The sequence below is a fragment of the Cetorhinus maximus genome, chromosome 11, assembly GCF_964194155.1.
Source record: "Cetorhinus maximus chromosome 11, sCetMax3.hap1.1, whole genome shotgun sequence".
In the NCBI taxonomy this organism is placed as follows: Eukaryota; Metazoa; Chordata; class Chondrichthyes; order Lamniformes; family Cetorhinidae; genus Cetorhinus; species Cetorhinus maximus.
The window spans coordinates 111,267,954-111,339,546 of NC_135889.1; the positions used below are offsets into that span (position 1 = coordinate 111,267,954).

The window sequence follows — 71,593 nt, forward strand, 5'->3', positions numbered from 1 at the left end:
CGGGGGTGTGTTCCCCGCCAACTCTTCGGATGGCAGGAGGCGAAACCCCACCCTCCTAAAAACACTGGCCTATGTTTTGCACATGTCCAAGAGGCTGCTACCTTTACCTTCCTTTATGCTCCACTGTCTTCCTTCACCTTGGTGGCAGTGACCTCATGGAAAGTACCTTCTAGAAACTTTTCCTTGCATTTACTGTGTGTGCTAATTGGTCGCCACGTTTAGATAATTTTGAGGCAGCTTTTGAGGATTTAGGGTGGCCCATACTCTGAATGTCATAAGCTTAGCACCCATAGCAAGCTTTTAAATTCAGATGTGTGGCAAAGGGTCTTTGCTTTTAATATTTTTTTACAATGTAGAACATTCTAAAAGAAGTTGTTAACCAGAAATTTAATTGGACCAGCAAAAATAAATACTGTGGCTATAAGGGCAAGTCAGAGCTTGGGATTTCTGTCACAACTAACTCATTTCCTGACTCCCCAAATGTCTGCCCACCATCTACAAGGCATGAGTCAGGAGTGCGATGGAATATTCCCCACTTCGATGATTAAGAATCCAACAACACTCAAGATGCTTGTCACCATCCAGGACAAAGCATCCCGCTTCATTGGCACCCCTACCACGACATTAACTATCCACTCCCTTCAACACCAATGCACAGTGGCAGCAGTGTGTAATGCATTCAAGATGTACAACAGAAACTTACGTGGGCTCCTTTGACAGCATCTTGTAAACCCACAACTTCACCCACCTGGAAGAACAAGGGCAGCAAATGCACCTGCAAGTTCCCCTTCAAGCCACACACCATGCTGACTTAGAACTATATCGCCGTTCATTCACTGTCTCTGTGTCAAAATCCTGGAACTTCCTTCCTAACAGCACTGTGTGTATGCCTGCAACGCATGGACTGCAGTGGTTCAACAAGGTGGCTCACAGCCATGTTCTCAAGAGCAATTGGGATGAGCAACAAATTCTGGCCTTGCAATCACATTGCTACTTTCACATCCCCATGAAAGAATAAAAAAAAATCCTTAGCTCTAACTCCTTTCAAGTGGCAATTCTTTATAGCCGTTTGGTCAGGAAATTGTTGGAAATTTAAACCAGGTAGCTTGACCCTGATTGGTCAAGGCATTGCCCTGAGGAATGACTCAGCGAATGGCTGTCACTTATTTTGTTTAGCTGAAATAAGCGCAGTGTATGCGCATGTTCTTTCTGTCTGCAAAGAACAGGGCCCTATATAGCTTCTAGTATAAGCAAATGTGCCACACTGCGAGCCCAACCGACAATCTTAAATTGGTTGTCAGCGTAATTCTTAGCACATTGACGATTATTTTGCAAATATTGTCCAATCGCAGAATCACATCTAATGTTGGACACTGTGTTTTGAGTAATGCAAGCATGGGCTTGTTGGGTATTTTCTGTACCCTGCCCATTGCGAACAGTGGCTAGGACATGCTGGTTGATACAATACACCAGTCTTTGGGATGTACAGCCTACATACCTAGCATCACAGTGACACTGAAATTCATATATCACATTATACGTTTGTGTGATAGGCAGACCATCATTTTGGTTTGACGGCAGCATCCTGATAGTGGCGAATACCACTCGTGTTGCTACTGCATAGAGGCAGCGTGAAACAAGCTAACTTCAAATTTTTAAAGGTATCTTGCCCTTCCATGGGATCTGAGGCAGACTGGGCACTTTTCTGGGCCAAAAGTGATGGCCCGTTCATGAGTTTGCATGATATACAGTATGAAATAATCTAATCAGGGCAGCCATTATCCTGCAGGGTGCCCTTGTTGTGCCCTATTTCAACGTTAAGCTTGCATGGTGAGCAAATGGCTCGGGCCCTATTTACGAGGTTGCCAATAAGACCAATCTTATAGCCAATAAGACCAATCCTATAGCGTGTGGAACTGTAAGAATCCCAATGCATATATTGCCCAGTGAAGGGAGGCTTGAGGTAGACCATGGTAGAGAACCCCCGGCAGATTTCTCAACTAGTACGTCAAGGAAGGAGAGTTAATTTAACTGCTCCAATTCATCGATGAATTTGAGCATAGGATGAAGCCCATTAAGACATGTAATGAAATTGTTACATGCAGCTGCGGATGTAAATAAAGCAATCGTATCATCCACATATCAGAAATATGTAAGGGGTAGGGGGTTAGGTGTCATTCCATCGAAACCACATTTCTCATGGAACCCAGTAAATATATTTGCGAGAGCTGGGCCTGGTTCAGCTAAACAAAATAAGTGACAGCCATTCGCTGACTCATTCCTCAGGGCAATGTATTGAACAATCAGGGTCAAGCTGCCTAGTTTCAATTTCAATCAAGTCTCGGCAGTTAACTGTCAGTCACCACCAGTGGTGCATTCTCCATGGTAACGCCACTTGCCAACCAATCAGCTTCACATACAGTATAAATTATTATTTTCCCCCTTATATTTGTATTCTTGCGAGTTTCCTGCTAGACGAAAAGTTTAGACCTGTCTCTTTTGTTTAGTAATATGCAATTCTTTATATGCAAATCAAGCTGTCAAGTCATGGTGGGGTTGAACAGCCATGCCTTGTCAAGCATCCATACACATGCTCGTCCTAAAGCCATGATTGGGCAGTGAGTGGGAGTAAGAAATCAGAATATCTTTCCTTTTTTGCCAGAGGGCTAATTGTAATAATCCATCAGCATTCAGTTAAGACTTAGCAATTCAGTTAAAAAAAAGACTTGCATTTATATTGTATCTTTCACAACCACAAGACATCCTGCAAAGCTTTATAGTCAATGAAGCACTAGTCATTATGTGGGAAACAAACACAGCAGCCAATGTACACACAGCAAACTACCTCAAACAACAGTGTGATAATGATCAGATAATCTGGTTTGGTGATATTGATTGAAGGGTAAACATTTGCAGTGATAACACCTTTACTCCTCTTTGAAATAATGGCAGAAGCAATGCTTGACAGTTAACTGTCAGTCACCATCACTGCTACTTTCTCCATGGCAACACCTCTACCAATCAGAGTGCACTTCCCAGCCAATCAGCACTCTTTTTATATACAATATAAATTGTTGTTTTCCCCTTATATTGGTATTCTTGTGAAGTGTCCTGATGAGTGCAAGACAAAAATCTTCGACATGTCTCTTTTTTCAGCAATACTCAAGTTCTGTACTACTAAACGACTATTGGCAGAGGATATCTTGAGTTCGCTTAAGAGGGTGTACAGAACTGCAGTTTAATGTCTCATCTGGAAGACTGCACCAAGAGTGTAGTGTTCCCTCAGTAATGCACAGAACTGTCAGCTTTGCTTTTTGTGCTCAAGTCTTGGAGTGTGGTTACAATTCACAAACTCCTGACTCAGGGGTCAGAATGTTACAAACTGAGACATTGCTGACACTTGTATGTGTCTGGTTTGTGTAGCTCAGTCACTCATGGCCAGTACACTGAAACACCAAAAGCATTAACTCTAAATGCTTCACTGGCACGTATCTGGTTTGATTCAGGAGTAAATCAATCAGGATGTTTAGAAAGATTTCAGTTTACGCTATCACATGTTTTGTTGACAGAGGAAATTAGGTGAAGTTGATCACTGGTAGTTTGTAACAAGAAGTTCTGTTAACAAGGATGCGGTCATATATGATTGGGGGAACTAGGTAGAGAGCATAACCATCGGTGATCTCGGCATTGGAATACTAATATTGAATACCTAGAAATACTGTCAAACATTTTCAGCTACATTGAGTTGAGCTCTGATGGAAATGCAAATTTTAAGCCACCATTATTATCCTTCTGAGAAATAGAGATCCCTGCAGCAAAATAACTGATGAAAAAATTTCATTCGCATTACAAGGCAAGAATTACTAGAGGGAGATAAAAACTAATTTGGGAATAATCCCCGTATATGACATCTGAAATGATTTCTTCCTAGTTACTCTATTATGCCACAGTGATGATTAGAATGAAGATAATCATTATAATAATTAAACTATAAGAATATAGTAAAGGTAAATTTGGTGTTTACTGACTTCTGAGCCAATCTGATAGAAGCTCTATCAGATTGGCTCATTCAGTAGCATACTTGCCTCGAGTTAGATGCTTATGGATTCAAGCCTCATCCCAGGTTTGAAGCATATATTCCACATTGAAAATATTCTGTATTATTAGCTGTGTCATTCCTGAGATGAGAAAGTGAACCAAGGTCATGTTGGCCTGTTCTGACGATTCCGATGGATGTTAAAGATCCCATGGCACAACTTGAAGGAGGACAAGGAGTTTTCCTGGTGAACTTGTAGGGCCTTGCTGTCTTCGGTTGAGCCTGCCACCCCGTGCCCCTCGTCGTGATGTTGCCTGCAGGCCTGCAAACTTCCAGATCTCTTCCCTGCTTAAACTCTGCTTCAACCGCTCCAAAACTGCTCACCCTCTAAAACTGCCCACCCCCTTCATAACTGGTGGCCCAGTTATACTGTTTTTTTCGAATTTCTTATCTGAAACCAAATCAAGGTTAGTTCTTTGTCTGATTTGGGCTTCTTCAGGTGATTGTTGTCTCGTTGTTTTTAATGAGCTCGCATGATGTTTATCATTGTCTTCCTGTCCCTATAACTAATCTTGAATTGAAAGCCATTGTATATGTGGAGTATTGATAGGTTCTCAAAATTGCATTGATTGCTGCCTTCCTGCCTTAGTAGTTAGTAACGATTATTTATGCAAGATTTGGATGGGTTTCAGTTTCGTGTAAGATGAAGTCTTTCTCTGGGTTGATTGTTTTAAAGGGAAGAATGCGTATTCTGTCTCCTCTTGTTGTCTGGTTACAGGCAACAATCCACACTGCACTCAACAAGCCCGGGCATGTCCAGTCCCAGGCCTTCATGGGCTGCAGAGTTCTATACTTAACTCAGCAGTTGGGTCCTCTGCCATAAAAGTCCAAAAGTCATAACCTTGTTGATGATATGAAAAATGTGGGAATTTTAAGAACCCTTCAAACTTACCATCTTCCATTCCTCAGTCAAAGCAGATTCATTGGCCATTTTTCCAATTTCCTGGTTTTGGGATCGTTATTTGTGCAAATTGGTTGCTGCATTTGCCGACAAGACGGCAGTTCAGCTGAAGGTCTTTGCTGCAGAAAAGTAATACAGAACTGCTGAAGGGTCATGAGGACTCGAAACGTCAACTCTTTTCTTCTCCGCAGATGCTGCCAGACCTGCTGAGTTTTTCCAGATAATTCTGTTTTTGTTTTGGATTTCCAGCATCCGCAGTAGTTTTTTGTGTTTACATTTTCCGATGTTGTTTCTGTCTTTTCTTTCTCTGACTGCAGCAGAGCTTTGTCCTTGTCCTTCATTTTGGTTTCACTGTTGGCCAGGTCTGCCTCTGGCAAAATCTTAACTTGTTTTACAGTTCTGCAGTTGTGCTACTCATGGCTTCATTCACTCAGAGCTTGGAGAATTCTATGGCTTTTCCTTTCAATGGTTTGCCCATTCAGTTGGTTCTTCAGATCTTCAGTCTCTTTCTTGTGCCTCTTGGCTTCCTCCTGGAATTTAGAACATAGCTGAAACTTCTCTGCCAACTGGTTCTTCAGTTTGTTCGGGGTGACATTAAATTCATTTTGCTTCTCTTCATAATTTTTCAGAGGAACAAACTTTGACCTGAGGGATCCTTTTAACATGTGAAGGTTAATGTGAACAGTGATGTGGAGAATAAAGGGTTACTGTGATTACTACGGACTATAAAGTGAGTTATGCTTGTGAAAGCTGTTCCCTTTGCTGTATTTGTCCATAACCTTTAGCTTGCACACTTAGCCCGTCTTTTCCAGATGTGTTTTGCTGGAGATGAAGTCACTGTAGCTGATAAGCTGATGTTTTTGAGCTTTTTTTTGCTTTTCTTACATTCTATACTTTCCCACTAGCTCCCCACTAGACAAAACATGCCTGGCCAGCTTTAGCTGTATTGTGTATAAATGTACATTATTGTACCTGCTATTTGAGGGATTCTGTAGCTGAATCTTTCCCCTGCATACTCAAAATAAAGATTTCCTAACATTAACCAACTTCGGACACTAAGTGGCATACGGCCCAAGCAACTTGACGTCGCAACCAAGGTCCACTGACAGATCCAATTAAAGGAAAGACCCTGTGGACAGCAGACACTAGGGTGAGTATTGTTTATTCTATACCACCCGTGTTCAGTTAGGTCTGACTGACCACTGGGCCCTTCTTGGAATCTCAGGGATCACAAACTTTTGAATAGAGTTGGAGTGGCTGAAGGTAAGAGGAAAAAGGTAAAGAATAATGAAGTGAGACAATGTTAAGTAGGGTTTCACCGACAGCTGGCAAACAGCTGGGGGAGGGGGGAGAGACGGGTAGGTGAGAATACTTAAATAGTGTTCCCAAAGGTGAACAGCCTTGTGCATAGTATCACCGGCAGCTAACAGAAAGCTATAGGAGGAGGGCAAAACGGGTACCTCTTTAAGGTGAAGAGCCTCGCGATTGTTAGTCACCCAGACAGGGTCATGGTGGGAATACTTAGCCTGTATTCCCAAAGATGAAGAGCCTTGTGCATTGGGTCGACCAAAGAAGAGACAGGTTGCAAGCACAAGACGGGCAAGAGCCAGTCGTGTTACAGAACATAACCTGAAAGTGTGGCAGTTAAGCAGGTGGGCGCTCAGGAGCCCATCGCTGAATACCTGCTAGGCAAAAGTAAAGAATAATATGATAAAGGATGACTGGATCCTTGAATGGATTCCAGACCATCTAAAGGACTGGTGGCAAAAATGAATGAAGGGCACGACGGAAGAGGGAATTGTGGCCCTGCACCATGCACACATGAAGTTGTGTGAATGAACAGTGTGGCTTGTGGAACCGAGAAGGAAAGTTAGCCGAGGCCAAAAAGGCAGGTGCGCGATGCACAGCAGTTATGAGCAGCAGGGGACCTGAGAGGAAGGAGGGCAGTGATAATGGGGAGATTGGGTGGGATAAGTTAGAGCGGGAAGCTCTGGAATGGGGCAATGGGGCCAGGCTGAGGGCCTGTCAGAATATTACTCTGGGGGAGATTCAGGGAGCCCCTCTGACGATTCAGAGGAAGGAACTAAGGGAACAGCTGCCACACTAAGGAAGGGTAGACGCCATTGGATGGCCAAGGGCGCTCCTAAAGAAACTAGAACAAGGCAAGCATCAGATGAGGCAGGGCAGAGGATACAATTGACCACCTCTGTCCATTTCCATTCACCCCAAGGGGAAAAACAATTAATTTTGAGTGATTTAGCGCCACTGTAGGCGGCATTTTGGAATACTGAATTCTGGAACATGATAGAGGGAATGACAGGTGTCGATCAAATGGACATACACTTATTGGTAAAATCAAAGTGTCCCTGCGATGTAGGGGAGAGATGCCAGCCAGGTATACAGGCCAGCAGATGGGCAACAGTTGCCAACTGCACAAATGAACAAAAGTATCAGGGCTTTAAGACAGCCATCACAGGCCAGCTAGGGGGAGGGCAAAGTAACTGGGGAGCAATAGTAGGTGTCACCCAGAAAGCTGGGGAAAGTACGACCGAGTACGTAGAACTGAAGTTCAGGGCATATGAGGAGTTCTCAGGACTTCCAAACTTGGGCAGGGATGATGCAGTATTCCTGAAAATGCTGAAGGAAGGTCTCAGTGGGACTCACCAAGTTATACTGGGAATGGGAATTCCGGTAGGAAACACGTATACCGTCGTGGTGAGCTGGGTGAGTGATGTGGATAGGAAGTGAAAGAAGAAGATGGTAGTGGCTGCAGTTGGAGGGAATAAAAGGTGGTTGCTTTAACTGTGGTAAACCAGGGCACATGGCCCAGTATTGCCACGGTGCTAAAAGGCAAGGCAGGTCAGGGGAAAGGCAAGTCTGCAGTGGAGTGCAAGAACAGTGGGGAGGTAGGCCGCATGAAACAGCAGTGTTATGCGAATGGAGGAGATTGCGAAGGGCAGGCCCCCTGGTAACGGGATCGGGGTGGGGAGCAGGGGGTGGGATGCCGTCGGTCCCATTCCTCGCCTCTGAACAAATACTGGAGATAATCAAACTGGTCTCAAAAACAGACAAATAGGTTACCTCAGCCCCCTCAGGCAGCTCGAGCGATTCCTGAATGTTAGCAGCAGCACTGTCAGGGGGCCGGCAGTGTAGGATGTTAGTGGATACGGGAGCGTATTTATTGATCACCGACCAACCGCTACCAACTACTAATAAAACCATGTATATAACTGGGTGGGGAAGATCAGTTAAATAAGCGATTAGAATTAGGGGGAATATTAATACCAGTCCATTTCTGGGTATGCCTGAATAATAAAGGATCAATATTAGGAATTGATATGTTGAGGGAAGCGACCCTGAATGGGGGAAAGGTGTCTGGCGTTATAGACAAGTTGCAGTGAAGCACAGCCAATGGCCAAAAGCAGTAACACAACATGCCACATGGGTGACATTGGCTGCACCCCAAATGCGGGATTGGTCAGGTGAGGGGGTGTACGAGTTTGTTTGCTCCAGTTCCCCAAAGTAACAGTCCTGTGGGAGAGCTGACATTCCAACCATACCAGGTGAAGGTGTGGGCCATCGTCCGCACAAGCAGTACGCTATCAAATCAGAAGCCAAATTGGTGGTCCAGGCGAGAGTACAGGATTTATTAACCGTGGGCGTAATAAGGGAAACTACATGTATCTCCCATTCAACAGTATCGCCTGTCAGGAAGCTGGATGGCACCTGGTGATGTATAATAGGTTACACGCTTTTTAAAAAATGTACACCCAAACTGCACCCGAGCGTGGCCAGACCGGCCACAATATCAAATGGGCTAAACCCAGAGCACAAGGTATTTACAGTTTTAGATATTTCACTCGGAATCACAAGTTAGATTTAAATTTACTGTAGGAGGTAATCAGTAGACATGGACCCAGTTGCTGCAAGGGTTCCACAACAGCCCATTCATATTTCATCAGGCCATGGTTCAGGCCTTAGCTGGTATAGATTTAACCCTGTACAAGAGTACAGTATTACAGTACGAGGATGACTTTCTGATTGCATCTACGCCGGGGTGGGGACACTGTGGAGCACTGGTCTGTACCATGCAGCCCCTAGAGAGACGGGGATATAAGTCAGTCCAACTATAGCGCAGGTTGGATGGGGAAACGTGCATTACCTGAGCACACAATCACCCAGCGACATAAGGCATTGACAGGTGATGTCATTTAGCAGTTTGAGGACAGCTCTCCACTCAACGGTCATGTTCTACCTTCGAGTAACTGTGTATGAGAATGTCGTCCATATGGCATATTACTCCTTTCATAACTGTCAGGGTTTCAGGCATCATTCTTTGGATTATCTCAGGTTCAGAAGCAATTCCGAATGGTTACTTGTTGAAACAATAATGACCAAATGTGGTGATAAAAGTAGTTAACAATCCGGATTCTTTGTCCAGAGACAACTGCCAAAAGATGCTTTTAGCGTCCAAGTTAGTGAGGAAGGAGCTTTTTGCTAATTTGGAGAGACATTCATCCACTGATGCCATCAGGGGTATCTCATGCTGCACAGACTTGTTTAATTGAGCCAATTACCTGATTCTAATTGAACCATAAGACTTTGGTATTGTGAACATTCCAGGACTCCACTTCATCAGTCTGGTTACTGGAGAGTTGACCCTTTGCATTAGCATGTGTTCGGTCTCACTTGTGACTTTTTCTGAGAGCAGGTTACAGGTCTTTTTCGCTGTGAAGAGATATATTGGCTAGGCAATCTGCTTTTAGGGTTCTGAGATATTCTGTTATCAATTTCCTAAGCCTGAAAATAGGGATGGAAATTAATTCCCTATGAATACCTCATTAAGCTGCTCATCACCAATTTCATCAACTTTGTAAAGGAACATCAGTTGCAAACACATTGATCTGCTCAGTAACGATGACTCTGGGATGTTTATCACATACAAGGGTTCCACAATTTCTTTATGCTTCCATCTTAATCCTGCCAAGTGTTGGCCTATTATTTTTAGTGATGCCCCTCTTGGACCTTGCAACTGGAGGATGGCTGTAATGTGATATTGTTAAGCAATTCACTTCATCAGTTAACACTGAAACACCTGTGCCAGTGTCGAGCTTGAAATCTGTGGGGTGATTATCAACTTGTAATTTCGTGCTCCAAAAATTATTTTCTGCTTCATTAATGTCTCCCAAGAAGGACATTTGTTTCTTCTGTGGCTCTTGTTGGATTTGACTTTGTTCCATTGTTATCTCTTTCTTTCTTTGAGCTATAGGAACATTGGATCTGCAGACGATTTGGGCAAATCTCGGTTTATGTCGGCTATTGAAGTTTCAAGGTGTCGCGCTCTGTGTGAGGGGATATAGCTCAGTGGCAGAGCATTTGACTGCAGTTTCAAATCCAGGTGTTCCCCCATTTTCATAAGCACTATGGAAAAGATCTAAACTTTCCATGATACAGCATGGGTGAATCCTTCAGATTTCTGTGAATCATTGAAATTGTCCAGTCCAGATGGCTGTGGAGGGTCAGTCATTGAGGTCGAAAGATTTCTAGATGCCAATGACAGCAAGGGACACGGAGATAGTACATTCTGGGCATTCAATGGCAGTAAGGGAGAAAGTCAGCCATGATATCGTTGAATGTCAGTCCAGCTTTGAGAGTCTGAATGGGATTCCCCGATGACTGCTGTTGAGAAGTTCAAGGTTAATACTGTCACGTATGGGGGTGTAGCTTAGTGTAGAGTACTTGATTACAGTTGTAAGTGTCTTTGGTTCAAATCCATGTGCCTCTTTGTAAATGCCTATGTGGAATGATTACAACTTCCTTTCTCCAAAATTCAGAGGAATGATCAATAATTTCAACATTGATCAAAGGCATTCCAGTCCATTCTTCTGCCTCCTGAGCAAAGTGATTAAATTCATCCCAGTCACTTCCTATTCACCCCTTGCCCTGTAAATTATTCTCATTTTATCACATGTCCAATCCTCACTTGAAATCTACTCTTGAGCTCTTCAAAAAGCAAGTGATCATGTAAGGTCGTGCAGATCAGTGGAAGAGCATTTGACTGTAGATTAAGAGGTCCTGTATTCAAATTCCAAAGCCCATTTGGTTAAACCAACCTAAATCCACAAAAGCGAAAGCTGTGAACACATTGCTCTACTCAACATGCACAGGAACAACCAGAGAATTCTATGAAAATAAAGGCATTCCCATCCATTGTGTTGGGGTTAGGCTCTTTAACAGAGATGTCCCATTCAGCTTCATCCATTGTGTTTTCCTCTTGCCCAGGAAATTATTCCCCTTTCGGTATTTGTACACACCTCGCTTAAAATCTGTATTTGGCCTAATATGTCTCGTTCAAATCCAGGTGCCTCTTTGTAAATTCATGTGAAGAATGTTTATAATTTCCTTTATCCAAAATTCAGAGAAATGATCAAAAACTTCAACATTGATCAAGGCATTCCAGTCCATTCTGCTGACTTCTGGCTCCTGAGCAGAGTGATCAAATTCATGCCAGTCACTTCCATTTTACCCCTTGCCCTATAAATTATTCTCTTTTTAGCATATGTCCAACCATCTTTTGAAATCTGCTGTTTAGCTCTTCAAGGATCAAGTGATTATGTAAGGTGGTGCAGGTCAGTCGTATTGCATTTGACTGTAGTTTCAGCGGACCTTTCTTCAAATTCCAAAGTCTGGCTGGTTAAACCAACCTACATCCACAGAAGTGAAAGCTGTGAACACATTGTTCAACTCAACATGCACAGGAACAACCAGAGAATTATGTGAAAATGAAGGCATTCCCATCCATTGTGTTGGTGTTTGGCTCTTTAGCAGAGATGTCCCAATCAGCTCCATCCATTGTGCTTTCCTCTTGCCCAGCAAATTATTCTCTTTTAGGTATTTGTACAAACATGTCTTGAAATCTGTATGTGGCCGAAGAGTTTTATCGCAAGTTTTGCAAATTCACATTTGTCATTCAATTTAAATCTGCTTCTTGTAGGACATTGAGGACTGCTCTCATTCGATGGTCTTGTTCTTCCTTTGAGAAACTGTAAATGAGAATGTTGTGCATATTGATTATTACTCCTTCCATAACTTCCTGAAGCATCATTCTTTGGATTATCTGAGGAGCAGAAGCAAATCTGAATGGTTACCTGTTGAAACAACGATGACGAGAAGTGGTGATAAAATTAGTTGACAATCTGGATTCTTTGTCCAGAGGCAACTGCCAAAAGATGCTTTTGGCATCCAAGTTGGTGAGGACGGAGCTTTTTTGCTAATTTGGAGAGACATTCATCCACTGATACCATCGGGGTTATCACTCGCTCTATTGACTTGTTTAATTGAGCCATGTTACCTGATTCTAATTGAACCATTAGACTTTGGTATTATGAAAATTCCAGGACTCCACTTCATCTGCCGGGTTACTGGCTAGATGACCACTTGTGTTAGCATGTGTTCAATTTCGCTCTTGACATTTTCTGAGAGAGGGTTATGGAGCTTTCTTGCTGTGAAGAGAAATATTGCCATATCAATCTGCATTTAGACGTTAGTGATATTGTGCTTTCAGCTTTCCAAAGGCTGAAAACAGGGATGGAAATTCATTCCTCATGAATATTTCATTTGGCTGCTAATCACCAATTTCATCAACCTTGCAAATGAACCTCAGTTGCAAACACACTGATCTGCTCAGTAATGATGACACCTGGATGATTATCATGTACAAGGTTTGCAGAATTTCTTTACGTTTCCATCTTAATCTTGCCAAGTGTTGTCCTTCCTGGACCATGTAACTGGAGAATGTCTGTAATGTGATATTGTTAAGCAATTCACTTCATCAGTTAACACTGAAACACCTGTGCCAGTGTCTAGCTTGAAATCTGTGGGGTGACCATCAACTTGTAATTTTGTGCTCAAAAAATTATCTACTGCTTCATTAAGCCCTCCCAAGAAGAACATTAGTTTCTTCTGTGGCTCTTCCACTTCTTGGTTTGACTTGTTTCCATTGGTATCTCTTTCTTCCTGTAATCCATAAGAACATTGAATCTGCAGATTATTGGCCCAAATCTCAATTCCTGTCTGCTATTGAACTTTCAAGGTGTCAATGTCATCATCAGGGGATGTAGCTCAGTGGTTGAGCATTTGACTGCAGATCAAGAGGTCCCTGGTTCAACTCCAAGTATCTCCTCCCTTTCATGGGAAATGTTTGAAAGTGTGTATGCTTTCCTTTATGCAGCATGGTCGAACCATTGGATTTTTTGTGAAACTTAGGTATCATCCAGCCCAGTGGGTTGTGGAGGCTTAGTCAATGAGGTTGATAGATTTCTTGATTCCAATGACATCAAGGGACATGAGGTTATTGTGGGAAATGAGCAGTAAGATAGAAAGATTGCCATATCGTTAAGTGTCAATCCAGGCTCCAGAGTTTGAAGGGGTGCCCTCTGATCCTGTGTCTGCTGTTGAAATTTTCAACTTTAATACAGTCAGGTAAGAGAGTGTAGATTAGTGGAAGAGTATTTGACTGTAGTTGTAAATAAGTCTCGCTCGAATCCAGGTGCCACTTTGTAAATTCATGTGAAGAATGTTTACAATTTCCCTCATCCAAAATTCAGGGAAATAATCTAAAATTGCAACATTGATCAAAGCATTCAAATCCATTCTGCTGACTTCTGGCTCCTGTGCAGAGTGATCAAATTCGTCCCAGTCACTTCCATTTTACCACTTGCCCTGTAAATTATTCTCTTTTTAGCATATGTCCAATCATCTCTTGAAATCTGCTCTTTAGCTCTTGAAGGACTGTAAGGACTCAAGTAAGGTGGTGCAGATCAGTCGTATTGCATTTGACTGTAGTTGCAGCGGTCCTTTGTTCAAATTCCAAAGTGGTTAAACCACAGAAGTGAAAGCTGTCAACACGTTGCTCAACTCAACATGCACAGGAACAACCAGAGAATAATGTGACAATGAAGGCAGTGTCTTCCATTGTGTTGGTGTTTGGCTTTGTAGCAGAGATGTCCCATTCAGCTCCATCCAATGTGCTTTCCTCTTGCCCAGGAAATTATTCTCCTTTAACTATATGTACAAGCCTGGCTTGCCATCTGTATGTGGCCTAAGAATGTTATTGCAGGTTTTTGCAAATTTGCATTTGTCATCCAATGTCAAAACTGCTTCTTGTAGGATATTGAGGACTGCTTTCATTCGATGGTGATGTTCTTCCTTCGAGAATCTGTGTCTGAGAATGTTGTGCATATCAATTATTACTCCTTTAATAACTTCCAGGATCTGAGGCATCATTCTTTGAATTATCTCAGGTGCAGAAGCAATTCCGAATGGTTACCTGTTGAAACAATAATGACCAAACAATTCCATTATTTTTAAATGTTTTTCCATCCATTGTTTTATCTCTACCGTTTAGCCTATTTCGATAACCCCCACCCCACCCACAATAGGGCTACCTTTCCCTTGCTCGTCCTGCTTTCCACCCTTAATGTCCCCATTAGCAAATTTCTTAACTAATATCACCACCGTCAACACCTTTTTTGTCCTTTTGTCTATGACATCTTTTGGCAATCTCCACCTATCACTGGCCCTCTATCCAGCTCTACCTGTCCCACTCCCCGTTAAACCAGCCAATATTTCAACTGTTTTCTATTTTTCCTTAGTTTTGATGAAGAGTCATTCAGAATCAAAACATTAACTGTTTTCCTCTCTGCAGATGCTGTCAGACCTGCTGAGTTTTTCCAGGTATTTTTGTTGTTGTTCTAGATTTCCAGCATCCACAGTATTTTGCTTTTATCTTAGTGGTGATATAATTAGTTGACAATTTGGATTCTTTTTCCAGCGGCAACTGCCAAAAGATGCTTTTGGCTTCCAAGTTGGTGAGGAGGGAGCTTTATTGCTAATTTGAAGAGACATTCATCCACTGATGCCATCGGGGGTATCGCCCTCTATTGACTTGTTTAATTGAGCCAAGTTACCTGATTCTAATTGAACCATTAGACTTTGGTATTGTGAACATTCCAGGACTTCACTTCATCTGCCTGGTTACTGGATAGATGACCCCTTGTGTTAGCATGTGTTTAATTTCGCTCTTGACTTTTTCTGAGTTGGTTATGAAACTTTCTTGCTGCGAAGAGACATATTGCCAATTCAATTTGCATTCAGACTTATGTTATATTCTGCTTTCAGAATTCCTAAGGCTGAAAATAGTGACAGAAATTAATTCCTCATGAATATTTCATTTGGCTGCTAATCACCAATTTCATCAACCTTGAAAATGTACCTCAGTTGCAAACATGCTGATCAGTAATGATGACCCCTGGATTTTTATCACGTACAAGGTTTGCAGAATTTCTTTATGTTTCCATCTTGCCAAGTGTTGCTCTTCCTGGACCATGCAACTGGAGAATGTCTGTAATGTGATATTGTTAAGCAATTCTCTTCATCAGTTAAGACTGAAACACCTGTGCCAGTGTCTAGTTTGAAATCTGTGGGATGACCATCAACTTGTAATTTTGTGCTCCAAAAATTATATTCTGCTTCATTAAGCCCTCCCAATGAGAAGATCTCTTTCTTCTGTGGCTCTTCCACTTCTTGGTTTGACTTGTTTCCGTTGGTATCTCTTTCTTCCTGTAATCTATAAGAACATTGAATCTACAGACTGTAGGCCCAAATCTCGATTCCTGTCTGCTGTTGAACTTTCAAGGTGTCAGTGTCAATGTCAGGGGATGTAGCTCAGTGGTAGTGCATTTGACTGCAAGTCAAGAGGTCCTTGGTTCAACTCCAAGTGTCCCCTGCCTTTTGTAAGGAATGTTTGACAGTGTGTCTGTTTTCCTTTATCCAGCATGTACAAACCATTGGAGTTTTTGTGAAACTTTGGAATCATCCAGCCCAGAGGGTTGTGCTATCACAGTTAATGAGGTCGATAGATTTCTTGATTCCAATGACATCAAGGGACAAGGGGTTAGTGTGGGAAATGGGCAGTAAGATAGAAAGACAGCCATGATATCAATAATTATCAGTCCAGGCCTCAGATTTTGAAGAAGTGCCCCCAGCGCCTATGTCTGCTGTTGAAATTCTCAACGTTAATACAATCAGGTAAGAGAGTGTAGATCAGTGCTAGAGTATTTGATTGTAGTTTTAAATATGTCTTGTACGAATCCAGGTGCCTCTTTGTAAATGCATGTGAAGAATGCTTAGAATTTCCTTTATCCAAAATTCAGAGAAATGATCAAAAACTTCAACATTGATCAAGGCATTCCAGTCCATTCTGCTGACTCCTGGCTCCTGAGCAGAGTGATCAAATTCATCCCAGTCACTTCCATTTTACCACATGCCCTATAAATTATTCTCTTTTTATCATATGTCTAATCATCTCTTGAAATCTGCTCTTTAGCTCTCCAAGGACCAAGTGATCATGTAAGGTGGTGCACATCAGTCGTATTGCATTTGACTGTAGTTTCAGCGGTCCTTTGTTCAAATTCCACAGTCCGTCTGGTTAAACCAACCTACGTCCACAGAAGTGAATGCTGTGAACACATTGCTCAACTCAACATGCACAGGAACAACCAGAAAATTATGTGAAAATGAAGGCATTCCCATCCATTGTGTTGGTGTTTGGCTCTTTAGCAGAGATGTCCCAATCAGCTCCATCCATTGTGCTTTCCTCTTGCCCAGGAAATTATTCTCTTTTAGGTATTTGTACAAACATGTCTTGAAATCTGTATGTGGCCGAAGAGTTTTATCGCAAGTTTTGCAAATTCACATTTGTCATTCAATTTAAATCTGCTTCTTGTAGACATTTAGGACTGCTCTCATTCAATGGTCTTGTTCTTCCTTCGAGAAACTGTAAATGAGAATGTTGTGCATATTGATTATTACTCCTTCCATAACTTCCTGAAGCATCATTCTTTGGATTACCTGAGGTGCAGAAGCAAATCTGAATGGTTACCTGTTGAAACAACAATGACGAAAAGTGGTGATAAAATTAGTTGAGAATCTGGATTCTTTGTCCAGAGGCACCTGACAAAAGATGCTTTTAACATCCAAGTTGGTGAGGAGGGAGCTTTTTTGCTAATTTGGAGAGACATTCATCCACTGATACCATCGGGGGTATCACTCGCTCGATTGACTTGTTTAATTGAGCCAAGTTACCTGATTCTAATTGAACCATTAGATTTTGGCATTGTGAAAATTCCAGGACTCCACCTCATCTGCCTGGTTACTGGATAGATGACCCCTTGTGTTAGCATGTGTTTAATTTCACTCTTGACATTTTCTGAGAGAGGGTTATGGAGCTTTCTTGCTGCAAAGGGAAATATTGCCATATCAATCTGCATTTAGACGTTAGTGATGTTGTGCTTTCAGCTTTCCTAAGGCTGAAAACAGGGATGGAAATGCATTCCTCATGAATATTTCATTTGGCTGCTAATCACCAATTTCATCAACCTTGCAAATGAACCTCAGTTGCAAACACGCTGATCAGTAATGATGACCCCTGGATTTTTATCACGTACAAGGTTTGCAGAATTTCTTTATGTTTCCATCTTGCCAAGTGTTGCCTTTCCTGGATCATGCAACTGGAGAATGTCTGTAATGTGATATTGTTAAGCAATTCTCTTCATCAGTTAAGACAGAAACACCTGTGCCAGTGTCTAGCTTGAAATCTGTGGGGTGACCATCAACTTGTAATTTTGTGCTCCAAAAATTATATTCTACTTCATTAAGCCCTCCTAATGAGAGGATCTCTTTCTTCTGTGGCTCTTCCACTTCTTGGTTTGCCTTGTTTCCGTTGGTATCCGTTTCTTCCTGTAATACATAAGAACATTGAATCTACAGACTATAGGCCCAAATCTCGATTCCTGTCTGCTAGTGAACTTTTAAGGTGTCAATGTCATTGTCTGGGTATGTAGCTCAGTAGTAGAGCATTTGACTGCAGATCAAGAGGTCCTTGGTTCAACTCCAAGCGTCCCCTGCCTTTGGTAAGAAATGTTTGACAGTGTGTCTGCTTTCCTTTATCCAGCATGGATGAACCATTGGAGTTTTTGTGAAACTTTGGAATCATCCAGCCCAGAGGGTTGTTCTATCACAATCAATGAGGTCGATAGATTTCTTGATTCCAATGACATCAAGGGACAAGGGGTTAGTGTGGGAAATGGGCAGTAAGATAGAAAGACAGCCATGATATCATTAATTATCAGTCCAGGCTACAGAGTCTGAAGGGGTGCCCCATGCGCCTATGTCTGTTGTTGAAATTTTCAACCTTAATACAATCAGGTAAGAGAGTGTAGATCGGTGCTAGAGTATTTGACTGTAGTTTTAAATATGTCTTGTACGAATCCAGGTGCCTCTTTGTAAATGCATGTGAAGAATGTTTATAATTTCCTTTATCCAAAATTCAGAGAAATGATCAAAAACTTCAACATTGATCAAGGCATTCCAGTCCATTCTGCTGAATTCTGGCTCCTGAGCAGAGTGATCAAATTCATCCCAGTCACTTCCATTTTACCACATGCCCTATAAATTATTCTCTTTTTATGATATGTCCAATCACCTCTTGAAATCTGCTCTTTAGCTCTTCAAGGACCTAGTGATCATGTAAGGTGGTGCAGATCAGTCTTATTGCATTTGACTGTAGTTTCAGCGGTCCTTTGTTCAAATTCCAAAGTCCGTCTGGTTAAACCAACCTACGTCCACAGAAGTGAATGCTGTGAACACATTGCTCAACTCAACATGCACAGGAACAACCAGAGAATTATGTGAAAATGAAGGCATTCCCATCCATTGTGTTGGTGTCTGGCTCTATAGCAGAGATGTCCCATTCAGCTCCTTCCATTGTGCTTCCCTCTTGCCCAGGAAATTATTCTCCTTTAGGTACTTGTACAAACATGTCTTGAAATCTGTATGTGGCTGAAGAGTTTTATCGCAAGTTTTGCAAATTCACATTTGTCATTCAATTTAAATCTGCTTCTTGTAGGACATTGAGGACTGCTCTCATCAATGGTCTTGTTCTTCCTTAGAGAAACTGTAAATGAGAATGTTGTGCATATTGATTATTACTCCTTCCATAACTTCCTGAAGCATCATTCTTTGGATTATTTGAGGTGCAGAAGCAAATCTGAATGGTTACCTGTTGAAACAACAATGACGAAAAGTGGTGATAAAATTAGTTGACAATCTGGATTCTTTGTCCAGAGGCACCTGACAAAAGATGCTTTTAGCATCCAAGTTGGTGAGGAGGGAGCTTTTTTGCTAATTTGGAGAGACATTCATCCACTGATACCATCGGGGGTATCACCCGCTCTATTGACTTGTTTAATTGAGCCAAGTTACCTGATTCTAATTGAACCATTAGACTTTGGTATTGTGAAAATTCCAGGACTCCACTTCAACTGCCTGTTTACTGGGTAGCTGACCCCTTGTGTTAGCATGTGTTTAATTTCGCTCTTGACATTTTCTGAGGGAGGGTTATGGAGCTTTCTTGCTGCGAAGGGAAATATTGCCATATCAATCTGCATTTAGACTTTAGTGATATTGTGCTTTCAGCTTTCCAAAAGCGGAAAACAGGGACGGAAATGCATTCCTCATGAATATTTCATTTGGCTGCTAATCACCAATTTCATCAACCTTGCAAATGAACCTTAGTTGCAAACACGCTAATCTGCTCAGTAATGATGACACCTGGATGGTTATCACGTACAAGGTTTGCAGAATTTCTTTATGTTTCCATCTTGCCAAGTGTTGCCCTTCCTGGACCATGCAACTGGAGAATGTCTGTAATGTGATATTGTTAAGTAATTCTCTTCATCAGTTAACACTGAAACACCTGTGCCAGTGTCTAGCTTGAAATCTGGGGGGTGACAATCAACTTGTAATTTTGTGCTCCAAAAATTATATTCTGCTTCATTAAGCCCTCCTAATGAGAAGATCTCTTTCTTCTGTGGCTCTTCCACTTCTTGGTTTGACTTGTTTCCTTTGGTATCCCTTTCTTCCTGTAATCTATAAGAACATTGAATCTGTACACGATTGGCCCAAATCCCGATTCCTGTCTGCTATTGAACTTTTAAGGTGTCAATGTCATTGTCAGGGGATGTAGCTCAGTGGTAGAGGATTTGACTGCATATCAAGAGGTCCTTGGGTCAACTCCAAGCGTCCCCTGCCTTTCGTAAGAAATGTTTGACAGTGTGTCTGCTTTCCTTTATCCAGCATGGACGAACCATTGGAGTTTTTGTGAAACTTTGGAATCATCCAGCCCAGAGGGTTGTGCTATCACAGTCAATGAGGTCGATAGATTTCTTGATTCCAATGACATCAAGGGACAAGGGGTTAGTGTGGGAAATGGGCAGTAAGATAGAAAGACAGCCATGATATCATTAATTATCAGTCCAGGCTACAGAGTCTGAAGGGGTGCCACATGTGCCTATGTCTGCTGTTGAAATTTTCAACCTTAATACAATCAGGTAAGAGAGTGTAGATCAGTGCTAGAGTATTTGATTGTAGTTTTAAATATGTCTTGTACCAATCCAGGTGCCTCTTTGTAAATGCATGTGAAGAATGTTTATAATTTCCTTTATCCAAAATTCAGAGAAATGATCAAAAACTTCAACATTGATCAAGGCATTCCAGTCCATTCTGCTGACTCCTGGCTCCTGAGCAGAGTGATCAAATTCATCCCAGTCACTTCCATTTTACCACATGCCCTATAAATTATTCTCTTTTTATGATATGTCCAATCATCTCTTGAAATCTGCTCTTTAGCTCTTCAAGGAACAAGTGATCATGTAAGGTGGTGCAGATCATTCGTATTGCATTTGACTGTAGGTTCAGCGGTCCTATGTTCAAATTCCAAAGTCCGTCTGGATAAACCAACCTACGTCCACAGAAGTGAAAGCTGTGAACACATTGCTCAACTCAACATGCACAGGAACAACCAGAGAATTATGTGAAAATGAAGGCATTCCCATCCATTGTGATGGTGTTTGGCTCTTTAGCGGAGATGTCCCATTCAGCTCCTTCCATTGTGCTTTCCTCTTGCCCAGGAAATTATTCTCTATTAGGTATTTGTACAAACATGTCTTGAAATCTGTATGTGGCCGAAGAGTTTTATCGCAAGTTTTGCAAATTCACATTTGTCATTCAATTTAAATCTGCTTCTTGTAGGACATTGAGGACTGCTCTCATTCGATGGTCTTGTTCTTCCTTCGAGAAACTGTAAATGAGAATGTTGTGCATATTGATTATTACACATTCCATAACTTCCTGATGCATCATTCTTTGGATTATCTGAGGTGCAGAAGCAAATCTGAATGGTTACCTGTTGAAACAACAATGACGAAAAGTGGTGATAAAATTAGTTGACAATCTGGATTCTTTGTCCAGAGGCACCTGACAAAAGATGCTTTTAGCATCCAAGTTGGTGAGGAGGGAGCTTTTTTGCTAATTTGGAGAGACATTCATCCACTGATACCATCGGGGGTATCACTCGCTCTATTGACTTGTTAATTGAGCCAAGTTACCTGATTCTAATTGAACCATTTGATTTTGGCATTGTGAAAATTCCAGGACTCCACTTCATCTGCCTGGTTACTGGATAGATGACCCCTTGTGTTAGCATGTGTTTAATTTCACTCTTGACATTTTCTGAGAGAGGGTTATGGAGCTTTCTTGCTGCGAAGGGAAATATTGCCATATCAATCTGCATTTAGACTTTAGTGATATTGTGCTTTCAGCTTTCCAAAGGCTGAAAACAGGGACGGAAATGCATTCCTCATGAATATTTCATTTGGCTGCTAATCACCAATTTCATCAACCTTGCAAATGAACCTCAGTTGCAAACACGCTGATCAGTAATGATGACCCCTGGATTTTTATCACGTACAAGGTTTGCAGAATTTCTTTATGTTTCCATCTTGCCAAGTGTAGTCCTTCCTGGACCATGCAACTGGAGAATGTCTGTAATGTGATATTGTTAAGCAATTCTCTTCATCAGTTAAGACTGAAACACCTGTGCCAATGTCTAGCTTGAAATCTGTGGGGTGACCATCAACTTGTAATTTTGTGCTCCAAAAATTATATTCTGCTTCATTAAGCCCTCCCAATGAGAAGATCTCTTTCTTCTGTGGCTCTTCCACTTCTTGGTTTGACTTGTTTCCTTTGGTATCCCTTTCTTCCTGTAATCTATAAGAAAATTGAATCTACAGACTATTGGCCCAAATCCCGATGCCTGTCTGCTATTGAACTTTTAAGGTGTTAATGTCATTGTCAGGGATGTAGCTCAGTGGTAGAGCATTTGACTGCAGCTCAAGAGGTCCTTGGTTCAACTCCAAGTGTCCCCTCCCTTTCATAAGAAATGTTTGACAGTTTGTCTGCTTTCCTTTATCCAGCATGGATGAAGCATTGGAATTTTTGTGCAACTTTGGAATCATCCAGCCCAGAGGGTTGTGCTATCACAGTCAATGAGGTCGATAGATTTCTTGATTCCAATGACATCAAGGGACAAGGGTTTAGTGTGGGAAATGGGCAGTAAAATGGAAAGACAGCCATGATACCGTTAGTTATCAGTCCAGGCGACAGAGTCTGAAGGGGTGCCCCATGCGCCTATGTCTGCTGTTGAAATTTTCAACCTTAATACAATCAGGTAAGAGAGTGTAGATCAGTGCTAGAGTATATGATTGTAGTTTTAAATATGTCTTGTACCAATCCAGCTGCCTCTTTGTAAATGCATGTGAAGAATGCTTAGAATTTCCTTTATCCAAAATTCAGAGAAATGATCAAAAACTTCAACATTGATCAAGGCATTCCAGTCCATTCTGCTGACTCCTGGCTCCTGAGCAGAGTGATCAAATTCATCCCAGTCACTTCCATTTTACCACATGCCCCATAAATTATTCTCTTTTTATCATATGTCTAATCATCTCTTGAAATCTGCTCTTTAGCTCTCCAAGGACCAAGTGATCATGTAAGGTGGTGCAGATCAGTCGTATTGCATTTGACTTTAGTTTCAGCGGTCCTTTGTTCAAATTCCAAAGTTCGTCTGGTTAAACCAACCTACATCCACAGAAGTGAAATCTGTGAACACATTGTTCAACTCAACATGCACAGGAACAACCAGAGAATTATGTGAAAATGAAGGCATTCCCATCCATTGTGTTGGTGTTTGGCTCTTTAGCAGAGATGTCCCATTCAGCTCCTTCCATTGTGCTTTCCTCTTGCCCAGGAAATTATTCTCTTTTAGGTATTTGTACAAACATGTCTTGAAATCTGTATGTGGCCGAAGAGTTTTATCGCAAGTTTTGCAAATTCACATTTGTCATTCAATTTAAATCTGCTTCTTGTAGGACATTGAGGACTGCTCTCATTTGATGGTCTTGTTCTTCCTTCGAGAAACTGTAATTGAGAATGTTGTGCATATTGATTATTACACCTTCCATATCTTCCTGATGCATCATTCTTTGTATTATCTGAGGTGCAGAAGCAAATCTGAATGGTTACCTGTTGAAACAACAATGACGAAAAGTGGTGATAAAATTAGTTGACAATCTAGATTCTTTGTCCAGAGGCAACTGACAAAAGATGCTTTTAGCTTCCAAGTTGGCTAGGAGGGAGCTTTTTTGCTAATTTGGAAGACATTCATCCACTGATATCATCGGGGGTATCACCCGCTTTATTGACTTGTTTAATTGAGCCAAGTTACCTGATTCCAATTGAACCATTAGATTTTGGCATTGTGAAAATTCCAGGACTCCACTTCATCTGCCTGGTTACTGGATACATGACCCCTTGTGTTAGCATGTGTTTAATTTCACTCTTGACATTTTCTGAGAGAGGGTTATGGAGCTTTCTTGCTGCGAAGGGAAATATTGCCATATCAATCTGCATTTAGACTTTAGTGATATTGTGCTTTCAGCTTTCCAAAGGCTGAAAACAGGGACAGAAATGCATTCCTCATGAATATTTCAATTGGCTGCTAATCATCAATTTCTTCAACCTTGCAAATGAACCTCAGTTGCAAGCACGCTGATCAGTAATGATGACCCCTGGATTTTTATCATGTACAAGGTTTGCAGAATTTCTTTATGTTTCCATTTTGCCAAGTGTTGCCCTTCCTGGACCATGCAACTGGAGAATGTCTGTAATGTGATATTGTTAAGCAATTCTCTTCATCAGTTAAGACTGAAACACCTGTGCCAGTGTCTAGCTTGAAATCTGTGGGGTGACCATCAACTTGTAATTTTGTGCTCAATAATTTTATTCTACTTCATTAAGCCCTCCCAATGAGAAGATCTCTTTCTTCTGTGGCTCTTCCACTTCTTGGTCTGACTTGTTTCCTTTGGTATCCCTTTCTTCCTGTAATCAATTAGAACATTGTATCTACAGGCTATTGGCCCAAATCCCGATTCCTGTCTGCTATTTAACTTTTAAGCTATCAATGTCATTGTCAGGGGATGTAGCTCAGTGGTAGAGCATTTGACTGCAGATCAAGAGGTCCTTGGTTCAACTCCTAGCGTCCCCTGCCTTTTGTAAGAAATGTTTGACAGTGTGTATGCTTTCCTTTATCCAGCATGAGCGAACCATTGGAGTTTTTGTGAAACGTTGGAATCATCCAGCCCAGAGGGTTGTGCTATCACAGTCAATGAGGTCGATAGATTTCTTGATTCCAATGACATCAAGGGACAAGGGGTTAGTGTGGGAAATGGGCAGTAAGATAGAAAGACAGCCATGATATCGTTAATTATCAGTCCAGGCTACAGAGTCTGAAGGTGTGCCCCCTGCGCCTATGTCTGCTGTTGAAATTTTCAACCTTAATACAATCAGGTAAGGGAGTGTAGATCAGTGCTAGAGTATTTGATTGTAGTTTTAAATGTGTCTTGTACGAATCCAGGTGCCTCTTTGTAAATGCATGTGATGAATGTTTAGAATTTCCTTTATCCAAAATTCAGATAAATGATCAAAAACTTCAACATTGATCAAGGCATTCCAGTCCATTCTGCTGACGCCTGGCTCCTGAGCAGAGTGATCAAATTCATCCCAGTCACTTCCATTTTACCACATGCCCTATAAATTATTCTCTTTTTATCATATGCCTAATTATCTCTTGAAATCTGTTCGTCAGCTGATCAAGGACCAAGTGATCATGTAAGGTGGTGCAGATCAGTCGTATTGCATTCGACTGTAGTTTCAGCGGTCCTTTGTTTAAATTCCAAAGTCCGTCTGGTTAAGCCAACCTACGTCTACAGAAGTGAAAGCTGTGAACACATTGCTCAACTCAACATGCACAGGAACAACCAGAGAATTATGTGAAAATGAAGGCATTCCCATCCATTGTGTTGGTGTTTGGCTCTTTAGCAGAGATGTCCCATTCAGCTCCTTCCATTGTGCTTTCCTCTTGCCCAGGAAATTATTCTCTTTTAGGTATTTGTACAAACATGTCTTGAAATCTGTATGTGGCCGAAGAGTTTTATCGCAAGTTTTACAAATTCACTTTGTCATTTAATTTAAATCTGCTTCTTGTAGACATTGAGGACTGCTCTCATTCGATGGTCTTGTTCTTCCTTCGAGAAACTGTAAATGAGAATGTTGTGCATATTGATTATTACTCCTTCCATAACTTCCTGAAGCATCATTCTTTGGATTATCTGAGGTGCAGAAGCAAATCTGAATGGTTACCTGTTGAAACAACAATGACGAAAAGTGGTGATAAAATTAGTTGGCAATCTGGATTCTTCGTCCAGAGGCAACTGACAAAAGATGCTTTTAGCATCCAAGTTGGTGAGGAGGAAGCTTTTTTGCTAATTTGGAGAGACATTCATCCACTGATGCCATCGGGGGTATCACCCGATCTTTTGACTTGTTTAATTGAGCCAACTTACCTGATTCTAATTGAACCATTAGATTTTGGTATTGTGAACATTCCAGGACTCCACTTCAACTGCCTGGTTACTGGATAGATGACCCCTTGTGTTAGCATGTGTTTAATTTCACTCTTGACATTTTCTGAGGGTTATGGAGCTTTCTTGCTGCGAAGGAAAATATTGCCATATCAATCTGCATTTAGACTTTAGTGATATTCTGCTTTCAGCTTTCCAAAGGCTGAAAACAGGTACGGAAATGCATTCCTTATGAATATTTAATTTGGCTGCTAATCACCAATTTCATCAACCTTGCAAATGAACCTCAGTTGCAAACACGCTGATCAGTAATGATGACCCCTGGATTTTTATCACATACAAGGTTTGGAGAATTTCTTTATGTTTCCATCTTGCCAAGTGTTGCCCTTCCTGGACCATGCAACTGGAGAATGTCTGTAATGTGATATTGTTAAGCAATTCTCTTCATCAGTTAAGACAGAAACACCTGTGCCAGTGTCTAGCTTGAAATCTGTGGGGTGACCATCAACTTGTAATTTTGTGCTCCAAAAATTATATTCTGCTTCATTAAGCCCTCCCAATGAGAAGATCTCTTTCTTCTGTGGCTCTTCCACTTCTTGGTTTGACTTGTTTCCTTTGGTATCCCTTTCTTCCTGTAATCTATAAGAACATTGAATCTGCGCACTACTGGCCCAAATCCCGATTCCTGTCTGATATTGAACTTTTAAGGGGTCAATGTTATTGTCAGGGGATGTAGCTCAGTGGTAGAGCATTTGACTGCAGATCAAGAGGCCCATGGTTCAACTCCAAGTGTCCCCTGCCTTTCGTAAGAAATGTTTGAAAGTGTGCCTGCTTTCCTTTATCCAGCATGGACGAACCATTGGAATTTTTGTGAAACTTTGGAATCATCCAGCCCAGAGGGTTGTGCTATCACAGTCAATGAGGTCGATAGATTTCTTGATTCCAATGACATCATGGGACAAGGGGTTAGTGTGGGAAATGGGCAGTAAGATAAAAAGACAGCCATGATATCGTTAATTATCAGTCCAGGCTACAGAGTCTGAAGGGGTGCCCCATGCGCCTATGTCTGCTGTTGAAATTTTCAAATTTAATCCAATCAGGTAAGAGAGTTTAGATCAGTGCTAGAGTATTTGATTGTAGTTTTAAATATGTCTTGTACGAATCCAGGTGCCTCTTTGTAAATGCATGTGATGAATGTTTATAATTTCCTTTATCCAAAATTCAGAGAAATGATCAAAAACTTCAACATTGATCAAGGCATTCCAGTCCATTCTGCTGACTTCTGGCTCCTGAGCAGAGTGATCAAATTCATCCCAGTCACTTCCATTTTACCACATGCCCTATAAATTATTCTCTTTTTAACATATGTCCAATCATCTCTTGAAATCTGCTCTTTAGCTCTTCAAGGACCAAGTGATCATGTAAGGTGGTGCAGATCAGTCGTATTGCATTTGACTGTAGTTTCAGCGGTCCTTTGTTCAAATTCCAAAGTCTGTCTGGTTAAACCAACCTACATCCACAGAAGTGAATGCTGTGAACACATTGCTCAACTCAACATGCACAGGAACAACCAGAGAATTATGTGAAAATGAAGGCATTACCATCCATTGTGATGGTGTTTGGCTCTTTAGCAGAGATGTCCCATTCAGCTCCTTCCATTGTGCTTTCCTCTTGCCCAGGAAATTATTCTCTTTTAGGTATTTGTACAAACATGTCTTGAAATCTGTATGTGGCCGAAGAGTTTTATCGCAAGTTTTGCAAGTTCACATTTGTCATTCAATTTAAATCTGCTTCTTGTAGGACATTGAGGATTGCTCTCATTCGATGGTCTTGTTCTTCCTTCGAGAAACTGTAAATGAGAATGTTGTGCATATTGATTATAACTCCTTCCATCACTTACTGAAGTATCATTCTTTGGATTATCTGAGGTGCAGAAGCAAATCTGAATGGTTACCTGTTGAAACAATAATGACGAAAAGTGGTGATAAAATTAGATGACAATCTGGATTCTTTGCCCAGAGGCAACTGACAAAAGATGCTTTCAGCATCCAAGTTGGTGAGGAGGGAGCATTTTTGCTAATTTGGAGAGACATTCATCCACTGATGCCATCGGGGGTATCACCCGCTCTATTGACTTGTTTAATTGAGCCAAGTTACCTTATTTCAATTGAACCATTAGATTTTGGCATTGTGAAAATTCCAGGACTCCACTTCATCTGCCTGGTTACTGGATAGATGATCCCTTGTGTTAGCATGTGTTTAATTTCACTCTTGACTTTTTCTGAGAGAGGGTTATGGAGCTTTCTAGCTGTGAAGTGAAATATTGCCATATCAGTCTGCATTTAGACTTTAGTGATATTGTGCTTTCAGCTTTCCAAAGGCTGAAAACAGGGACGGAAATGCATTCCTCATGAATATTTCATTTGGCTGCTAATCACCAATTTCATCAACCTTGCAAATGAACCTCAGTTGCAAACAAGCTGATCTGCTCAGTAATGATGACACCTGGATGTTTATCACGTACAAGGTTTGTAGAATTTCTTTATGTTTCCATCTTTGTCTTGCCAAGTGTTGTCCTTCCTGGCCCATGCAACTGGAGAATGTCTGTAATGTGATATTGTTAAGCAATTCACTTCATCAGTTAACACTGAAACACCTGTGCCAGTGCCTAGCTTGAAATCTGTGAGGTGACCATCAACTTGTAATTTTGTGCTCTAAAAATTATCTCCTGCTTCATTAAGCCCTCCCAAGAAGAACATTTGTTTCTTCTGTGGCTCTTCCATTTCTTGGTTTGACCTGTTTCCATTGATATCTCTTTCTTCCTGTAATCTATAAGAACATTAAATCTGCAGACTATTGGACCAAATTTCGATTCCTGTCTCCTATTGAACTATCAAGGTGTCTTTGTCTGGGGATGTAGCTCAGTGGTAGAGCATTTGACTGCAGATTAAGAGGTCCTTGGTTCAACTCCAAGTATCCCCTGACTTTCATAAGAAATGTTTGAAAGTGTGTATGCTTTCCTTTATCCAGTGCAGAGGACCATTGGAATTTTTGTGAACCTTTGGAATCATCCAGCCCAGAGGGTTGTGCTATCACAGTCAATGAGGTCGATAGATTTCTTGATTCCAATGATATCAAAAGAGCAGGGGTTAGTGTGGGAAATGGGCAGTAAGATAGATAGACAGCCATGATATCGTTAATTATCAGTCCAGGCTACAGAGTTTGAAGGTGTGCCCCCTGCTCCTATGTCTGCTGTTGAAATTTTCAACCTTATTACAGTCAGGTAAGAGATTGTAGATCAGTGGTGGAGTATTTGACTGTAATTGTAAATATGTCTTGTACGAATCCAGGTGCCTCTTTGTAAATGCATGTGAAGAATGTTTATAATTTCCTTTATCCAAAATTCAGAGAAATGATCAAAAATTTCAACATTGATCAAGGCATTCCAGTCCATTCTGCTGACTCCTGGCTCCTGAGCAGAGTGATCAAATTCATCCCAGTCACTTCCTTTTTACCCCTTGCCCTGTACATTATTCTCTTTTTAGCATATCTCCAACCATCTCTTGAAATCTGCTCTTTAGCTCTTCAAGGACCAAGTGATCATGTAAGGTGGTGCATATTAGTCGTATTGCATTTGACTGTAGTTTCAGCGGTCCTTTGTTCAACTTCGAAAGTCCGTCTGGTTAAACCAACCTATATCCACAGAAGTGAAAGCTGTGAACACGTTGCTCAACTCAAAATGCACAGGAACAACCAGAGAATTATGTGAAAATGAAGGCATTCTCTTCCCTTGTGTTGGTGTTTGGCTCTTTAGCAGAGATGTCCCATTCAGCTCCATCCATTGTGCTTTTCTCTTGCCCAGGAAATTATTCTCCTTTATGTATTTGTACATGCCTGGCTTGAAGTCTGTATGTGGCCTAAGAATTTTATCACAGGTTTTGTAAATTCACATTTGTCATTCACTGTCAAAACTGCTTTTTGTAGGATATTGAGGACTGCTCTCATTTACGGTCATGTTCTTCCTTAGAGAACCTGTGTCTGAGAATGTTGTGCATATCGATTATTATTCCTTCCATAACTTCCAGGATCTGAGGCATCATTCTTTGGATTATCTTACGTGCAGAAGCAATTCCGAATGGTTACCTTTTGAAACAATAATGACCAAATGTGGTGATAAAAGTAGTTAACAATCTGGATTCTTTGTCCAGAATCAACTGCCAAAAGATGCTTTTCACCTCCAAGTTGGTGAGGAGTGAGCCTTTTGCTAATTTGGAAGACATTCATCCACTGATGCCATCGGGGTTATTACCCGCTCTATTGACTTGTTTAATTGAGCCAAGTTACCTTATTTTAATTGAACCATTAGACTTTGGTATTGTGAACATTCCAGGACTCCACTTCATCTGCCTGGTTACTGGACAGATGACCTCTTGTATTAGCATGTGTTTAATTTTGTTCTTGACTTTTTCTGAGAGTGAGTTAAGGACCTTTCTTGCTTTGAAGAGACATATTGCCATATCAATCTGCACTTAGAGATAATCAATGTTTTGCTTTCAGCTTTCCTCAGGCTGAAAATAGGGACAGAAATCCATTTGTCATGAACATCTCAGTAGGCTGCTCATCAACAATTTCATCAAGCTTGGAAGTACCTCAATTGCAAATATGCTGATCTGCTCAGTAATGATGTCTCCTGGACATTTCTCACATATAAGACTTCCACAATTTCTCCATATTTCCATATTAATCTTGCTAAGTGTTGGCCTATTAATCTAAGTGTTTTCCACTCTGGACCTTGTAACTGGAGAATGTCTGTAATGTGACATTGTTCAGCAATTCACTTCATCAGTTAACACTGAAACACCTGTGCCAGTGTCTAGGTTGGAATCTTTGGGGTGACCATCAACTTGTAATTTCGTGCTCCAAAAATTATTTTCTGCTTTATTAACCCCTCCAAAGAAGTCCATTTGTTTCTTCTGTGGCTCTTCCCCTTCTTGGTTTGACTTTTTTGCATTGTTATCTCTTTCTTCCTGTAATCTATAAGAACATTGAATCTGCAGACTATTGGCCCAAATCTCGATTCCTGTCTGCTATTGTACTTTCAAGGTGTCAATGGTGTTTTGAGGGGATATAGCTTTGTGGTAGCGTATTTGACTGCAGATCAAGAGGTTCCTGATTTAAAATCCAGGTATTCCCTGGCTGTCATACGAAATGTTTAAAAACGAGTATGCTCGGAGTTCTTGTGCACCTTTGGAATCGTCCAACCCAGAATGTTCAGTTAGAGGTCGATAGATTTCTAGATTCCATTGACACCAAGGGACATGGGGTTAGTGTGGGACATTGGCAGTAAGGTAGAAAGTCACCCAGGCTTGCCAATTTGAAGGGGTGGCCCTCCTTCTATATCTGCTGTTGAAATGTTCAACGTTAATATGTCTTGGTAAGAAAGTGTAGTTCAGTGGTAGTGAATTCAAAGCAGTTTAAAATCTCTGCGGTTCAAATCCAGGTGCCTGTTTTCAATATAACTTAATAAATGCATGTTTAGAATGTTTACAATTTCCTTTATCCAAAATTCAGAGGAATGATCAACAATTTCAACATTCATCGAGGTATTCCAGTCCATTCTACTGACTTCTGGCTCCTGAGCAGAGTGATCAAATTCGTCCCAGTCACTTCCATTTTAACCCTTGCCCTATAAATTATTCTCTTTTAAACTTATGGCCAATCCACTCTTGAAATCTGCTTTTTAGCTCTTCGTGAGCAAGTGATAATGTAAGGTCGTGCAGATCAGCGGTAGGGCATTTGACTGTACATTAAGCAGTCCTGTTTTCAAATCCCAAAGCCCGTCTTGTTAAACCAACCTTCATTAACAAAAGTGAAAATTGTGAACACGTTGCTCTACTCAACATGCACAGGAACAACCAGAGAATTCTGTGACAATGAAGGCATTCTCTTCCATTTTGTTGGTGCTTGGCTCCTTAGCAGAGATATCCCATTCAGCCCCATCCATTGTGTTCCTCTTGCCGAGGAAATTAATCCCCCTTCAGTATTTGTCGAAACCTCACATGAAATCTGTATGTTGCCCAAGAATTTTATCATAGGCTTTGCTGATTCAGATTTGTCATTCAAGATTCAAACTGCTTCTTGTAGGACATTGAGGACTAATCTCACTTGACGGTCCTGTTCTTCCTTCGAGGAACTGTATATGAGAAATTGACCCATATTGCATATTCCTCCTGCCATAACTTCCAGGATCTGAGGCATCACTCTTTGGATTATCTCAGGTGCAGAAGCAATTCGGAATGTTTATCTTATGAAACAATAATTTTCAAATGGGGTGATAAAAGTAGCTGTTAACTACTTTTAACAATCTGGATTCTTTGTCCAGAGGCAATTGCCAAAAGATGCTTTTAGCATCCAAATGTGTGAGGAGGGAGCTTTTTCCTACTTTGGAGAGACATTCATCCACCGATTTGGGAGTCTCTCCTGCTCTCCTGACTTGTTTAACTGTGCCAAGTTACCTGATTCTAATTGAAGCATTAGACTTTGGTACTTTGAACATTCCAGGACACAAGTTAATCGGCCTGGTAACTGGAGAGATAACCCTTGTGTTAGGATGTGTTCAATCTTGCTCTTGACTTTTTCTGAGAGTGGGTTTCAGACCTTTTCTTGCTGTGAAGAGACATATTGCCGTATCAATCTGCATTTAATCTTATGTGATATTCTGTTTTCAGCTGTCCTAAGGCTGAAAATAGGGACGGAAATTCATTCCCCATGAATGAAGCATTCTTTATTTTGTTTGAGAAGCTGGATAAACAGATTAAATGGCCACAGGAAAACTGGACGTTATTATTACAGTCTAAGTTGTTAGGTGGGGCGTTTGCGGTATATGCTTCACTTTCAGATTAAGCGTTGGTGAATTATGACGTGGTGAAAAAAGCTATTTTGAATACATATAAACTGGTACCTGAAGCATATAGGCAGAAATTTAGGAATATGAGAAAACAGCCTGGGCAAACTTATATTGAGTTTGAAAGAGTAAAACAAAGTAATTTTTACCGCTGGATGTTTCCTTTGGTGGTGAATTCTAGAACCAGGGGACATAGGTTCAAGGTAAGTGGCAGAAGGTGTAGGGGGGACATGAGGAAGAACTTTTTTACGCATAGGGTAGTGGGTGCCTGAAATTCGCTGCCCAAATTGGTGGTAGAGGCAGAAACTCTAAACTCTTTTAAAAAGTACCTGGATTTGCACCTTAAGTGCTGTAAGCTGCAGGGCTATGGGCCGGGTGCAGGAAGGTAGGATTAGAAAGGGTGTCCTTGCGCTGGTATTGTCAAGATGGGCCAAATAGCCTCCTTCTGTGCTGTAACTTTTCTATGGTTCTATGGATGCGGGGATTAAAAATAGAGGCAACCTATGCAGCTCTTAGGGAAGTCATTCTTTTGGAAGAATTTAAAGAATTGATCCCTTCAGCAGTGAGAACTCATATGGAGGAACAGAGGGTTGATTCTCTCAGATAAGCAGCAGAGATAGCTGATGATTATGAGTTAGTTCAGAGAGCTAAACCTTTATCTCGTCGCCCTTTCAAATTGGAAAAAGATAAAAAGTGGGAAGGTGAAAGGAAGGTAGGTAGTCAGGGAAGAAAATGAGTAGCTGGAAGTTCCCAGGAAGTTTTTTCTCAGAATAAAAAGGAATGTGCTGAAGGTAGAAGTGAAATTTAAAAAGTGAGGTGTTTTCATTGCAATAAAGTGGGGCACACAAAGTCAGTGTGTTGGAGATTGTGGGAAAAATCTGTAGGAATTGTTGGGGCACTGGAAAGCTCTGAAAGTAAAAGGACTGTGGGCTCTGAGGTTCAGGCACAGGAGAAAGCAATGGCTTGTGTACAGGTGAAACAAGGAGAATCGGTGAAAGGTAAAGAAGTAGGAATGTGTTCACAGTTTACTCAGGAGAATTCTGAGGAGCAAGTTGCAGAAATGTTTAAAGATTTTGTATGTGAAGGAAAAGTTCATGCGTACAGGTTGGAGTAGGTAAAGATGTTAAAATTTTAAGAGGCCCAGTGGCTAGTCAATCCTTAATGTTGTGGGATAATGATATTTGTTTTTAAAGAGAGTGTTGCAGGAGAAGGTAATAAGAAGTGGGGTTCATGGAGATGCTAAATCTATTCCATTGTGGAAGGTAAATTTAAAGGGCAAATGGAAGGCAGATGAAGTTATAGTTGGAGTGGCAGAAAAATTGTCCATTGCGGGGTTTCAATTTATTATGGGTAATGATATAGCTGGATCGCAAATGTGGGTGATGCCTATAGTAGTTGAGCAGCATGTAGAAGTGTTTTCAACAGAGGTGTTACACAAGGAACATCCTAGATTGTTTCCCAATTGTGTTATAACGAGATCAAAGGCCCATAGGGAAGAGCAAAATAAATAAGATAAGCAGGCAGTTCAAAGGCAAGAAGAAGGTGTCAAAATCCAATTAGCTGGCACTGTATTTAATAACATTGTTCAGGAGGAAGGAATGCAGGACAGTTCAGCTGAAATGTTTAACTCAAAGAGGTTAGTGGAGTTACAGAAAAATGATTTGCAATTAAAACAGTTATATCAGAAACCTTATTCAGAAACCAAAGCAAAATGTTTTCCAGTACATTATTATCTTCGGGAAGATATTTTGATGAGAACATGGAGGTTGGGTCATGTCTCAGCAAATGAAAGCTGGAAGGAGATGCATCAGGTTGTTATCCCATTAGAGTATAGAAATGAGATTCTGAGGATTGCTCATGAAATTCCGACATTTAGGAATTAGGAAAACATCGGAAAAGATGTGGCCAGAATTGCATTGGGATGTAGTCAAATTCTGTAGAACCTGTTATATACATAAAATAACAGGAAAGCCACAAGCAGTGATTAAGCTGGCGCCTTTAATCCCAATACCAGCATTTGAAGAATCTTTTACCAGGGTCATGGTTGATTGTGTAGCACCCTTCCCCAAGACTAAAAGTGGAAATCAGTATTTATTGACAATAATGGATGTGTCTACCAGGTTTCCTGAAGCAATAACTTTAAGAAATATTACAACTAAGAAGATTGTGGAGGAGTTAACTAAATTTTTTACAAGATATGGTTTACCTAGGGAAATAGAATCAGATCAGGGGTCAAATTTCATGTCGCAGCTGTTTAAGGAATTAATGAACAATTTGGGGATAAAACAGTTTAAGTCAACAGTTTATCATTCGGAGTCACAAGGAGCTTTGGAAAAATGGCTTCAAACTTTGAAACCTATGATGAGAACATACTGTCAGAATTATGCTCAGGATTGGGATATGGGAATTGCATTTTTGTTATATGCTATTAGAGATAGTCCTAATGCATTGACTGGTTTTAGCCCTTTTGAACTAGTTTATGGTCATGAGGTAAGGGGACCACTGAAATTGATTCATAAGAAATTGGTGGGTCAAAGTTCAGAAGCTATTCTCCTGGATTACATATCAAATTTCTGGTAAAGATTGAACAGAACATGTGAGCTGGCTAGGGAACATTTAAATATATCACAGCAAGTGATCAAAGTGAAAGCAGATAAGAATACTAAAACTCACAGTTTTGTTTCTGGAGAGAAAGTACTAGTTTTGTTACCAGTACTAGGTGATTCATTAAATGTAAGATCTAAGGGTCTTATAGGAATTAAAATAAACTGAGTGAAATAAATTAGTGCAGGACTCTGAAATTGATTTTCCTCTAATAAAATTGGATAATGAGGGAATGCTTAAAACTTTAAATGAACTATTGAGTTACCTTCCGAGCAAGTGTCAAAGTGATTTGGAAAAGCTATTGCAGTCACACAAACCTATTTGTGGAAATAGATTGGGAAATTAAGTAGCTTTACATGATGTATGTATAGGAATATCATCTTCAATAAGGCAACAACCTTAAAGATTAAATCTGGCAAAGTTAAAACAAGCACAAAAAGAAATTGGTTTCATGCTTCAAAATAATATTGTTGAGTCTAGTTGCAGTAACTGGAGTTTGTCTATTGTACTGGTACCGAAACCAGATGAAACACAAAGAGTGTATGGACTATTGAAAGGTGAATGTGGTGACAAAAGCAGATTTGTATCCCATTCCACAGTTGGAGGATTGCATTGAGAAAGTGGGGCAATCAAAATTTATCACAAAGATTGTCTTGCTAAAAGAATATTGGCAGGTACCATTGTCAGAGAGAGCAAAGAGAGCAAAAGCAAAGCTTTTGTAATGACAAGTGGACCATGTCAGTTTAAAGCCATGCTATTTGGTATGAAGAATGCACCTGGGACATTTCAAAGACTGACAAACAAAGTAATTACACGCCTCAGCAATTGTGCGGTTTATATTGATGATCTAATAATATTTAGTCAGATGTGGGAGGAGCATTTACAGCATCTGGAAGAATTATTTACTTGACTACAAGAAGCTAATTTGGTGATGAACTTGGCTAAAAGTGTATTTGCAAAAGCGCAAGTTATGTATTTAGGTCATACCATTGGACATGGTAAGGTGGCTCTGAGAGATGTGAAAGTCAAGGCTTTCCCAGTGCCCACAACAAAACAAGAAGTTTTGATATTTCTGGGCATGAGTGGGCTTTTCTAGAAACTTGTATCAAATTTTAGCCAAACTATGAAAACTATTAAACTATTGAACTATTAAAACAGAACAAGAAATTTCAATGAACACTGGAGTGTCAGATGTCATTTGATAGTTTGAAAACTGTATTAACTACGAGACCAAAGTTGGCAGTACCCAATTATGCCAAGCAATTCAAGTTGGCCATTGACGCAAGTGATATGGGCATTGGGGCTGCATTGTTACAGGAAAATGACAATGGAATTGAAAAACCAATAGGGTATTTTTCATGGAAGCTGAATGTACAACAGAGAAGATATTCAATGATCGAAAAAGAGACTTTGAGCTTGGTGTTAGCATTGCAGTATTTTGAAATTTATGTTGCAAACAATTCATCAGAAGCAATTGTTTATACAGACCATAATCCTTTGAAGTTTTTGGACAAATTTTGAGACAAAAGTGCATGGCTTTTCAGATAGAGTCTATCAATATAGACATTTAATCTACGTACTATACATATTGCTGGAAATTAAAGTCTGTTCGCAGATGGATTATCAAGAGTTTGAAGCTTAAAGGAAAATGGGACATTTTTTAAAAAATGGACACTGAACTGGAGTGATTTCTATTGACACCAAGGACTTGTGTATATATATGTTGTTATGTTAATGTGTGCATCTGGTATTGTAATAGTGTAATAAGTATAGGAGATGGTGTGAGATGGGTTATTAAAACAAAGCCGTCTTTTAGAATTATGAAGGTTCACTTTCCGATAAGGAGGGGGATGTCATGAAGCTATTAATGTATATAATATTATTGGAAAACATTTTTCTTTTAAAATAGAGGTATAATCTGTGGGTGTGCTTTAATTAGATTAAAGCAAACTAGTCTGGGTGCTTTGATGTGTACTAGTTTTGATATGTAAGAGAGCTAGCGTGTATTTCCATTTTTGGAATAGGGCATTCAAGAAGTGAAAACTACCACCTAGCTAGTAGATACCAAACAATAGCTTCGTATTACTAATAACATTGGTACTATGAAAGGGGTTTTATTGTTAAAAGGAAGAGTTCAATGAGGCTGGTGATACAATGAGAATTTACATTCAATAAGCGATGCTAGGTATAGCTTCAGCAGTTTTGTGTGTGCAGGCCAGAGGCAATGTGAGATCAAAAGTGGCTGTAAGCCTCCAAATGCCTCCACAGGAACCAAAGTGCAAAGAACCTCATTCTGAATTCATAAGGTGAAGATGCTTTGCCTGGTGTCTGCTTCAGCCGATGAGCTGCTGTTGCCTTAATGGATATTAGTTTGGGAATTTGTTAAAATTTAAGATAGTTGTCATTTTTAGCCATGTATATGTGCTTAACGTGTTGTAACTTAATAAAATGTTTCATTTAGTTTCATATAAAACCTTTCAAGAACTGATGGTCTGATTCCTGAACTTAGAGTTGCATCTCAAACATAACACTTAAAATTATAGGTTATGACAGTTGTTTAAAGTTTACCTCTGGGATTTTTAAATAACTCAGCTTTACCAACTACATCAGTCATAACAGGGGGTATCTCCTGCTCTACTGACTTGTTTAATTGAACCAAGTTATCTGATTCTAATTGAAAAGTTTTTGGGACTATGAACATTCCAGGACACCACTTCATCGGTCTGGTGACTGGAGAGATGACCCCTTGTGTTAGCATGTGTTCAATCTCGCTCTTGACTTTTTCTGACAATGGGTTCCAGAGTTTTCTCGCTGTGGGGAGACATATTGCCTTAGCAATCTACATTTAGACGTATGCGATATTTTGTTTCCAGCTTTCCTAAGCATGAAAATAAGGACAGAAATTCATGAATACCTCATTTGGCTGCTCATCACCAATTTCATGAATCTTGCAAATGAACCTCAGTTGCAAACACGCTGATCTGCTCAGTAATGATGTCTCCTGGATGTTTATCACGTGCAAGGGTTCCACAATTTCTTCATGCTTCCATCTTAATCTTGTCAAGTGTTGGCCTATTACTTTTAGTGATTTCCGTCCTGGACCTTACAACTGGAGGATGGCTGTAATGTGATATTGTTAAGCAATTCACTTCATCAGTTAACACTGAAACACCTGCACCAGTGTCTAGCTTGAAATCTGTGGGGTGACCATCTACTTGATCGCTTCTCGGCCTTTTGGCTAAGATCAAGTGTAGTCGTGAAGCGATGGCTATAACCAGTTGAGCCCCATACCATGGGGTACGTAACACCGTTCGGGTGATGGTGAAGGACAGCGAAGGAGGAGCACCCATGGATCAGGCCTTCTTCATCAAGTGGATCCTGTTGAAGGCGTGTGGATTTGAAGTGGAGGAGATCTACTCCCTGGAAGACTTCCCCAGCGCTGGATGTTTCGACGTGACTTTCAAGAGTGTGGTAGCTTGTGTCAAGTTCCTGAAGGTGTTCGAGGAGAATAGAGACCAGCTGGAGGTGAAGATCCTGACGGTGGAGCCGCTCTTTGCTCTGCCGTTGCAATGGGACCGTGTGGTGACGGTGCATCTCTACAACCCCAACGTCCCTGCCGCCGACATGTTCACCTTCACCAGGTACGTCGTCAAGGTTGGGAGCTGCACCAAGGTTAGAGATGCCTTCGGGATTTGGACAAGCAAACGCCAGGTCAAGGTCACGCTCAAGAACGATGTCAAGGGAGCCATCTTCCATGCTCCTTCCATCTTCGCTATTGGGGGAAGCCGTGGCTATCTTGTCTACGCTGGGCAGCCCAAACTTCGTCGCTCATGCGGCAAATCTGGTCATGTGGCGGCCAACTGCAGCGCCGCCCTCTGCAAGAACTGCAAGCAGGAAAGGCACCAGACAAAGGACTGCAAACAGTCTAAGTGCTGCAACCTGTGTGGCGAGTCAGGCCACCTCTACAGGACCTGCTCCAAATGCTGCCTCACTTATGCACAGGCAGCCAAAGCCAACGAAGGGGAAGCAGATGAAATACTTCATGTCACTACTACTAAGGACACTTGCAACCCACCAACCACCAAGGCCCCCAGTGAGAACAACGAGACAAAGGAGGGCACAGAGAGAGACAAGGTGGAGGAAAAGATTGAGGCAGCAGACAGCCAATCAACAGCACTGCCCCCTGAACCTCCCACTCCGCAGGACAGCGAATCAATGGAGGAGGAAGCAGTGGAAAATCAGCAAGGGGTGTGGCAAGAGAGCCAAAAGGAAGAAGGGGCTAAGAAGGGACCAAGCCACTTCCCAGACAAGTGGCAAGAGGCGTCTCCCATCCGACACGGATGACAAGGGCAGCTGCTCTTCGGACGAAGAAGTGAAAGGGCAGCACCTATAGAAGAAGCGGCAAAGCTCTAGGGAGTTGGAGGACGAGACACCCGAGCTCCAGAACATTGGAGACAATGAGGAGACCAGTGCACCCCAACTTTGCCCACAACCCGAAAAGGCCAGCACACCCAATCCCAGGAATCTGGGAGCAGTGAAGTGCTCAGCGCACCCCAGCTCCGGGAAGCCAGGAGCAGCAACGCCCCAGAGGAGGAGAGGATCGGAGAGACTTCTCCAACGGATGACATTTCAAATCTCGTTCTTTACACGAACCCCCAGATGCCACCTGAGCGGAACATCTCCAATGGGGTGGTTCAGGACAGCTTCCTCAGCCCATCCAAAGTGAGGCAATTTGTGAAAACTATGGGTATGCAGGAGCAGACCAAAGGTCTGGAACCCTCAAAGACAACAGGTTGGGTGAGAGACTAAATGCTTTAAAATGGGTGTAAAAATTGTATCCATAAATGTGCATAGCATTAAATCTACTATGCGATGTGTTGCGACCTTGGACTACCTTGCCAAGGTCAAAGCTGACCTGTTGTTTCTGCAGGAGTGTGCGATACCACGCCTCAGCTCCTACAGGCAGTGCTCACGATGGTGGTCCCATGGGCCATCGATCTGGTCGGGAGGAAACGACTCTCGTTCCTCCGGCCTGGGTATTCTGCTGCGGGGAGGCAACTTCACTGTCTCCGAGGTGAAGGAGGTGGTGGTCGGGCGCCTCCTCGTAGTAGACGTAATGTGTGAGAATGCTCCACTCCGGTTAATTAACGTCTACACCCCGGCACAAGGGGCCGAGCGGCTGGCGATCTTTCAGCAGCTCCCACTGCTGCTGGCGACCACCAGGCCGGTCATTCTGGGCGGTGACTTCAACTGCATCATCGATACGGCTGGATGATCCAGCAGGGCCAACAGCAGATTGGACGCTACGTCCAGATCCCTGATGGAAACAGTTAAGGTTGCCAAGCTGCACGATGTCTTCAGCAACCCTGCAGACGGAGCGCAGCGTAGATACACCTGGTCGCGGCCAGACGGGTCCATCCGTTCCAGGATAGACTTCCTGTTTGTGTCCCGTGCATTCGCAGTCAGATCCACCGACGTCAAACCGATGTTCTTCTCTGACCACTGCCTCCTACTGGCTGACTGTCACTTAGAGGAAGACCAGAGGGTGGGCAGGGGGGCATGGAAGTTAAACATGCAACTGCTGACCCCAGAGAACATTGAGGGGCTCAAGAGGGATTACAAAGGTTGGAGAACAGTGAAACCCCTCTTTGAGTCCCTGACACACTGGTGGGAAGCGATCAAGGAAAACATCAAGAGGTTTTTCATCCTCAAAGGCGCCCGGAAAGCTAGAAAGGAACAGAGAGAAATGTCCCGACTCCAGAAAAATATGCAGGACCTGCAGTCGATGGGAGTCGATGTCAAGGAGGAACTCCAAGAGGGGAAGAGCCAGCAAGCCTCGCTCTTTGCCTTGGAGGCCTCCAAGATCATCTTCCGGTCCAGAGTCCACTCCGTGGAGCAGGATGAGACGTGCTCATGTTTCTTCTTCCAAAAGGTACACAGAGAGAGCTCTGTGATCAGCAGCCTGAAGGAAGAAGACGGCTCAGTAAAGTCATCGCAGTCCGACATTTTGAGGATCAGCAAATCCTTTTATGCTGGATTGTCTGACGTGAAGCCCACAGACAGCACGGCCTCCCAGTCCTTCCTGTCCTCTATCACGGAGGTCTTAGACGACAGTACACAGGAGAGCCTGGAAAAACCGCTAACTCCTGATGAACTGACTAAGGCCCTCGAGTCCTTCGAGAAGAGTAAAACTCCCGGAAGCGACGGCTTACCGGCGGAGTTGTATTTGGCTCTATGGGACTGGATTGGCCCAGACCTGCTAGAAGTGTATGAAAGTATGCTCCTGGCCGGCAGTATGTCAGAATCAATGAGGAAAGGCATTATCACCCTCATCTACAAGCACAAGGGGGGAAGGGAAGAAATTAGAAATTGGCGACCCATTTCACTGTTGAATGTGGACTATAAAATTCTGTCCAAGGTCACCGCCAATCGGGTCAAGTCCGCTCTGGAATTGGTGATTCACCCTGACCAGACCTGCACTGTGCCGGGCAGGAAGATCTCTGACAGCCTCGCGTTGCTCAGGGATACGATTGCCTATGTGCAGGACAGGGGTGTGGACACCTGCCTCATCAGCTTGGATCAGGAGAAGGCCTTTGACAGAATATCGCACACTTACATGGTGGATGTACTCTCCAAAATGGGGTTTGGGGAAGGAATTCGCAATTGGATCCAACTGCTCTACACTAACATCATTAGCGCAGTCTCAATCAATGGGTGGGAATCAGATAGCTTTCCTATTAAACCTGGAGTCAGGCAGGGCTGTCCTCTCTCCCCTGTCCTGTTTGTGTGCTGTATGGAACACTTTGTTGAGTCCATCAGGAAGGATCCGGGCATAAGAGGAGTGACGATCCCAGGCAATGGAGGCACTCAGCTCAAATCCTCCCTGTACATGGACGATGTCGCCGTCTTCTGCTCGGATCTGCTGTCGGTGCGCAGACTGATCTACATCCGCGACCAGTTCGAACTGGCCTCGGGAGCCAAGGTAAATCGTGGGAAGAGTGAGGCCATGTTCTTTGGGAACTGGGCTGACCGATCCTTTGTCCCCTTCACCGTCAGGGCTGACGGCCTGAAGGTGCTGAGGATATGGTTCGGAGGGACCGTGGCATGCGTTAGAAACTGGAAGGAGCGAGTGTCTATAGTGAAAAGAAAACTGGGCATGTGGGAGCGACGCTCCCTCTCCATTGCGAGTAAGAATCTGGTCATCAGGTGTGAAGCACTCTCGCTGTTGCGGTACGTGGCGCAGGTCTGGCCTATTACAGACTCCTGCACGATGTCGATCACCCGAGCCATCTTTCGCTTTATCTGAGGTCAAAAATGGATCGTGTCCACAGGGGTGCAGTGTACAAGCCTCTAGATAAGGGGGAAAAAAGCGTGCCCAACATCGCCCTCATACTGATGGCCAACTTTGTGTGTGACTGCATCAAGCTGTTTGTAGACCCTCAGTACACAAACACCAAATGTCACTACGTGCTGAGGTTCTACCTGTCCCCGGTGTTGCGAAGGATGGGTCTGGCCACGCTGCCGCGGAACGCTCCAAGTAGTTGGACCGTGCCGTACCACCTGTCCCTCATGGAAAAATTTATGCAGAGAAACACCTTTGACCACAAGTCCATCAGGCAGTGGTCGGCACGTAACGTCCTAGAGGCCCTGAGGGAAAAGGAGAGGGTGGGTCCTGTGGGATGGTTCCCCGAGCAGACTGTCAAAGCCATTTGGCAGAATGCCTCATCGCCAGAACTTTCCAACAAGCACCAAGATGTAGCTTGGCTGGTGGTGAGAAAGGCCCTCCCCGTCAGATCCTTCCAACATGCCAGGAGTCTCACCCCCTCTGCACGTTACCCTCGAGGTGGCTGTGGTGGGAAGAGACCGTTGTTCACCTCCTTGTGGATTGTGCCTTTGCAAAGAAGGTCTGGAGAGAGATGCAGTGGTTTCTGTTGAGGTTCATCCTGAGCAGTTCTGTGACACAGGACTCTGTGCTCTACGGGCTGTTCCCAGGGACACACACCGAGACAAACATCAACTGCAGCTGGAGGATCATCAACTCGGTGAAAGACGCTCTTTGGTCTGCCCGAACCTTGTTGGTCTTCCAGCGCAAAGAGTTGTCCCCGACCGAGTGTTGCGGACTGGCACAATCCAGGGTCCAGGACTACGTGCTGAGGGACGCACTAAAGCCTGGGGCAGCCGCCGCAAAGGCGCAATGGGGAAAGGTCGCTGTCTAAGACCTTTCTGCCGTAGTGCACCGAGGGGCTGGGAATTGTATAGACCCCTCAGGCTGTACAGCTCAAAATGAATGTATGCATTGAATAATAGTTGTATTATAATTGTATTGAAGCACCTCAGAGTGCAACACGATGTATGTTGATAACTCCAATACCATTGTCTGATTATCTGCATTGGCCATATTGAAATTATTGTAATATTCATTGATTGTACTGATGCACCTCGTGATCCATGTGTAATAGTTGAATCTGATTGTACTTTTGTGATGGTGATTTTGAAATGCTTTGGAATGTTCTTCCAGATATTTTATGAATAAAGTATATTTTTCAAAAAAAAAAACCATCAACTTGTAATTTCGTGCTCCAAAAATTATTTTCTGCTTCATTACCCCTTCCCAAGAAGGACATTTGTTTCTTCTGTGGCCCTTCCACTTCTTGGCTTTGACTTTGTTCCATTGCCATATCTTTCTTCCTTTGATATATAAGAACGTTGAATCTCTAGACCATTTGCTCAAATCTTGGTTATGTCTGCTATTGAACTTTCAAGGTGCCACATATAATGTGAGGGGGTATAGCTCAATGGTAGAGCATTTGCCTGCACATTCAGAAGGTCCCTGGGTCAAATCCTGGTGTTCCCTTATGAGTTTAATTTCCATAAGAAATGGTTGAAAATATGTATGCTTTCCTTCATCCAGGATGGACAAATGCTTGGAATTTTTGTCAACCCATGGAATCGACCTGCCCAGAGAGTTCTGGAGGCTCTGACAATGCGGTCGACAGATTTCTAGATTCCAATGACATCAAGGTACATGGGGATAGTGCGTGAAGTTAGCAGTAAGGTAGAAAGTCAACCATGATATTGTTAAATGTCAGTCCAGGCTTGAGATTTGAAGGAGTGACCCCTACTCCTATTGAAACATTCAAGGTTAATACGTTCAAGTTAGAAGGTGCAGAGCATTTGATCGCGGTTATAAATATGTCTGTTTCAAAACCAACTGCCTCTTTGTAAATGCACGTGTAGAATGTTTACAATTTCCTTTACCTACAATTCAGAGGAATGATCAACAATTTCAAGATTGATCAAAGCATTCCAGCCCATTCTTCTGGCTCCTCAGCAGTGTGATCAAATTCATCCCAGTCAATTCCTTTTTACCCCTTGCCCTGTAAATTATTCACTTTTTAGCCCATGCCTATTCCTCGCTTGAAATTTGCTGTTTAGCTCTTCAAGCAGCAAGTGATCATGTAAGGTCATGCAGGTCAGTATTATGAGCATTTGACTGTAGTTTAAGAGGTCCTGTGTTCAAATTCTAAAGTCCGTCTTGTTAAACCTTCCTTCATCCACAAAAGTGAAAGTTGTGAACACATTGCACTACTCAACATCCACAGAAAAAAACAGAGACTTCTGTGACAATGAAGGATTTCCCTTCCATTGTGTTGGTGTTTGGCTCTTGAGCAGAGATATCCCATTCAGCTCCATCCATTGTGTTTTCCTCTTGCCCAGGAAATGATTCCCCTTTCAGTTTTTGTACAAACCTCGCTTGAAATCTGAATGTGGCCTAAAAACATTTATCGTAGGTTTTGCAAATTCATATTTGTCATTCAATATCAAAACTGCTTCTTGTAGGACATTGAGAACTACTCTCACTCGACGGTCATGTTTCTTCCTCCGAGGAACTGTATATGAGAATATTACCCATCGCTTTTTATAATATCGCTTATTACTCCTTCCGTAACTTCCAGAATCTGAGGCATCATTCCTTGGATTATCTCAGGTGGAGGAGCGATTTTGAATGGTTACCTGTTGAAACATTAATGACAAAATGGGGTGATAAAAGTAGATAACAATCTGGATTCTTCATCCAGAGGCAACTGCCAAAAGATGCATTTAGCATCCAAGTTTGTGAGGAGGGAGCTTTTTGCTAATTTGGGCAGATATTAATCCACTGATGCCATTGGGGGTATCTTCTGCTCTACTGACTTGTTTAACTGTGCCAAGTTACCTGATTCAAATTGAAACATTGGACTTTGGTACTGTGAATATTCCAGGACATCACTTCATCGGTCTGGTTACTGGAGAGATGAGCCCTTGTTTTAGCATGAGTTCAATCTCACTCTTGACTTTTTCTGAGAATGGGTTACAGACCTTTCCTGCTGTGAAGAGACATACTGCTTTATCAATCTGTGTTTAGACGTATGTGATATTCTGTTTCCAGATTTCCTAAGCATGAAATTGGGGATGGAAATTTGTTCCTCATGAATACCTCATTAGACTGCTCATCACCAATTTCATCAACCTTGCAAATGAACCTCAGTTGCAAACATGCTGATCTGCTCAGTAATGATGTCTCCTGGATGCTTATCACGTGCAAGGGTTCCACAATTTCTTTATGCTTCCATCATAACCTTGCCAAGTGTTGGCATATTACTTTTAGTGATGTCCGTCCTGGACCTTACAACTGGAGGATGGCTGTAATGTGATATTGTTAAGCAATTCACTTCATCAGTTCAAACTGAAACACGTGTGTCAGTGTCTAGCTTGAAATCTGTGAGGTGACCATCAACTTTTAATTTTGTGCTCCAAAAATATATTTCAGCTTCATTAGCCTTTCCCAAGAAGGACGTTTGTTTCTTCTATGGTTCTTCCACCTTTTGGCTTTGACTGTGTTTCCGTTGATATCTCTTTCTTCCTTTAATCTATAAGAACATTGAATTGCAGATTATTTTCCCAAATCTCAGTTCATACCCGCTATTAAACTGTCAAGGTGTGAAGCTCCTTGTGAGGGGTTATAGCTCAGTGGTAGAGCATTTGACTGCAGATCAAGAGGTTCCTGGTTCAAATCCAGGTGTCCCCTGAATTCCTGAAAATAAAAGTGTTTGGAAGTGTGTAAAATGTCTTGTATCCAGCATGGATGATTCCTTGGAATTTTTGTGAGCCTTTGGAATCATCCATCCCAGAGGGTTGTGAAGCCTCTGCAAGAGAAACATAGAAAATAGGAGCAGGAGTAGGCCATTCGGCCTATTGAGCCTGCTCCGCCATTCATTATGATCATGGTTCATCATTCAAACCAATAGCCTGCTTCCGCTTTCTCCCCAAATCCTTTGATCCCTTTCGTCCAAAGACCTATATCTAACTCCTTCTTGAAAACGTACAATGTTTTGGCTTCAACTACTTTCTTTGGTAGCGAATTCCACAGGCTCACCACTCTCTGGGTGAAGAAGTTTCTCCTCATCTCAGTGAGGAGGTCGATAGCTTTCTAGATTCCAATGACATCAAGGAACACGGGGATAGTGCGGGACATTGGCAGTCCGGAAGAAAGTCAGCCATGTTGTCGTGAAATGTCAATCCAGGCACTAGAGGTTGAAGGGCTGGCCCCTGCTCCGATGTCTGCTGTTGAAATGATCACGATGAATATTTGTCTTTTAGAGGGTGTAGCTCAGTTATAGAGGGCTTGACTGCAATTATAAATGTTTCTGGTTCAAATTCAGGTGCAACTTTGTAAATGCCTGTGTGGCATGTTTACAATTTCCTTTATCCATAAGTCAGAGGAATGATCAACAATTTCAAGATTGATCGAGGCATTCCAATCCATTCTGCTGACTTCTGGCTCCTGAGCAGAGTGATCAAATTCATCTCAGTCACTTCCTTTTAACCTCTTGCGCTGTCAACTATTCTCTTTTTAGCCCATGTCCAATCCTCTCTTGAAATCTATCTTTAGCTGTTCAAGGGCCAAGTGATCATGTAAGGTCATGCACATCAGTCCTTGAGCTTTTGACTGTACTTTAAGCAGTCCTGTGTTCAAAATCCATAGCCAGCCTTGTTAAACCAACCTTCATCCACAAAAGTGAAAGCTATGAAAACGTTGCACTACTCAGCATCCACAGGAACAACAAAAGATTTCTGTGATAATGAATGCATTCTCTTCCATTGTGTTGGTGATTGGCTCTTTATCAGAGATATCCCATTCAGCTCCATCCAATGTGTTTTTCTCTTGCACAGGAGATTGTTCCACTTTTAGTATTTGTACAAACCTTGCTTGAAACCTGTATATGGCCTAAGACGTTCATCGTAGGTTTTGCAAAATCACACTTGTCATTCAATGTCAAAACTGCTTCTTGTAGAACATTGGGGGCTGCAGTCATCCGAGGGTCATGTTATTCCTTCGAGGAACTGTATATGAGAATATCACCCATCACTTCTTATAATATCGCTTATTACTCCTTCCGAAACTTCCAGAATTTGAGGCATCATTCTTTGGATTATCTCAGGTGCAGCAGCGATAATGAATGCTTATTTCTTGAAACAATAATGACAAAATGGGGTGATAAAAGCAGTTAACAATCTGAATTCTTCATCCAGAGGCAACGGTCAAAAGATTCTTTAAGCATCCAAGTTTATGAGGAGGGAGATTTTTTCTAATTTGGACAGACATTAATTCACTGATGCCATCCGGAGTATCTCCTGCTCTACTGACTTGTTTAATTGTGCCAAGTTACCTGATTGAAACTGAAAGATGAGACTTTGGTACTGTGAACGTTCCAGGATATCACTTCATCAGTCTGCTCACTGGTGAAATGAGCCCTTGTTTTAGCATGTGTTCAATCTCGCTCTTGACTTTTTCTGAGAGTGGGTTACAGACCTTTCCAGCTGTGAAGAGACATATTGCCTTATCAATCTGCGTTTAGACGTATGTTATATTCTGTTTCCAGCTTTCCTAAGCATGAAATAGGGATGGAAATTTGTTCCCCATGAATAACTTATTAGGCTGCTCATCACCAATTTCATCAACCTTGCAAATGAACCTCAGTTGCAAACATGCTGATCTTCTCAGTAATGATGTCTCCTGGATGTTTATTACGTACAAGGGTTCCACAATTTCTTTATGCTTCCATCATAATCTTGCCAAATGTTGACCTATTGCTTTTAGTGATGTCCATCCTGGACCTTGTAACTGGAGGATGGCTGTAATGTGATATTCTAAGGCAATTCACTTCATCAGTTAACACTGAAACACCTGTGCCAGTGTCTAGTATGAAATCTGTGAGGTGACCATCAACTTGTAATTTTGTGCTCCAAAAATTATTTCTGCTTCATTAGCTCCACACAGGAAGGACATTTGTTTCTTCTGTGGCTCTTCCACATTTTGGCTTTGACTTTGTTTCTGTTGTTATTTCTTTCTTTCTTTAATCTATAAGAACATTGAATAGCAGGCTATTTGCACACATCTCAGTTCATGACCACTATTGAACTGTCAAGGTGTGAAGCTCCATGTGAAGGTATATAGCTCAGTGGTAGTGCATTTGACTGCAGATCAAGCAGTCCCTGGTTCAAATCCTGAATACCAGAAAAAAATAAAGTGTTTGAAAATGTGCATCATGTCTTGTATCCAGCCTGGGTGTAACCTTGGAATTTTTGTGAGCCATTGGAATCATCCATCCCAGAGGGTTGTGAAGGCTCTGCAAGAGAAACATACAAAATAGGAACAGGAGTAGGCCATTTGGCCCATTGAGCCTGCTCTGCCATTCATTATGATCTTGGCTCATCATTCATCATATGTGATATTCTGTTTCCAGACTTCCAAGCATGAAATTAGGGATGGAAATTTGTTCCTCATGAATATCTCATTAGACTGCTCATCACCAATTTCATCAACCTTGCAAATGTGCCTCAGTTGCAAACATGCTGATCTGCTCAGTAATAATGTCTCCTAGATGTTTATCACATGCAAGGGTTCCACAATTTCTTTATACTTCCATCATAATCTTGCCAAGTGTTGGCATATTACTATTAGTGATGTCCGTCCTGGACCTTACAACTGGAGGATGGCTGTAATGTGATATTGTTAAGCAATTCACTTCATCAGTTCACACTGAAACACCTGTGCCAGTGTCTAGCTTGAAATCTGTGAGGTGACCATCAACTTTTAATTTTGTGCTCCAAAAATTTATTTTTGCTTCATTAGCCTTTCCCAAGAAGGACGTTTGTTTCTTCTATGGTCATTCCATCTTTTGGCTTTGACTGTGTTTCCATTGATATCTCTTTCTTCCTTTAATCTATAAGAACATTGAATTGCAGATTATTTGCCCAAATCTCAGTTCATGCCTGCTATTGAATTGTTAAGGTATAAAGTGCCTTGAGAGGGGATATAGCTCAGTGATAGAGCATTTGACTGCAGATCAAGAGGTCCCTGGTTCAAATCCAGGTGTCTCCTGAATTCCTGAAAATAAAAGTGTTTGAAAGCATGCAAAATGTCTTGTATGCAGCATGGGTGAATTTTTGTGAGCCTTTGGAATCGTCCATCCCAGAGGGCTGTGAAGCCTCTGTAAGAGAAACATAGAAAATAAGAGCTGGAGTAGGCCATTTGGCCCATTGAGCCTGCTCCGCCATTCATTATGATCATGGCTCATCATTCAACTCAATAGCCTGCTTCCACTTTCTCCACATATCCTTTGATCCCTTTCGCCCAAAGAGCTATATGTAACTCCTTCTTGAAAACGTACAATGTTTTGGCTTCAACTACTTTCTGTGGTAGCGAATTCCACTGGCTCACACTCTCTGGGTGAAGAAGTTTCTCCTCATCTCAGTGAGGAGGTCGATAGCTTTCTAGATTCCAATGAAATCAAGGAACACAGGGATAGTGCGGGACATTGGCAGTCAGGAAGAAAGTCAGCCATGATATCCTTAAATGTCAATCCAGGCACGAGAGGTTGATGTGGTGGCCCCTGCTCCGATGTCTGCTGTTGAAATGATCACGATGAATATTTGTCTTTTAGAGGGTGTAGCTCAGTTGTAGAGGGTTTGACTGCAATTATAAATGTTTCTGGTTCAAATTCAGGTGCAACTTTGTAAATGCCTGTGTGGCATGTTTACAATTTCCTTTATCCATAAGTCAGAGGAATGATCAACAATTTCAAGATTGATCGAGGCATTCCAATCCATTCTGCTGACTTCTGGCTCCTGAGCAGAGTGATCAAATTCATCCCAGTCACTTCCCTTTTACCTCTTGCCCTGTTAATTATTCTCTTTTTAGCACACGTCCAAAGCTCCCTTGAAATCTACTCTTTAGCTCTTCAAGGACCAAGTGATCATATAAGGTCATAGAGATCAGCCCTCGAGATTTTGACTATACTTTAAGCGGTCCTGTGTTCAAAATCCAAAACCAGTCTTTTTAAGCCAACCTTCATCCACAAAAGTGAAAGCTATGAACACGTTGCAGTACTCAACATTTACAGGAACAACCAGAGAATTCTGTGATAATGAATGCATTCCCTTCCATTGTGTTGGTGTTTGGCTCTTTAGGAGAGATATCCCATTCAGCTCCATCCATTGTGTTTTCCTCTTGCACTGAAATTATTCCCCTTTCAGTTTTTGTACAACCCTTGCTTGAAACATCTATATGTCCTAAGAAGTTTATCGTATGTTTTGCAAAATCACATTTGTTATTCAATGTCAAAACTGCTTCTTGTAGGACATTAGGGATTGCACTCATCCGAGGGTCATGTTCTTCCTTCGAGGAACTGTATATGAGAATATTGTCCATCGCTTATTATAATATCATTTATTACTCCTTCCGTAACTTCCAGAACCTGAGGCATCATTCTTTGGATTATATCAGGTGCAGGAGCGATTCCGAATGGTCATTTGTTGAAACAATAATGACAACACGGTGTGATAAAAGTAGATAACAATCTGAATTCTTTGTCCAGAAGCAACTGCCAAAAGAAGCATTTAGCATCCAAGTTTGTGAGTTGGGAGATTTTTGCTAATTTGGACAGACATTAATCCACTAATGCCATTGAGGGTATCTCCTGCTCTACTGACTTGTTTAATTGTCCCAAGTTACCTGATTCGAATTGAAACATCGGACTTTGGTTCTGTGCAAATTCCAGGACATCACTTCATCGGTCTGGTTACTGGAGAGTTAACCTCTTGTTTAAGCATGTGTTTAATCTCGCTTGTGACTTTTCCTGAGAGTGGGTTACAGATCATTCCTGCTGTGAAGAGACATATTGCCTTATCAATCTGCATTTAGACATCTGTGATATTCTGTTTCCAGCTTTCCTAAGCATGAAAATAGGGATGGAAATTCATTCCTCATGAATAACTCATTAGGCTGCTCATCACCAATTTCATCAAACTTGCAAATGAACCTCAGTTGCAAACATTCTGATCTGCTCAGTAATGATGTCTCCAGGATGTTTATCATGTACAAGGGTTCCACAATTTCTTTATGCTTCCATCTTCATCTTCCCAAGTGTTGGCCTATTACTTTTCATGATGTCCATCCTGGACCTTGTAACTGGAGGATGGCTGTAATGTGATATTCTTAAGCAATTCACTTCGTCAGATAACACTGAAACACCTGTGTCAGTGTCTAGCTTGAAATCTGTGAGGAGACCATCAACTTTTAATTTTGTTCTGCAAAAACTTATTTCTGCTTCATTAGCCTTTCCCAAGAAGGATGTTTGTTTCTTCTATGGTTCTTCCACCTTTTGGCTTTGACTGTGTTTCCGTTGATATCTCTTTCTTCCTTTAATCTATAAGAACATTGAATTGCAGATTATTTGCCCAAATCTCAGTTCATGCCTGCTATTGAACTGTCAAAGTGTAAAGATCCTTGAGAGGGGATATAGCTCAGTGGTAGAGCATTTGACTGCAGATCAAGAGGTCCCTGGTTCAAATCCAGGTGTCCCCTGAATTCTTGAAAATAAAAGTGTTTGAAATCATGCAAAATATCTTGTATCCAGCATGGGTGAATTTTTGTGAGCCTTTGGAATCGTCCATCCCAGAGGGTTGTGAAGCCTCTGCAAGAGAAACATAGAAAATAGGAGCAGGAGGAGGCCATTCGGCCCATTGTGCCTGCTCCGCCATTCATTATGATCTTGGCTCATCATTCAACTCAATAGCCTGCTCCCACTTGCTCCCCAAATCCTGTGATCCCTATCTCACAAAGAGCTATATCTAACTACTTCTTGAAAACATACAATGTTTTTGCTTCAACTACTTTCTGTGGTAGCGAATTCCACAGCAAAATGTATATGAGAATATCGTCCATCACTTCTTATAATATCATTTATTACTCCTTACATAACTTCCAGAACCTAAGGCATCATTCTTTGGATTATCTCAGGTTCAGCAGCGATTCTGAATAGTTACATGTTGAAACAATAATGACAACATGGGGTGATAAAAGTAGACAACTATCTGGATTCTTTGCACACGGGCAACTGCCAAAAGACACATTTAGCATCCAGGTTTGTGAGGAGGGAGCTTTTTGCTAATTTGGACAGACATTAATCCACTGATGCCATCGCAGGTATCTCCTGCTCTACTGACTTGTTTAATTATGCCAAGTTACCTGACTCGAACTGAAAGATGAGACTTTGGTACTGTGAACATTCCAGGACATCACTTCCTCGGTCTGGTTACTGGTGAGATGAGCCCTTGTTTAAGCATGTGTTCAATCTCACTCTTGACTTTATTTGAGAGTGGATTACAGACCTCTCCTGCTGTGCAGAGACATATTGCCTTATCAATATGCGTTTAGACGTATGTGATATTCTGTTTCCAGACTTCCAAGCATGAAATTAGGGATGGAAATTTGTTCCTCATGAATATCTCATTAGACTGCTCATCACCAATTTCATCAACCTTGCAAATGAACCTCAGTTGCAAACATGCTGATCTGCTCAGTAATGATGTCTCCTAGATGTTTATCACGTGCAAGGGTTCCACAATTTCTTTATGCTTCCATCATAATCTTGCCAAGTGTTGGCATATTACTATTAGTGATGTCCGTCCTGGACCTTACAACTGGAGGATGGCTGTAATGTGATATTGTTAAGCAATTCACTTCATCAGTTCACACTGAAACACCTGTGCCAGTGTCTAGCTTGAAATCTGTGAGGTGACCATCAACTTTTAATTTTGTGCTCCAAAAATTTATTTTTGCTTCATTAGCCTTTCCCAAGAAGGATGTTTGTTTCTTCTATGGTCATTCCATCTTTTGGCTTTGACTGTGTTTCCATTGATATCTCTTTCTTCCTTTAATCTATAAGAACATTGAATTGCAGATTATTTGCCCAAATCTCAGTTCATGCCTGCTATTGAATTGTTAAGGTATAAAGTGCCTTGAGAGGGGATATAGCTCAGTGATAGAGCATTTGACTGCAGATCAAGAGGTCCCTGGTTCAAATCCAGGTGTCTCCTGAATTCCTGAAAATAAAAGTGTTTGAAAGCATGCAAAATGTCTTGTATGCAGCATGGGTGAATTTTTGTGAGCCTTTGGAATCGTCCATCCCAGAGGGCTGTGAAGCCTCTGCAAGAGAAACATAGAAAATAAGAGCTGGAGTAGGCCATTTGGCCCATTGAGCCTGCTCCGCCATTCATTATGATCATGGCTCATCATTCAACTCAATAGCCTGCTTCCACTTTCTCCACATATCCTTTGATCCCTTTCGCCCAAAGAGCTATATGTAACTCCTTCTTGAAAACGTACAATGTTTTGGCTTCAACTACTTTCTGTGGTAGCGAATTCCACTGGCTCACACTCTCTGGGTGAAGAAGTTTCTCCTCATCTCAGTGAGGAGGTCGATAGCTTTCTAGATTCCAATGAAATCAAGGAACACAGGGATAGTGCGGGACATTGGCAGTCAGGAAGAAAGTCAGCCATGATATCCTTAAATGTCAATCCAGGCACGAGAGGTTGATGTGGTGGCCCCTGCTCCGATGTCTGCTGTTGAAATGATCACGATGAATATTTGTCTTTTAGAGGGTGTAGCTCAGTTGTAGAGGGTTTGACTGCAATTATAAATGTTTCTGGTTCAAATTCAGGTGCAACTTTGTAAATGCCTGTGTGGCATGTTTACAATTTCCTTTATCCATAAGTCAGAGGAATGATCAACAATTTCAAGATTGATCGAGGCATTCCAATCCATTCTGCTGACTTCTGGCTCCTGAGCAGAGTGATCAAATTCATCCCAGTCACTTCCCTTTTACCTCTTGCCCTGTTAATTATTCTCTTTTTAGCACACGTCCAAAGCTCCCTTGAAATCTACTCTTTAGCTCTTCAAGGACCAAGTGATCATATAAGGTCATAGAGATCAGCCCTCGAGATTTTGACTATACTTTAAGCGGTCCTGTGTTCAAAATCCAAAACCAGTCTTTTTAAGCCAACCTTCATCCACAAAAGTGAAAGCTATGAACACGTTGCAGTACTCAACATTTACAGGAACAACCAGAGAATTCTGTGATAATGAATGCATTCCCTTCCATTGTGTTGGTGTTTGGCTCTTTAGGAGAGATATCCCATTCAGCTCCATCCATTGTGTTTTCCTCTTGCACTGAAATTATTCCCCTTTCAGTTTTTGTACAACCCTTGCTTGAAACATCTATATGTCCTAAGAAGTTTATCGTATGTTTTGCAAAATCACATTTGTTATTCAATGTCAAAACTGCTTCTTGTAGGACATTAGGGATTGCACTCATCCGAGGGTCATGTTCTTCCTTCGAGGAACTGTATATGAGAATATTGTCCATCGCTTATTATAATATCATTTATTACTCCTTCCGTAACTTCCAGAACCTGAGGCATCATTCTTTGGATTATATCAGGTGCAGGAGCGATTCCGAATGGTCATTTGTTGAAACAATAATGACAACACGGTGTGATAAAAGTAGATAACAATCTGAATTCTTTGTCCAGAAGCAACTGCCAAAAGAAGCATTTAGCATCCAAGTTTGTGAGTTGGGAGATTTTTGCTAATTTGGACAGACATTAATCCACTAATGCCATTGAGGGTATCTCCTGCTCTACTGACTTGTTTAATTGTCCCAAGTTACCTGATTCGAATTGAAACATCGGACTTTGGTTCTGTGCAAATTCCAGGACATCACTTCATCGGTCTGGTTACTGGAGAGTTAACCTCTTGTTTAAGCATGTGTTTAATCTCGCTTGTGACTTTTCCTGAGAGTGGGTTACAGATCATTCCTGCTGTGAAGAGACATATTGCCTTATCAATCTGCATTTAGACATCTGTGATATTCTGTTTCCAGCTTTCCTAAGCATGAAAATAGGGATGGAAATTCATTCCTCATGAATAACTCATTAGGCTGCTCATCACCAATTTCATCAAACTTGCAAATGAACCTCAGTTGCAAACATTCTGATCTGCTCAGTAATGATGTCTCCAGGATGTTTATCATGTACAAGGGTTCCACAATTTCTTTATGCTTCCATCTTCATCTTCCCAAGTGTTGGCCTATTACTTTTCATGATGTCCATCCTAGACCTTGTAACTGGAGGATGGCTGTAATGTGATATTCTTAAGCAATTCACTTCGTCAGATAACACTGAAACACCTGTGTCAGTGTCTAGCTTGAAATCTGTGAGGAGACCATCAACTTTTAATTTTGTTCTGCAAAAACTTATTTCTGCTTCATTAGCCTTTCCCAAGAAGGATGTTTGTTTCTTCTATGGTTCTTCCACCTTTTGGCTTTGACTGTGTTTCCGTTGATATCTCTTTCTTCCTTTAATCTATAAGAACATTGAATTGCAGATTATTTGCCCAAATCTCAGTTCATGCCTGCTATTGAACTGTCAAAGTGTAAAGATCCTTGAGAGGGGATATAGCTCAGTGGTAGAGCATTTGACTGCAGATCAAGAGGTCCCTGGTTCAAATCCAGGTGTCCCCTGAATTCTTGAAAATAAAAGTGTTTGAAATCATGCAAAATATCTTGTATCCAGCATGGGTGAATTTTTGTGAGCCTTTGGAATCGTCCATCCCAGAGGGTTGTGAAGCCTCTGCAAGAGAAACATAGAAAATAGGAGCAGGAGGAGGCCATTCGGCCCATTGTGCCTGCTCCGCCATTCATTATGATCTTGGCTCATCATTCAACTCAATAGCCTGCTCCCACTTGCTCCCCAAATCCTGTGATCCCTATCTCACAAAGAGCTATATCTAACTACTTCTTGAAAACATACAATGTTTTTGCTTCAACTACTTTCTGTGGTAGCGAATTCCACAGCAAAATGTATATGAGAATATCGTCCATCACTTCTTATAATATCATTTATTACTCCTTACATAACTTCCAGAACCTAAGGCATCATTCTTTGGATTATCTCAGGTTCAGCAGCGATTCTGAATAGTTACATGTTGAAACAATAATGACAACATGGGGTGATAAAAGTAGACAACTATCTGGATTCTTTGCACACGGGCAACTGCCAAAAGACACATTTAGCATCCAGGTTTGTGAGGAGGGAGCTTTTTGCTAATTTGGACAGACATTAATCCACTGATGCCATCGCAGGTATCTCCTGCTCTACTGACTTGTTTAATTATGCCAAGTTACCTGACTCGAACTGAAAGATGAGACTTTGGTACTGTGAACATTCCAGGACATCACTTCCTCGGTCTGGTTACTGGTGAGATGAGCCCTTGTTTAAGCATGTGTTCAATCTCACTCTTGACTTTATTTGAGAGTGGATTACAGACCTCTCCTGCTGTGCAGAGACATATTGCCTTATCAATATGCGTTTAGACGTATGTGATATTCTGTTTCCAGATTTCCAAGCATGAAATTAGGGATGGAAATTTGTTCCTCATGAATATCTCATTAGACTGCTCATCACCAATTTCATCAACCTTGCAAATGAACCTCAGTTGCAAACATGCTGATCTGCTCAGTAATGATGTCTCCTAGATGCTTATCACGTGCAAGGGTTCCACAATTTCTTTATGCTTCCATCATAATCTTGACAAGTGTTGGTATATTACTTTTAGTGATGTCCGTCCTGGACCTTACAACTGGAGGATGGCTGTAATGTGATATTGTTAAGCAATTCACTTCATCAGTTCACACTGAAACACGTGTGTCAGTATCCAGCTTGAAATCTGTGAGGTGACCATCAACTTTTAATTTTGTGCTCCAAAAAAAATTTCAGCTTCATTAGCCTTTCCCAAGAAGGACGTTTGTTTCTTCCATGGTTCTTCCACCTTTTGGCTTTGACTGTGTTTCCATTGATATCTCTTTTTTCCTTTAATCTATAAGAACATTGAATTGCAGATTATTTGCCCAAATCTCAGTTCATGCCTGCTATTGAACTGTCAAGGTGCAAAGCTCCTTGTGAGGGGATATAGCTCAGTGGTAGAGCATTTGACTGCAGATCAAGAGGTTCCGGGTTCAAATCCAGGTGTCCCCTGAATTCCTGAAAATAAAAGTGTTTGAAAGCATGCAAAATGTCTTGTATCCAGCATGGGTGAATTTTTGTGAGCCTTTGGAATCGTCCATCCCAGAGGGTTGTGAAGCCTCTGCAAGAGAAACATAGAAAATAGGAGCAGGAGTAGGCCATTTGGCCCATTGTGCCTGCTCCGCCATTCATTATGATCATGGCTCATCATTCAGCTCAATAGCCTGCTTCCGCTTTCTCCCCAAATTCTTTGATCCCTTTCGCCCAAAGAACTATATGTAACTCCTTCTTGAAAACGTACAATGTTTTGACTTCAACTACATTCTCTGGTAGCGAATTCCACTGGCTCACACTCTCTGGGTGAAGAAGTTTCTCCTCATCTCAGTGAGGAGGTCGATAGCTTTCTAGATTCCAATGAAATCAAGGAACACGGGGATAGTGCGGGACATTGGCAGTCAGGAAGAAAGACAGCCATGTTACCGTGAAATGTCAATCCAGGCACGAGAGGTTGAAGGGCTGGCCCCTGCTCCGATGTCTGCTGCTAAAATGATCAAGATGAATATTTGTCTTTTAGAGGGTGTAGCTCAGTTGTAGAGGGCTTGACTGCAATTATAAATGTTTCTGGTTCAAATTCAGGTGCAACTTTGTAAATGCCTGTGTGGCATGTTTACAATTTCCTTTATCCAAAATTCAGAGGAATGATCAACAATTTCAAGATTGATCGAGGCATTCCAATCCATTCTGCTGACTTCTCGCTCCTGTGCAGAGTGATCAAATTCATCCCAGTCACTTCCTTTTTACCTCTTGCCCTGTTAATTATTCTCTTTTTAGCACACGTCCAAAGCTCCCTTGAAATCTACTCTTTAGCTCTTCAAGGACCAAGTGATCATATTAGGTCATAGAGATCAGCCCTCGAGATTTTGACTACACATTTAGCGGTCCTGTGTTCAAAAACCAAAGCCAATCTTTTTAAGCCAACCTTCATCCACAAAAGTGAAAGCTATGAATACGTTGCACTACTCAACATCTACAGGAACAACCAGAGAATTCTGTGATAATGAATGCAGTCCCTTACATTGTGTTGGTGTTTGGCTCTTTAGCAGAGATATCCCATTCAGCTCCATCCATTGTGTTTTCCTCTTGCAAAGGAAATTATTCCCCTTTCAGTATTTGTACAACCCTTGCTTGAAACCTGTATATGGCCGAAGAAGTTTATCGTATGTTTTTCAAAATCACATTTGTCATTCAATGTCAAAACTGCTTCTTGCAGGACATTGGGGATTGCACTCATCCGAGGGTCATATTCTTCCTTCGAGGAACTGTACATGAGAATATCGTCCATCGCTTATTATAATATCATTCATTACTCCTTCCGAAACTTCCAGAACCTGAGTCATCATTCTTTGGATTATATCAGGTGCAGGAGCGATTCCGAATGGTTACTTGTTGAAACAATAATGACAACACGGTGTGATAAAAGTAGATAACAATCTGAATTCTTTGTCCAGAGGCAACTGCCAAAAGAAGCATTTAGCATCCAAGTTTGTGAGTTGGGAGATTTTTGCTAATTTGGACAGACATTAATCCACTGATGCCATTGAGGGTAACTCCTGCTCTACTGACTTGTTTAATTGTCCCAAGTTACCTGATTTGAATTGAAACATCGGACTTTGGTTCTGTGCAGATTTCAGGACATCACTTCATCGGTCTGGTTACTGGAGAGTTAACCTCTTGTTTAAGCATGTGTTTAATCTCGCTTGTGACTTTTCCTGAGAGTGGGTTACAGGCCATTCCTGCTGTGAAGAGACATACTGCCTTATCAATCTGCATTTAGACATCTGTGATATTCTGTTTCCAGCTTTCCTAAGCATGAAAATAGGGATGGAAATTCATTCCTCATGAATAACTCATTAGGCTGCTCATCACCAATTTCATCAAACTTGCAAATGAACCTCAGTTGCAAACATTCTGATCTGCTCAGTAATGATGTCTCCAGGATGTTTATCATGTACAAGGGTTCCACAATTTCTTTATGCTTCCATCTTCATCTTCCCAAGTGTTGGCCTATTACTTTTCATGATGTCCATCCTGGACCTTGTAACTGGAGGATGGCTGTAATGTGATATTCTTAAGCAATTCACTTCATCAGATAACACTGAATCACCTGTGCCAGTGTCTAGCTTGAAATCTGTGTGGTGACCATCAACTTGTAATTTTGTGCTCCAAAAATTATTTCTGCTTCATCAGCCTCTCCGAAGAAGGACATTTGTTTCTTCTGTAGCTCTTCCACTTTTTGGCTTTGACATTGTTCCTTTGTTATTTCTTTCTTCCTTGAATCTATAAGAACATTGAATAACAGATTATTTGCCCACATCTCGGTTCTTGTCCGCTGTTGAACTGTCAAGGTGTGACTCTTCCTGTGAGGGGATATAGCTCAGTGGTTAAGTGTTTGACTGCAGATTACGAGGTCCCTGGTTCAAATGCAGGTGTTCCCTGATTTCCATAAATAACAGTCAGAAATATGCATGCTTTACTTTATCCAGCATGGGCTAATCCTTGGAATTTTTGTGAACCTTTGGAATCATCCAGCCCAGGGTTGTGAAGGCTCTGTCATAGAAACATAGAAAATAGGAGCAGGAGTAGGCCACTCAGCCCTTTGAGCCTGCTCCGCCATTCATTATGATCATGGTTGATCATCCAACTCAATAGCCTGCTCCTGCTTTCTCCCCAAATCCTTTGATCCCTTTCGCCCAAAGAGCTATATCTAACTCCTTCTTGAAAACATACAATGTTTTGGCCTCAACTACTGTCTGTGGTAGCGAATTCCACAGGCTCACCATCTCTGGGTGAAGAAGTTTCTCCTCATCTTAGTGAGGATGTCGATAGCTTTCTAGATTCCGATGACATCAAGGAACATGGAGATAGCGCAGGACATTGGCAGTCAGGAAGAAAGTCAGCCATGATATCATTAAATGTCAGTCCAGGCACTAGAGTTTGAAGGGCTCGCCCCTGCTCCGATGTCTGCTGTTGAAATGATCAAGATGAACATTTATATTTAGAGGGTGTAGCTCAGTTGTAGAGGGCTTGACTGCAATTATAAATGTTTCTGGTTTAAATTCAGGTGCAACTTTGTAAATGCCTGTGTGGCATGTTTACAATTTCCTTTATCCAAAATTCAGAGGTATGATGAGCAATTTCAGGAATGATCCAGCATTCCAATCCATTATGCTGACTTCTGGCTCCTGAGCAGAGTGATCAAATTCATCCCAGTTACTTCCTTTTTACCTCTTGCCCTGTTAATTATTCTCTTTTTAGCCCATGTCCAACCCTCTCTTGAAATCTACTCTTTAGCTCTTCATGGACCAAATGATCATGTAAGGTCGTGCAGATCAGTACTCGAACTTTTGACGGTAGTTTAAGCGGTCCTATGTTCAAAATCCAAAGCCAACCTAGTTAAACCAACCTTCATCCACAAAAGTGAATGCTGTGAACACATTGCACTACTCAACATCTACAGGAACAACCAGAGAATTCTGTGACAATGAAGGCATTCCCTTCCATTGTGTTTGTGTTTGGCTCTTTAGCAGAGATATCTCATTCGGCTCCATCCATTGTGTTTTCCTCTTGCCCAGGAAATTATTTCCCTTTCAGTATTTGTACAACCCTTGCTTGAAACATCTATATGTCCTAAGAAGTTTATCGTAGGCTTTGCAAAATCACATTTGTCATTCAATGTCAAAACTGCTTCTTGTAGGACATTGGTGACTGCACTCATCCGAGGCTCATGTTCTTCCTTCGAGGAACTGTATATGAGAACATCGTCCATCACTTATTATAATATCATTTATTACTCCTTACGTAACTTCCAGAACCTGAGGCATCATTCTTTGGATTATCTCAGGTGCAGGAGTGATTCAGAATGGTTACTTGTTGAAACAATAATGACAACACGGTGTGATAAAAGTAGATAACAATCTGAATTCTTTGTCCAGTAGCAACTGCCAAAAAATGCATTTAGCATCCAAGTTTATGAGGAGGGAGCCTTTTGCTAATTTGGACAGACATTAATCCACTGATACCATCGGGGGTATCTCCTCCTCTACTGACTTGTTTATTTGTGCCAAGTTACCAGATTTGAATTGAAAAATTGGTCTTTGTTACTGTGAACATTCCAGGACATCACTTCATAGGTCTGGTTACTGGTGAGATGAGCCCTTGTTTAAGCATGCGTTTAATGTCACTCGTGACTTTTCCTGAGAGTGGGTTACAGACCATTCCTGCTGTGAAGAGACATGTTGCCTTATCAATCTCCGTTTAGACATTTGTGATATTCTGTTTCCAGCTTTCCTAAGCATGAAAATAGGGATGGAAATTCATTCTTCATGAATAACTCATTAGTCTGCCCATCACCAACTTCACCAACCTTGCAAATGAACCTCAGTTGCAAACATGCTGATCTGCTCAGTAATATTGTCTCCTGGATGTTTATCATGTACAAGGGTTCCACAATTTCTTTATGCTTCCATCTTCATCTTCCCAAGTGTTGGCCTATTACTTTTAGTGATGTCCATCCTGGACCTTGTAAGTGGAGGATGGCTGTAATGTGATATTCTTAAGCAATTCACTTTGTCAGTTAACACTGAAACACCTGTGCCAGTGTCTAGCTTGAAGTCTGTGTGATGACCATCAACTTGTAATTTCGTGCTCCAAAAACTATTTCTGCTTCATTAGCCTCTCCGAAGAATGATATTTGTTTCTTCTGTAGCTCTTCCACTTTTTGGCTTTGACTTTGTTTCTTTGTTATTTCTTTCTTCCTTGAATCTATTATAACATTGAACAACAGACTATTTGCCCACATCTCGGCTCTTGTCCGCTGTTGAACTGTCAAGGTGTGACTCTTCCTGTGAGGGGATATAGCTCAGTGGTAAAGTGTTTGACTACAGATTAAGAGGTCCCTGGTTCAAATGCAGGTGTTCCCTGATTTCAACAAACAATGTTTGGGAATGTGCCAGCTTTCCTTTGTCCAGCATGGCTGACCTTTGGAATTGTCCAGCCCAGAGGGTTGTAAAGGCTCTACCATAGAAAATAGTAGCAGGAGTTGGCCATTTGAGCCTGCTCCACCATTCATATTGATCATGGCTGATCATCCACCTCAATAGCCTGCTCTTGCTTTCTCCCCATATCCTTTGATCCCTTTCGCCCAAAGAGCTATATCTAACTCCTTCTTGAAAACATACAATGTTTTGGCCTCAACTACTTTCTGTAGTAGCGAAGTCCACAGGCTCACCATCTCTGGGTGAAGAAATTTCTCCTCAGCTCAGTGAGAAGGTCGATAACTTTGTAGATTCCAATGACATGAAGGAACAGTAAGGAAGAAGCAGTCAGGAAGAAAGTCAGCCATGATATCGTCAAATGTCAGTCCAGGCACGAGAGGTTGAAGGGCTGGCCCCTGCTCCGATGTCTGCTGTTGAAATGATTAAGATGAATATTTGTCTTTTAGAGGATGTAGCTCAGTTGTAGAGAGCTTGACTGAAATTATAAATGTTTCTGGTTCAAATTCAGGTGCAACTTTGAAAATGCCTGTGTAGCATGTTTACAATTTCCTTCATCCATAATTCAGAGGAATGATCAACAATTTCAAGATTGATCGAGGCATTCCAATCCATTCTGCTGACTTCTGGCTCCTGAGCAGAGTGATCAAATTCATCCCAGTCACTTCCTTTTTACCTCTTGCCCTGTTAATCATTCCCTTTTTAGCCCATGTCCAATCCTCTCTTGAAATCTGCTCTTTAGCTCTTCAAGGACCAAGTGATTACATAACGTCGTACAGATCGGTCCTTGAGCTTTTGATTGTACTTTAAGTGGTCATGTGTTCAAAATCCAAAGCCAGTCTTGTTAAACCAACCTTCATCCACAAAAGTGAAAGCTGTGAACACATTGCTCTACTCGGCATCAACAGGAACAACCAGAGAATTCTGTGACAATGAAGGCATTCCCTTCCATTTAGTTGGTGTTCAGCTCTTTGGCAGAGACATCTCATTCAGCTCCATCCATTGTGTTTCCTCTTGCATAGGAAATTATTCCCCTTTCAGTATATGTACAAACCTTGCTTGAAACCTGTATATGGCCGAAGAAGTTTATGGTAGGTTTTGCAAATTCACATTTGTCATTCAATGTCAAAACTGCTTCTTGTAGGACATTGGGGACACAACTCATCCGACAGTCATGTTCTTCCTTTGGGGAACTGTATATGAGAATATCGTCCATCGCTTAGCATAATATCACTTATTCCTCCTTCCATAACTTCCAGAATCTGAGGCATCATTCTTTGGATTATCTCAGGTGCAGCAGCGATTCCAAATGTGTATCTGTTGAAACAATAATGACAAAATGGAGTGATAAAAGTAGTTAACAATCTGGATTCTTTGTCCAGAGGCAACTGCCAAAAGACTCTTTTAACATCCAAGTTTGTGAGGAGATAGCTTTTTGTTAATTTGGACAGACATTTATCCATTGATGCCATCGGGAGTTTCACCTGCTCTACTGACTTGTTTAACTGAGCCAAGTTACCTGATGCTAATTGAACCAATAGACTTTGGTATTGTGAACATTCTAGAACATCACTTCACCTCTCTGGTTACTGGAGAGATGACCCCTTACGTTAGCTTGTGTTCAATGCCGCTCTTGGCTTTTTCTGAGAGCAGATTATGAACCTTTCTTGCTGTGAAGAGTCATATTGCCATATCAGGCTGCATTTAGACTTATGTGATATTCTGCTTTCAGCTTTCCTGAGGCTGAAAATAGGGACGTAAATTCATTCTTCATAAATATTTCATTTGGCTGCTCATCACCAATTCCATCAACCTTGCAAATGAACCTCAGTTAGAAACATGCTGATCTGCTCAGTAATGTGGTCTCCTGGATGTTTATCACATACAAGGTTTCCACAATTTCGTTATGTTTCCATCTTAATGTTGCCAAGTGTTGGCCTATTTCTTTTAGTGTTGTCCTTCCTGGACCTTGCAACTGGAGGATGGCTGTAATGTGAGATTGTTAAGCAATTCACTTCATCAGTTAACACTGAAACATCTGCGCCAGTGTCTAGCTTGAAATCTGTGGGGTGAAAATGGGCTAGTAATTTCGTGCTCCAGAAATTATTTTCTGCTTCATTAGACTCTTCCAAGAAGGACATTTGTTTCTTCTGTGGCTCTTCCACTTCTTGGCTTTGACTTTGTTTTGTTGTTATCTCTTTCTTCCTTTGAATCTGCAGACCATTTGCCCAAATCTCGTTTCATGTCCGCTATTCAACTTGGAAGGTGTAGAGGACCTTGTGAGGGAATGAAGCTCAGTAGTAGAGCATTTGATTGTAGATCAAGCGGTCCCTGGTCCAAATCCAGGCATCTCCTTTTAGCCTGATTTTCATAAGAAATGGTTGAAAATGTGTTCATCCAACATCAACGAGTTCTTGGAATTTTTGTTCACCTTTGGAATCGTCCAGCCCAGAGGGCTGTGGAGGCACAGTCAATGAGGCTGATAGATCCCTCGATGCCAATGACATCAAGGGATATGGCGATCATGCGGAAAGTTGGTTGTAAGGTAGAAAGTCAGCCATGATATCGTTAAATGTCAGTCATAGCTGAACAGATTGAATGGGCTACCCCTGTTTCTTTATCTGCTGTTGAAATGATCACAGTTAATGCTTTCACACGTGACAGTGTAGCTCAGTGGTAGAGTATTTGACTGTAGTTAAATATGTCCCTGTTTCAAATCCACCTGATGTCCTTTTACTTTAACTTTATGAATGCATGTGTAGAAAGTTTCAATTTCCTTTATCCAAAATTCGGAGGAGGTATGATCAACAATTTCAAAATTGATCAAGGCTTTCCAGTCCATTCTGCTGACTCCTGGCTCCTGAGCAGAGTGATCAAATTTGTCCCAGTCACTTCGTTTCAACCCCTTGCCTTGTAAATTATTCTGTCTTTAGCATATGTCCAATTCTGTCTCGAAATCTGCTCTCTAGCTCTTCAAGTACCAAGTTATCCAATAAAAAAGCCGTGCAGATCAGTGGTAGAGCTTTTGATTGTACTTTAAGTGGGTCCTGTGTTCAAACTCCAAAGCCCGTCTGGTTAAACCAACCTTCATCCACAAAAGTGAAAGCTGTGAACACATTGCTCTACTCAACATGCACAGGAACAACCAGAGAATCCTGTGACAATGAAGGAATTCCCTTCCATTGTGCTAGGGTTTGGCTCTTTAGCAGAGATGTCCCATTCAGCTCCATCCATTGTGCTTTCCTCTTGCCCAGGAAATTATTCCCCTTTCAGTATTTGTACAATCCTCGCTTGAAATCTGAATGTAGCCTAAAAAAATTTTTGTCGGTTTTGCAAATTCCCATTTGTCATTCAGTTTCAAAACTGCTTCTTGTAGAACTTTGAGGACTGCTCTCACTTGATGGTGATGTTCTCCCCTCGAGGAATTGTGTATGAGAATGTCATCGTTATGGTATATTACTCCTTTCATAACTGCCAGGGTCCGAGGCATCATTCTATGGATTATCTCAGGTGCAGAAGCAATTCCGAAAATGGTTACCTATTGAAACAATAATGACAAAATGGTGTGATAAAAGTATTTAATAACCTGGATTCTTTGTCCAGAAGCAACTCCCAAAAAGATCCTTTTAGCATCCAAGTTTGTGAGGAGGGAGCTTTTTGCTAATTTGGACAGACATTCATCCACTGATCCACATCAGTTTCAAACATGCTTATCTACTCTGTAGTTATGCCTCCTTTATTCTAATATTAGATGTTCGATGGCTGGCGATCAGTGAAATTCTGCCCCCCCCCCCCACCAGCCTATATTTGGGCATTTGGAAAGCAATGGGGTTGTTTAACTACTGTAGGAATTTTATACCGGACTTCTCTGCAATCATGGCCCCAGTGCAGTGCCTATTGGAAGGGGGAATGAGCCCATTGGAACCAGTACAATGGGGATCAGAGCAGGAGGAAGAATATAATGTTGTTAAACTAGCTTTAATCTCAGCGCCTGCTCTGGGACTCCCAGACGTGACAAACCCTTTCCACCTATATTGTAGCAATGAAGAACGATTTTATAGCGCTGTGGTAACCCAGGTGCACGGAGACCTGCAGCATCCAAACTGCCAGCCTCTGTAACTGAAGGCTGTGTGATGGCTTTAGATTGCGTGGCATGGGCATTCCAAGTGAGAAAACTGGTAGTTATGACAGGACAATTAATTCTGCATGCTTAGCACACAGCGGTAGAGCCACTCAATACAGGGAAAGTGACAGCAGTATCACATAGCGGCAGAGTGGCTTGGGAAGCGATGCTACTTCCAAAGGACAAGTCTGTGCAGATAATGAGAGATGGTAAAATAAATCCTGCAGGCAGTATGCTGAGTGAAGGACAAGATCATCGATGTGAGTTGTCTGCAGAGAGAGGAGAAAGCTGTGGAGTAAAAGCCTCTCTGCAGGGAGGGGACAGCGAGGTGTTGCTCGCGGACGGCTCAAGGGAATTCATTGCTGGATCACAACACATTGGTTACGCAGTAGTCGAAAGGGAAGGCCAGACAGTCCAGCAAGGAGCCTCTCCGGGCACAGCCTCAGCTCAAGTGGCACAACTGGTGGACCTCACAAGACTCTGCGATCTGTGAGGGAAAAGAGTGACTATTTACACGGACAGTCGATATGTTTTTGGAGTAGTGCATGGGCCTGAAGGGGCTTTGTGATGACAGGTAGAGACAGGATTAGCATAAACGCTTAATGAAGGCACCAGTGGAATAAAGTGAAAGCGCACCAAATGGCGGAAGACTGGGAGCAGAAGGGAAATACTTATGTGGATGTGGCGGCCAAAGCAGCCGCAGAGCTACTGCCACCAAACCCAGCCCTAGTGGAGTCCTGCACATAGAACCTGAAGAAGTGAATGTTGTAGAATTACATAAAGGCACCTCAGCAGAGGAAAACGAGGGATGGGAGCAAAGAGGAGTGAAAGAGGATACCGAGGGAGTATGGAGGTTAGGCGGGACAGGCTATGTAATAGCATTCCAAAGTGCTAGACAAAATTTACTGAGAATCTATCATGGAGACACACACTAGGGAGAGCATGGGATGTTACATGCGCTGGAAAGGTATGGTGGTGTCCAGGCATGGGCTGGGTCGTAGCTAAATAATGTCAGAAATGTATAACCTGTGTGCTGAACAACCCTGGGAAGGGCATAGAAGGAAGCATGGGGAATCAACCTAGACCGAGGGGCACGTGGGAAAATTTGTAAGTTGATTTTACAGGACCCCTGCCTGAGGGTAAAGGGAAAACCTCCTGTTAGTAATAATAGATCATTTTACTAGGTGGGTAGCAGTATTTCCAATGACAAATTGCACTGCAGACACAGCTGCCAGGACACAGTCAGAGGAAGTGATATCGCGGTGGGTGCGGGGGGTGGGGGGGTGGGGGTGGGTAGCTTTGCAGATAGATTCTGAGCAAGGAACCTGCCTCACGGGCAAGATTGTGAAAACCGCATGCAGACATGCAGCGAGTCAAACAGAGATTTCACATACCCTGTCACCCCCAGAGCTTAGGGCTGATAGAGCGTATGAGCCAAACTTTAAAAATTTCAAAAGCTATTGCAAGTACCAGTAAATTATTTTTAAAAATTCATTCACAGGATGTGGGTTTTGTTGGCTGGGCCAGTATTTATTGCCCATCCCTCCATTCTCACCCCTTTTTTATCCCCTTTATTCAATATTCATTTTTATGTTTTTACTTTTATTTTAATCCGCTTAATTTTATTTTTATTTAGTTTTATTTTTATTCATTGTTTTATCCCCATGTTTTAACCTATTTTTGATCTTTTTTACCTACCACCATCCTCTCCTCCCATCCCACCCCACACAAGGGCCATCTGTCACTTGTTCATGTTGTTCTTTCCAGAGTGCTTACCCTTGTCCTGCTTTATGAGCTATTCTGCTTTCTGACCTTAATGCCACCATCAGCACCTCCTTTAGCCTGTGCCGCTACCATTAACACCCCTTCATCCTTTTGTTCATGACATTCCTGTCAATCTCTCCTTTGCCTTCACCTATCGCTGGCCTTCTATCCAACTTCACCTGCTCCACCCCTCTTAAACAGTATAAATTTCTCCACATTTTTACTTCTCTTTGGCTCTGAGGAGGAGTAATATGGACTTGAAACGTTAGCCCTGACTTTCTCCCCACGGATGCTGTTAGACCTGCTGAGTTTTTCCAGCATTTTCTGTTTTTGTTTCAGATTTCCAGCATCCGCAGTATTTGCTTTTATCGTCGTGCCCATGGGTCCAGACTCAGGTAGAAGACAGATATTGCGGTGCTCACTCTGAATCAGTGCAGCATGACCTTGTATCTGAGAAATCCCAGGTGCAACAAAGCGAGCAATCCTAAGGGGTGGTATTTCCTGCCCCAGGCACGTATGAACAGAACCCATGGAATTCAAATAAATCCAGAGCTGTTACCATATTGTCTGCCCAACTGCAAGATGAAACATAAATTGATCGGAGAACATTTGGATGGGGCTACTATTACGTACAGCAATAGTTCAGGTGGGTCGGTAGATGTGAAAGGAATATACGATAGTGATTCTGGGTCGGGAACATATCACTATAGATGTGAGATTGGGAACTCAAGTAATGGACTATCGTCCCCGGTTGAGATACAATCGGGATGGATGAATTTGGTCCTGTTCATTTGGGCAGTGGGACTTGAAGGGCAATATTGTCAAGAACTGTGTACCGATGTCATTAACCGATTAGAATGTATTGATGTGAGATGTTTTAATTTAACAACATACGGTTATCAGAAACTGACGCAGTGTCTCACCACTGTGCTGCCGCCAGAGGATGGGATGATTAGGATAGAAGGCCAGAAAACATTGTTGCACGATGTTACCATGGTCGCATTAGAAGTAGCATATAACTTGAGTAGAATGATCCCAATGTTAAAGGACACTTGTGGCGATCATCCAGGATCAGTTGCTTGGGCAGAGCACAAGTTGCAGCAGTTAATCTGGGATTATAAAATTTGATAGCTCCTGAAGTAAGGAGCCTTAAGGGTAGAGGGAAACAAAACATATTTGGGGATGTGGGAGGACTATTCGGTAGTACTAATTTGGTCTTGAATTCATGGCAACTCCCGAGTATAAACCATTACGCCTCGTGGGTGGCGCAAGAATGCACCAGAAGCCTGCAATTTGCTGCTCAAGAAATGGAATACACATTCACAGCTGTAGAGCTACAAGGGAAAGGGTTACTGAAGGGAATGTCCCAACTGGGAGAGGCCATAATTAAGTCAACTGACTCCCAGTCTAAAGAATAGGCCTGTAATGTGCTGGCCCGATATCTAATTGAGAATGTGGGGTTAGATGTCAAAGATATTAAACTTGGGATGGTACCCTGACCCTCACATGAGGAGATCAGCAGTTTGAGTTTAGTTAACCTGGAACAAGGAAGAAGAGCTACAGCTGGCCAGCAGTGAGGAAGGGAATACACTTACATTTCTACTCGTAAGGCCACAAGCTACTAAGAATAGCATGTGTGTGGGGTGGGCGGGGCCTATAAAGTTGAATCTCTAGGGGTGGGTTGGTGTATAGAATAGGATCATATGGATATATGATAGGAGGGGCTGATAGCATGTTGCTCATGACCACAGACGAGTGCTGGACTGATTCACAACCTTATATAGTGTGTACATGTAACACCTTAAGACCAATAAATGGCAACTTCTCGATAACAGTCACAGTAGAGCCCTTTCAGGCGGTCCAGGCATCTCCAGCTCAGTGGTGCTTCCTGACTGCTGAGAATAATTAATTACCTCTGTGGCGGATTGGGCTGTAGGAACACCAATACATTCCTTCTTCAGGTTTCTGACTCATTCACCCGGGACGTTTCTAACTGACAGGGAGAAATCTTCTGGGTAAGCTGCTGGAGAAGCTGTTGAAAAGGTCACATTGACAACTAGAAGCTATGTCAGCCAGATTTGGCAAGCTATCACCAAGGGTGGGTGTAGCTGGACGTGGCCAAAGGAGTGGCCAGGCTATTAAGGGACTCTGCTAGTGCTAGCGCTGTGGCCAGCCACAAGCAATGTAATTGGTGGGAACTCAGCAGAATGGCTGCCGCTGTCGCTTCACTGCCTGTCCTGATATAGCATATGTATTCGCTGCTACCAACGAATGACTATTTCGCACACTGTGCAAATGGTAATGATGTCAAACAGCGGATATGGCCCATTTGCTGCCTCAGGACTATCTCTAGAGAGGGGATGCCAAGACAATGTTTATCGTGTTTAATCTGGCTATTCATGTTCCAAGCTGAGATGGACATCACTAGGATGACCAGACAAAATTGTAAAAGAACTACAAATTGACAAAGAATGTAAGTAGCACTTAGAACTTGATGCCCGCGAGAGCTGGCCAACCCTGTCAGCTGGGGGTCCAGTCAGATGTAATCTGTCTAGGGCCCAACAGGATGGAATGATGTGGGGAATAAAGGGTTAATGTGATTACTATGAGTTATACAGTGAGTTATGGGCCAGGATTTTACAGCCCCGCTGCAGTGTGTCTCCCCGCCAGCAGATGCGGTGTGCCATTTAAATCTCCATTCAGTTTGGTGGGACCATAAAACCCTAGCCGTGCTTGTGAAAGCTGTTCCCTTTGCTGTATTTTTCCAAACACACCTGGCCTGTCTTTTCTAGGTGTGTTTTGATGGAGATGAAGTCACTGTAGCCAATAGGTCTGAGCTGTTTTTGAACTGTTTTCTGTTTTTCTT

General features: G+C 41.9%; 14 non-coding genes across 14 annotated transcripts; all 14 read left to right on the top strand.

The window, feature by feature from the left end:
- Positions 1-13,107: 13,107 nt before the first annotated feature.
- On the top strand, positions 13,108-13,179 carry trnac-gca (transfer RNA cysteine (anticodon GCA)). Its single transcript has one exon. It is a non-coding gene; the product is annotated as a tRNA-Cys (tRNA).
- Positions 13,180-15,711: 2,532 nt separating this feature from the next.
- trnac-gca (transfer RNA cysteine (anticodon GCA)) lies at positions 15,712-15,783 on the top strand. The gene has a single exon. It is a non-coding gene; the product is annotated as a tRNA-Cys (tRNA).
- A 2,106-nt stretch (positions 15,784-17,889) lies between these two features.
- trnac-gca (transfer RNA cysteine (anticodon GCA)) lies at positions 17,890-17,961 on the top strand. Its single transcript has one exon. It is a non-coding gene; the product is annotated as a tRNA-Cys (tRNA).
- A 4,288-nt stretch (positions 17,962-22,249) lies between these two features.
- On the top strand, positions 22,250-22,321 carry trnac-gca (transfer RNA cysteine (anticodon GCA)). Its single transcript has one exon. It is a non-coding gene; the product is annotated as a tRNA-Cys (tRNA).
- A 2,105-nt stretch (positions 22,322-24,426) lies between these two features.
- On the top strand, positions 24,427-24,498 carry trnac-gca (transfer RNA cysteine (anticodon GCA)). The gene has a single exon. It is a non-coding gene; the product is annotated as a tRNA-Cys (tRNA).
- Positions 24,499-26,599: 2,101 nt separating this feature from the next.
- On the top strand, positions 26,600-26,671 carry trnac-gca (transfer RNA cysteine (anticodon GCA)). The gene has a single exon. It is a non-coding gene; the product is annotated as a tRNA-Cys (tRNA).
- Positions 26,672-28,783: 2,112 nt separating this feature from the next.
- trnac-gca (transfer RNA cysteine (anticodon GCA)) lies at positions 28,784-28,855 on the top strand. Its single transcript has one exon. It is a non-coding gene; the product is annotated as a tRNA-Cys (tRNA).
- Positions 28,856-46,377: 17,522 nt separating this feature from the next.
- Positions 46,378-46,449, top strand: trnac-gca (transfer RNA cysteine (anticodon GCA)). Its single transcript has one exon. It is a non-coding gene; the product is annotated as a tRNA-Cys (tRNA).
- A 3,285-nt stretch (positions 46,450-49,734) lies between these two features.
- On the top strand, positions 49,735-49,806 carry trnac-gca (transfer RNA cysteine (anticodon GCA)). Its single transcript has one exon. It is a non-coding gene; the product is annotated as a tRNA-Cys (tRNA).
- A 2,412-nt stretch (positions 49,807-52,218) lies between these two features.
- Positions 52,219-52,290, top strand: trnac-gca (transfer RNA cysteine (anticodon GCA)). The gene has a single exon. It is a non-coding gene; the product is annotated as a tRNA-Cys (tRNA).
- A 1,442-nt stretch (positions 52,291-53,732) lies between these two features.
- On the top strand, positions 53,733-53,804 carry trnac-gca (transfer RNA cysteine (anticodon GCA)). Its single transcript has one exon. It is a non-coding gene; the product is annotated as a tRNA-Cys (tRNA).
- Positions 53,805-56,216: 2,412 nt separating this feature from the next.
- On the top strand, positions 56,217-56,288 carry trnac-gca (transfer RNA cysteine (anticodon GCA)). The gene has a single exon. It is a non-coding gene; the product is annotated as a tRNA-Cys (tRNA).
- Positions 56,289-57,729: 1,441 nt separating this feature from the next.
- trnac-gca (transfer RNA cysteine (anticodon GCA)) lies at positions 57,730-57,801 on the top strand. Its single transcript has one exon. It is a non-coding gene; the product is annotated as a tRNA-Cys (tRNA).
- A 4,895-nt stretch (positions 57,802-62,696) lies between these two features.
- On the top strand, positions 62,697-62,768 carry trnac-aca (transfer RNA cysteine (anticodon ACA)). The gene has a single exon. It is a non-coding gene; the product is annotated as a tRNA-Cys (tRNA).
- Positions 62,769-71,593: the final 8,825 nt, after the last annotated feature.